General features: G+C 44.1%; 2 protein-coding genes and 1 long non-coding RNA gene across 3 annotated transcripts; all 3 read right to left on the bottom strand.

Annotated features, from left to right (window-relative positions):
• Positions 1-12005: 12005 nt before the first annotated feature.
• LOC110535212 lies at positions 12006-42437 on the bottom strand. The gene is made up of 3 exons (XM_021620079.2): positions 42321-42437; positions 41142-41841; positions 12006-13406 (listed from the first exon to the last, which is right to left on the bottom strand). The coding sequence occupies exons 2-3, from the start codon at positions 41215-41217 to the stop codon at positions 12832-12834; spliced, it is 651 nt and encodes a 216-aa protein (XP_021475754.1). The 5' UTR covers positions 41218-41841; positions 42321-42437; the 3' UTR covers positions 12006-12831.
• Positions 42438-62258: 19821 nt separating this feature from the next.
• Positions 62259-63251, bottom strand: LOC118937436 (SCO-spondin-like). Its single transcript, XM_036936611.1, has 2 exons — positions 62690-63251; positions 62259-62465 (listed from the first exon to the last, which is right to left on the bottom strand). The coding sequence occupies exons 1-2, from the start codon at positions 62849-62851 to the stop codon at positions 62280-62282; spliced, it is 348 nt and encodes a 115-aa protein (XP_036792506.1). The 5' UTR covers positions 62852-63251; the 3' UTR covers positions 62259-62279.
• Positions 63252-64018: 767 nt separating this feature from the next.
• LOC110536601 lies at positions 64019-66172 on the bottom strand. The gene is made up of 3 exons (XR_005034786.1): positions 66049-66172; positions 64799-65386; positions 64019-64485 (listed from the first exon to the last, which is right to left on the bottom strand). It is a non-coding gene; the product is annotated as an uncharacterized LOC110536601 (long non-coding RNA).
• Between the last annotated feature and the right edge of the window lie 5917 nt (positions 66173-72089).

Below are 72089 nucleotides of genomic sequence, written 5' to 3'. Positions count from 1 at the left end.
TTGTATCTAGTTTGATGGGTCCAGAATCTTGTCTAATGGGTAAAGTATCTCGTTTGATGGGTCTAGTTTCGAGTCTGATGGGTCTAGTCTGATGTGTCTAGTATCTAGTCCGATGGGTAAAATATCTAAATCAATGGGTTTAGTCTGATGGGTCAAGTATCAAGTCTGATGGGTAAAGTATCTAGTCTGATGGGTCAAGTATCTCATCTGAATGGTCTAGTTTCTCATCTGAATGGTCTAGTATCTAGTCTGATGGGTCTAGAATCTAGTCTGATGGGTCAAGTATCAAGTATAATGGGTAAAGAATCTAGTCTGATGGGTCTACGATCTTGTCTGATGGGTCTACTGACTAGTCTGATTGGTCTAGTCTGATGGATCTAGTATCTAGTCTGATGGGTCTAGTATGTAGTCTGATGGGTCTAGTATGTAGTCTGATGGGTCTAGTATGTAGTCTGATGGGTCTAGGGTCCAGTCTGATGGGTCTAGTATATATTCTGATGGGTCTAGTATCTAGTCTGATGGGTTTAGTATCTAATCTGATGGGTCTAGAATCTTGTCTGATGGGTCTAGTATCTAGTCTGATGGGTCTAGTATCTCATCTGAATGGTCTAGTATCTCTTCTGATGGGTATAGTATCTAATCTGCTGGGTCTGGTGTCTAGTTTGATGGGTCTAGTATCTAGTCTGATGGGTCTAGGGTCCAGTCTGATGGGTCTATTATATCTTCTGATCGGTCTAGTATCTAGTCTGATGGGTCTAGTATCTAATCTGATGGATCTAGAATCTTGTCTAATGGGTCAAGTATCTCATCTGAATGGTCTAGTATCTCATCTGAATGGTCTAGTATCTCATCTGAATGGTCTAGTATCTGGTCTGATGGGTCTAGTATCTAGTCCGATGGGTCTAGTTCCGAGTGTAATGGGTCAAGTCTGATGGGTCTACTATCGCGTCTGAATGGTCTAGTATCTTGTCTAATGCTTCTAGTATCTAGTCTGATGGGTCTAGTATCTAGTCTGATGGGTCTAGTATCATGTCTGATGGCTAAAGTATCGAGTCTGATGGGTCTAGTTGAGTCTGATGGGTCTTGTGTGATGGGTCTAGTATCTAGTCTGATGGGTCTAGTATATAGTCTGATTTGTCTAGTATCTAGTCTGCTGTGTCTAGTATCTAGTCTGATGGGTCTAGTATCTAGTCTGATGGATCAAATAAATAGTCTGATGGGTCTTGTATCTAGTTTGATGGGTCCAGAATCTTGTCTAATGGGTAAAGTATCTCGTTTGATGGGTCTAGTTTCGAGTCTGATGGGTCTAGTCTGATGTGTCTAGTATCTAGTCCGATGGGTAAAATATCTAAATCAATGGGTTTAGTCTGATGGGTCAAGTATCAAGTCTGATGGGTAAAGTATCTAGTCTGATGGGTCAAGTATCTCATCTGAATGGTCTAGTTTCTCATCTGAATGGTCTAGTATCTAGTCTGATGGGTCTAGAATCTAGTCTGATGGGTCAAGTATCAAGTATAATGGGTAAAGAATCTAGTCTGATGGGTCTACGATCTTGTCTGATGGGTCTACTGACTAGTCTGATTGGTCTAGTCTGATGGATCTAGTATCTAGTCTGATGGGTCTAGTATGTAGTCTGATGGGTCTAGTATGTAGTCTGATGGGTCTAGTATGTAGTCTGATGGGTCTAGGGTCCAGTCTGATGGGTCTAGTATATATTCTGATGGGTCTAGTATCTAGTCTGATGGGTTTAGTATCTAATCTGATGGGTCTAGAATCTTGTCTGATGGGTCTAGTATCTAGTCTGATGGGTCTAGTATCTCATCTGAATGGTCTAGTATCTCTTCTGATGGGTATAGTATCTAATCTGCTGGGTCTGGTGTCTAGTTTGATGGGTCTAGTATCTAGTCTGATGGGTCTAGGGTCCAGTCTGATGGGTCTATTATATCTTCTGATCGGTCTAGTATCTAGTCTGATGGGTCTAGTATCTAATCTGATGGATCTAGAATCTTGTCTAATGGGTCAAGTATCTCATCTGAATGGTCTAGTATCTCATCTGAATGGTCTAGTATCTGGTCTGATGGGTCTAGTATCTGTCTGATGGGTCTATTATCATGTCTGATGGGTCTATTATCTAGTCTGATGGGTCTAGTATGTAGTCTGATGGGTCTAGTATCTAGTCCGATGGGTCTAGTTTCGAGTGTAATGGGTCAAGTCTGATGGGTCTACTATCGCGTCTGAATGGTCTAGTATCTTGTCTAATGCTTCTAGTATCTAGTCTGATGGGTCTAGTATCTAGTCTGATGGGTCTAGTATCATGTCTGATGGCTAAAGTATCGAGTCTGATGGGTCTAGTTGAGTCTGATGGGTCTTGTGTGATGGGTCTAGTATCTAGTCTGATGGGTCTAGTATATAGTCTGATTTGTCTAGTATCTAGTCTGCTGTGTCTAGTATCTAGTCTGATGGGTCTAGTATCTAGTCTGATGGATCAAATAAATAGTCTGATGGGTCTTGTATCTAGTTTGATGGGTCCAGAATCTTGTCTAATGGGTAAAGTATCTCGTTTGATGGGTCTAGTTTCGAGTCTGATGGGTCTAGTCTGATGTGTCTAGCCCGATGGGTAAAATATCTAAATCAACGGGTTTAGTCTGATGGGTCAAGTATCAAGTCTGATGGGTAAAGTATCTAGTCTGATGGGTGAAGTATCTCATCTGAATGGTCTAGTTTCTCATCTGAATGGTCTAGTATCTAGTCTGATGGGTCTAGAATCTAGTCTGATGGGTCAAGTATCTCATCTGAATGGTCTAGTATCTTGTCTGATGGGTCTATTATCTAATCTGATGGGTCTAGTATCTTGTCTGATTGGTCTAGTCTGATGGGTCTAGTATCTTGTCTGATGGGTCTATTATCTAATCTGATGGGTCTAGTATCTTGTCTGATTGGTCTAGTCTGATGGGTCTAGTATCTAGTCTGCTGGATATAGTATGATGGGTCTGGTCTGCTGGGTCTAACCGTGCAGTGCGTTCAACAGACATAGATGTCATTATCAGCACCTCAAGTTGCATTCCATTACCATTGATGCTGCGATCTATTCTTACAAGCACCTCAATGTGATCTATTTTTCAAGATGTGGTCTGTGATGAAAGAAACAACTACTTTCCTTTTCAACACAAGAAACATAACCTAAAAATTGATACACAAGCCATGAGAAGCTTCCCCTTTTATAGATTTTGCGGTGTGCAATTGTAATTATGACGACCCTTTCTTGTGTGGCCGTCATTAAATGATTGCCTAATTTATTGTAAAAAAAAAAATTTTTATTATTGTGTTGATTGTTAGTGGGACTTTTTTTGTGGCAGTTGGATTTAGCAGTGAAGGTCATCTCCATAAAAAAAAACAATTACTTATAGGCCAGTTCTGAGTACGCTCCTTAGCTACAGCTGCTAAGCAATCACATGAAGAGGCCATGGGCTTTTAGCTATTGTCAGCTACCTGAGAGTCTAGTCTCAAATGTACACCTGGGCCCAGATTCACAAAACAACTCTTTACACAAAACTTAAGAAGTATTTTAAGATTTTTTTTATTTTTAAGTTCATAAGAGAGTAAGTGCAATTCCTCAGCAATATCTTAAGATTTAATGATTTTTATACGAACTTTTCAAATATCTTCTTACAAATCTTCTTAAGATGTGTGTTGCTAGGCAACTGTTTCAACTTTCTTCTTAAGTCTATAGTTAAGAAAAAAAGTTTCAGTTAAGTTGAAATGTCTTCTTAAAGAAGGTTTGTGAATCTGGGCCCTGGTGCACCAAGATCCCCACACAAGCCTGCTTAGCTGTCATCGCTGACCATCAGCAACGTGTGGGGGCTCAGAAGCTCTGGTTGGATGGGGCACGTCATTAGACATGGCAAAATGTTTAGAATTACAGGCAATTAGCTTTTAAAATGGCAAAATATTCTCTCAGCTTCATGTCAAAATGTGTACAATAGCAGGAAATAGAGGGGGGAGGGGGATTGCTCGGACCTTGCTGGGGACCTCGCAAAACGCCACGATCTCTGATGACTCCATTGTAGGGCCGTACATCTCTGATGACAACGGATAGCCACTCCAAAGAGAAGGTGGACCAGACATCTATAGACACAAGGACTTGAGCATATTTTTCAGCTGTCAAAGCTGTGGAAAAATAACTAATATGCTGCGCAATAGAACAAAAGAGTGATGAAGGGATCTCACAAATATGAGGGGCAACGGACACACACACACACACACACACACACACGCACACACACACACACACACACACACACACACACACACACACACACACACACACACACACACACACACACACACACACACACACCTCTGAATGGCCCAGCCACTGAATGGCCCAGCCACTGAATGGCCCAGCCACTGAATGGCCCAGCCACTGAATGGCCCAGCCTCTGAATGGCCCAGCCTCTGAATGGCCCAGCCTCTGAATGGCTTAGCCAGTGGAGCAGAAAAGGGGCAGGTGCTTTTCCCCAATGAAACCCTGCTACAGATGGCCTGCATGGGGCTACTTAATGAAACCCTGCTACAGATGGCCTGCATGGGGCTACTTAATGAAACCCTGCTACAGATGGCCTGCATGGGGTTACTTAATGAGACCCTGCTGCAGATGGTCTGCATGGGGCTACTTAATGAAACCCTGCTACAGATGGCCTGCATGGGGCTACTTAATGAGACCCTGCTGCAGATGGCCTGCATGGGGCTACTTAATGAAACCCTGCTGCAGATGGCCTGCATGGGGCTACTTAATGAAACCCTGCTGCAGATGGCCTGCAGGGAGGGCTACTTAATGAAACCCTGCTGCAGATGGCCTGCATGGGGCTACTTAATGAAACCCTGCTACAGATGGTCTGCATGAGGCTACTTAATGAGACCCTGCTACAGATGGCCTACAGGGAGGGCTAATTAATGAGACCCTGCTACAGATGGCCTGCAGGGAGGGCTACATAATGAGACCCTGCTACAGATGGTCTGCATGGGGCTACTTAATGAGACCCTGCTGCAGATGGTCTGCATGAGGCTACTTAATGAGACCCTGCTGCAGATGGTCTGCATGGGGCTACTTAATGAAACCCTGCTACAGATGGCCTGCATGGGGCTACTTAATGAGACCCTGCTGCAGATGGCCTGCATGGGGCTACTTAATGAGACCCTGCTGCAGATGGCCTGCATGGGGCTACTTAATGAGACCCTGCTACAGATGGTCTGCATGGGGCTACTTAATGAAACCCTGCTGCAGATGGTCTGCATGGGGCTACTTAATGAAAACCTGCTGCAGATGGCCTGCAGGGAGGGCTACTTAATGAAACCCTGCTGCAGATGGCCTGCAGGGAGGGCTACTTAATGAAACCCTGCTGCAGATGGTCTGCATGGGGCTACTTAATGAGACCCTGCTACAGATGGTCTGCATGGGGCTACTTAATGAAACCCTGCTGCAGATGGCCTGCATGGGGCTACTTAATGAGACCCTGCTGCAGATGGCCTGCATGGGGCTACTTAATGAGACCCTGCTGCAGATGGCCTGCATGGGGCTACTTAATGAAACCCTGCTACAGATGGCCTGCATGGGGCTACTTAATGAGACCTTGCTGCAGATGGCCTGCATGGGGCTACTTAATAAGACCCTGCTGCAGATGGCCTGCATGGGGCTACTTAATGAGACCCTGCTACAGATGGTCTGCATGGGGCTACTTAATGAAACCCTGCTGCAGATGGTCTGCATGGGGCTACTTAATAAGACCCTGCTGCAGATGGCCTGCAGGGAGGGCTACTTAATGAAACCCTGCTGCAGATGGCCTGCATGGGGCTACTTAATGAGACCCTGCTGCAGATGGTCTGCATGGGGCTACTTAATGAGACCCTGCTACAGATGGCCTGCATGGGGCTACTTAATGAAACCCTGCTACAGATGGTCTGCATGGGGCTACTTAATGAAACCCTGCTGCAGATGGCCTGCAGGGAGGGCTACTTAATGAAACCCTGCTACAGATGGCCTGCATGGGGCTACTTAATGAAACCCTGCTGCAGATGGCCTGCAGGGAGGGCTACTTAATGAAACCCTGCTACAGATGGCCTGCATGGGGCTACTTAATGAAACCCTGCTGCAGATGGCCTGCAGGGAGGGCTACTTAATGAAACCCTGCTGCAGATGGCCTGCAGGGAGGGCTACTTAATGAAACCCTGCTGCACATGGCCTGCATGGGGCTACTTAATGAGACCCTGCTGCAGATGGTCTGCATGGGGCTACTTAATGAGACCCTGCTACAGATGGTCTGCATGGGGCTACTTAATGAAACCCTGCTGCAGATGGCCTGCATGGGGCTACTTAATGAGACCCTGCTACAGATGGTCTGCATGGGGCTACTTAATGAGACACCGCTAAAGATGGTCTGCATGAGGCTACTTAATGAGACCCTGCTACAGATGGCCTACAGGGAGGGCTAATTAATGAGACCCTGCTACAGATGGCCTGCAGGGAGGGCTACATAATGAGACCCTGCTACAGATGGTCTGCATGGGGCTACTTAATGAGACCCTGCTGCAGATGGTCTGCATGAGGCTACTTAATGAGACCCTGCTACAGATGGTCTGCATGGGGCTACTTAATGAGACCCTGCTGCAGATGGCCTGCATGGGGCTACTTAATGAGACCCTGCTGCAGATGGCCTGCAGGGAGGGCTACTTAATGAGACCCTGCTACAGATGGTCTGCATGGGGCTACTTAATGAGACCCTGCTGCAGATGGTCTGCATGAGGCTACTTAATGAGACCCTGCTACAGATGGTCTGCATGGGGCTACTTAATGAGACCCTGCTGCAGATGGCCTGCATGGGGCTACTTAATGAGACCCTGCTGCAGATGGCCTGCATGGGGCTACTTAATGAAACCCTGCTGCAGATGGCTTGCATGGGGCTACTTAATGAAATGATGAGGGTTATGTATAGGCCCCCTTGGTACTCATTCCTGGACAATCGGGGGGCGGAAGAGAGCAATGAGCAGAGGGCTGGAGGAGGCTTCCATGCAGAGACAGAGTTCAGTATGTACCTGTTCCCTGGAGGCCTCAGATCTCTGGGATAACAGGCACACACAAAGAGTCTGGCAGTCTGAGTGGAGCTTACTGAGAGCAAGAGCAGGGAGTGCCTTTACAGTATTTCAACCTGCTTGATTTGACATTTCTAGAACTGGGACAGAAAAGGCTCTACCGACCGTATAAAAAATAAAAACAACGGATCACAGTGACCTCAAGAGGTCAAGCGTATTTGAAATCCGGAGACTGTGCTGACCGGAAACAGGCGCTGATGTACAACACGCACAGTGTACAGTCCCTTAACTCCCTGCGACTGCATCAGAGCTGAAAGAGTTTAGCTGGACAAGATGATTGATTAAGTAGCGTTCAGATCGACGTCGGACAATTGAGCGTGAGAGAAGGAGCGATTCATCAAGGCTAATGCCGGGGAGCAGTGGAAGATGAATGGAGCGGGGTATTGCTGCACAATCCCTAAACTACCCTTCCCTTCCCTTCCATCCCTAAACTACCCTTCCCTTCCCTTCCAATCCCTAAACTACCCTTCCCTTCCCTTCCAATCCCTAAACTACCCTTCCCTTCCAATCCCTAAACTACCCTTCCCTTCCCTTCCAATCCCTAAACTACCCTTCCCTTCCCTTCCAATCCCTAAACTACCCTTCCCTTACCTTCCAATCCCTAAACTACCCTTCCCTCCCCTTCCAATCCCTAAACTACCCTTGTTCCCTTCCCTTCCAATCCCTAAACTACCCTTCCCTTCCCTTCCAATCCCTAAACTACCCTTCCCTTCCCTTCCCTAAACTACCCTTCCCTTCCAATCCCTAAACTACCCTTCCCTTCCCTTCCCTAAACTACCCTTCCCTTCCAATCCCTAAACTACCCTTCCCTTCCCTTCCAATCCCTAAACTACCCTTCCCTTCCCTTCCAATCCCTAAACTACCCTTCCCTTCCCTAAACTACCCTTCCCTTCCAATCCCTAAACTACGCTTCCCTTCCCTTCCAATCCCTAAACTACCCTTCCCTTCCCTTCCAATCCCTAAACTACGCTTCCCTTCCCTTCCAATCCCTAAACTACCCTTCCCTTCCCTTCCAATCCCTAAACTACGCTTCCCTTCCCTTCCAATCCCTAAACTACCCTTCCCTTCCCTTCCAATCCCTAAACGACCCTTCCCTTCCCTTCCAATCCCTAAAATACCCTTCCCTTCCCTTCCAATCCCTAAACTACCCTTCCCTTCCCTTCCAATCCCTAAACTACCCTTCCCTTCCCTTCCCTAAACTACCCTTCCCTTCCTTCCCAATCCCTAAACTACCCTTCCCTCCCCTTCCAATCCCTAAACTACCCTTCCCTTCCAATCCCTAAACTACCCTTCCCTTCCCTTCCCTAAACTACCCTTCCCTTCCCTTCCCTAAACTACCCTTCCCTTCCCTTCCCTAAACTACCCTTCCCTTCCAATCCCTAAACTACCCTTCTTCCCTTCCCTTCCAATCCCTAAACTACCCTTCCCTTCCCTTCCAATCCCTAAACTACGCTTCCCTTCCCTTCCAATCCCTAAACTACCCTTCCCTTCCCTTCCAATCCCTAAACGACCCTTCCCTTCCCTTCCAATCCCTAAAATACCCTTCCCTTCCCTTCCAATCCCTAAACTACCCTTCCCTTCCCTTCCAATCCCTAAACTACCCTTCCCTTCCCTTCCAATCCCTAAACTACCCTTCCCTTCCCTTCCCTAAACTACCCTTCCCTTCCTTTCCAATCCCTAAACTACCCTTCCCTTCCCTTCCAATCACTAAACTACCCTTCCCTTCCAATCCCTAAACTACCCTTCCCTTCCCTTCCAATCCCTAAACTACCCTTCCCTTCCTTTCCAATCCCTAAACTACCCTTCCCTTCCCTCCCAATCCCTAAACTACCCTTCCCTTCCCTTCCAATCCCTAAACTACCCTTCCCTTCCCTTCCAATGCCTAAACTACCCTTCCCTTCCCTTCCCTAAACTACCCTTCCCTTCCCTTCCCTAAACTACCCTTCCCTTCCCTTCCCTAAACTACCCTTCCCTTCCCTTCCCTAAACTACCCTTCCCTTCCAATCCCTAAACTATGCTTCCCTTCCCTTCCAATCCCTAAACTACCATTCCCGTCCCTTCCAATCCCTAAACTACCCTTCCCTTCCCTTCCAATCCCTAAACTACCCTTCCCTTCCCTTCCCTAAACTACCCTTCCCTTCCAATCCCTAAACTACGCTTCCCTTCCCTTCCAATCCCTAAACTACCTTTCCCTTCCCTTCCAATCCCTAAACTACCCTTCCATTCCCTTCCAATCCCTAAACTACCCTTCCCTTCCAATCCCTAAACTACCCTTCCCTTCCCTTCCAATCCCTAAACTACCCTTCCCTTCCCTTCCAATCCCTAAACTACCCTTCCCTTCCAATCCCTAAACTACCCTTCCCTTCCAATCCCTAAACTACCCTTCCCTTCCCTTCCAATCCCTAAACTACCCTTCCCTTCCAATCCCTAAACTACCCTTCCCTTCCAATCCCTAAACTACCCTTCCCTTCCAATCCCTAAACTACCCTTCCCTTCCCTTCCCTAAACTACCCTTCCCTTCCCTTCCAATCCCTAAACTACCCTTCCCTTCCAATCCCTAAACTACCCTTCCCTTCCAATCCCTAAACTACCCTTCCCTTCCCTTCCAATCCCTAAACTACCCTTCCCTTCCAATCCCTAAACTACCCTTCCCTTCCCTTCCAATCCCTAAACTACCCTTCCCTTCCCTTCCAATCCCTAAACTACCATTCCCTTCCAATCCCTAAACTACCCTTCCCTTCCAATCCCTAAACTACCCTTCCCTTCCCTTCCAATCCCTAAACTACCCTCCCCTTCCCTTCCAATCCCTAAACTACCCTTCTTCCCTTCCCTTCCAATCCCTAAACTACCCTTCCCTTCCCTTCCAATCCCTAAACTACCCTTCCCTTCCAATCCCTAAACTACCCTTCCCTTCCAATCCCTAAACTACCCTTCCCTTCCCTTCCAATCCCTAAACTACCCTTCCCTTCCCTTCCAATCCCTAAACTACCCTTCCCTTCCCTAAACTACCCTTCCCTTCCCTTCCCTAAACTACCCTTCCCTTCCCTTCCCTAAACTACCCTTCCCTTCCAATCCCTAAACTACGCTTCCCTTCCCTTCCAATCCCTAAACTACCCTTCCCTTCCCTTCCAATCCCTAAACTACCCTTCCCTTCCAATCCCTAAACTACCCTTCCCTTCCCTTCCAATCCCTAAACTACCCTTCCCTTCCCTTCCCTAAACTACCCTTCCCTTCCCTTCCAATCCCTAAACTACCCTTCCCTTCCAATCCCTAAACTACCCTTCCCTTCCCTTCCCTAAACTACCCTTCCCGTCCAATCCCTAAACTACCCTTCCCTTCCCTTTCTGTCACTTCACTCTTTCCAACATTAAAGGGATCCTTTTCTCCCCCCTACTCTTGCATTTTAATAAGGAGGAGGAGGAGAAGAAGGATGAGGGGGAGAGGGATGAGGAGGAGGAGGAGGAGGAGAAAAAGAAGAAGGATGAGGGGGAGAGGGAGGAGGTGGAGGAGGAGAAGAAGAAGAAGGATGAGGGGGAGAGGGATGAGGAGGAGGAGGAGGAGGAGGAGGAGAAGAAGGATGAGGGGGAGAGGGATGAGGGGGAGAGGGATGAGGAGGAGGCATTGCATTTCCACATCATGTATGTGTTATGTAGGAGTTTCCAGGGCGCGCTGCATTTCGATCGTGACTATCTGATGAGCTGAGGAAGACTAAGACAAGACAAGCCTAGACCAGTTGACCTATCAGAGGTGAGAGATTATGGATCGGGCAATCCCCTTGAAAGCGCATAATGACTCTTCATAAGAGTGTCAGACACTGAAGAGCGAAGGGAGGTGAGGGAGGGGGAGTGGGCCCAAGGGAAGTGTGTTCCCCCAATCACATGGGATGTGGGTAACCCTGGCAACGCAGAGAGAGCCTCTTGAAGGTCTCCCTGGTGACATTACAAATATACTTCCTGCTGTACTTCTCCACATTTAGGTGGACAGGGCCAGCCACATCCGAGCAGTAGATAACAGATGTCAATACTCTGCAGAACTCGTATCACATACTAGAGCCTATACTGTAAGAATATATGAATGAATCGTCGTACTATGCTGTACTGTAGCTAGCTGTTATCGTTAGCATTGTAGCAACTACTGAGTGTACACACTGGAAACAGAGCAGGGCACTAGAGAATCAGTACACACACACAGAGACATTATTTTTAGTTGATTTCTCTATCTACTGTAGGCCAAGGGGGGAGTTGTGTATACAGGAGAAACAGATAACTCTGAGTATAAACAGTGGAAAGTCTGAATGGTGAACCAGGGGCGGACCTGTGCAGGACTCAAGAGTGCAAACAGCTGAGAGCAAACATCTGACGCCATGCAGCCCTCTACTGCTGCTGCTACAGCTAGCCATGTAGCGCTCTACTGCTGCTGCTACAGCTAGCCATGTAGCGTTCTACCGCTGCTGCTACAGCTAGCCATGTAGCGCTCTACCGCTGCTGCTACAGCTAGCCATGTAGCGTTCTACCGCTGCTGCTACAGCTAGCCATGTAGCGTTCTACCGCTGCTGCTACAGCTAGCCATGTAGCGCTCTACTGCTGCTGCTACAGCTAGCCATGTAGCGTTCTACTGCTGCTGCTACAGCTAGCCATGTAGCGCTCTACTGCTGCTGCTACAGCTAGCCATGTAGCGCTCTACTGCTGCTGCTACACCTAGCCATCTAGCGCTCTACTGCTGCTGCTACAGCTAGCCATGTAGCGCTCTACTGCTGCTGCTACAGCTAGCCATGTAGCGCTCTACTGTTGCTGCTACAGCTAGCCATGTAGCGCTCTACTGTTGCTGCTACAGTTAGCTATGTAGCTCTGTACTGCTGCTGCTATAGCTAGCCATATAGCCTTCTACTGCTGCTACAGCTAGCCAAGTAGCACTCTACTGCTGCTACAGCTAGCCAAGTAGCACTCTACTGCTGCTATAGTTAGCCATGTAGCCCTCTACTGCTGCTACAGCTAGCCATGTAGCGTTCTACTGCTGCTGCTACAGCTAGCCATGTAGCGTTCTACTACTGCTGCTACAGCTAGCCATGTAGCGCTCTACTGCTGCTACAGCTAGCCATGTATCGCTCTACTGCTGCTACAGTTAGCTATGTAGCTCTGTGCTGCTGCTACAGCTAGCCATGTAGCGTTCTACTACTGCTGCTACAGTTAGCTATGTAGCTCTGTGCTGCTGCTGTGCAGCTCTCCTCTTAATCAAAACGAACAAGGCTAGGAGAGGAACTGATAAATACCACCTCCTCAGTCTGAGCCTCTCTCCTTTCACCTCTGCTATGTTTCTCTCTCTCTCTCTTTCTCTCTCTCTCTTTCTCCTCTAACCTCTCCCTTGTCTTACTTTCCTCCTGTCTTTCTACTCTCTCTCACCTCTCTCTCTCACCTCTCTCTCACCTGTCTGTCACCTGTCTCTCACCTCTCTCTCACCTGTCTCTCACCTCTCTCTCACCTCTCTCTCACCTCCTTCCAGTGGAACTCTCCAGGAACTGAGAACTGCAGCCGCCCTCTCTCTTCCTTTATTTTTTTCACCTATACCTTTTCTCAGTATCTCACTTCATCAGTCTTGCTTTCTCTTTGACTCCTCTATCATACTGTAGCGCTTTCCTCAGTTGGACCTGTCTGACATATCTCACCCGGTGGGGGGTGTGTATCTCTATTACCTGGAGGTGATTGAGTAGTGTGTCACTGGCCACCAGCCCAGAGCCTGATAGACCAGGAAGCACTGCATGTTCCCGGGATATTCCTCCTGAGTGTTTTCCCCATATGACCTCACAAACCAGGATGACTGACACAACCAATGATCAGGCATCAGAGGGGGGACTTGAGAATACACCAAGAGACTAGCAACTACAGTCATGAATATGAACCAAGTATAGAAGATATGGTACAGTGGTTCTTGGAAACCATAGTAACTAAGCAGGTTGAACTTGTACGAGTTTTCAACCTCACCGCAAAACACACACGCACACACACACACACACACACTGCGTATGGTCCTACCGTCCTTCCTGTACAGGTTGATCTCCATTTTCCTCTCTTCCGAGCCCAGCAGTGCTTGGGCCATCTGGGCGATGGCCAACCGCTTGGTTTGAGGGCCGTACAGGAAGTTACAGGTACAGGGTTTCTGCATGATCTCTGCTCGCGAGTAGCCGCACATGGCGCAGAAGCCATCGTTGCAGAATATGATGGCACAGTTCTCCACCCGGGCATTGGCGATGATGAACTTACGACCTGAGGATGAGAGGAAGAAGGAGATGAGGTAGATAGCAGGAGAGATATAGTGTGTATGCGCATTTATGCATTGTGTTTTGTGTGTGACTAGTAGAAAATGGTGCATCCTTGACCTTATGAACAATATCTACATCCCCTTTGCTCAGCACCTCATGGCCAATCTGAGTTTCATTAGGGAAAGGGGGATACCTAGTCAGTTGTACAACTAAATGCATTCAACTGAAATGTGTCTTCCACATTTCAGGGCAACCTTAATCAACATCCACATTTTCAGTAGCTGGGGAACAGTGGGTTGACTGCCTTGCTCAGGGGGAGAACAACAGATGTCTACCTTGTCAGCTCTGGGATTCAATCCAGCCACCTTTCGGTGACTGGCACCAATGCCCTAACCACTAGGCGACCTGCCTAATGCCTAGACAGTTTAAGAAAGTTAAAACCTATTTACTACATTTCTATAACTCTTTAAAATTATGTTTGTTGAAGAGCAAAAACTAGCTATAATGACCCTGGTCACCCTTGACTGCTGTAGATTCATTCACCTCTGTCCATCTACAAACACATAGCCTATTAGCTATACAAGTAGCTGCTACACATAAACTCCTATTAACTCAGCACCGTGATTAAAAAAATCATGATGATGATTACTACAAGTTAACTGTAGATAGCTGGCTAGACTAACTAGACTCATTTACCAATCTAAACAATGTAAACTGACATGAGCTAATTGTGTGACTGTCAGTTAGTGACATATAACAAGAGGGAAACTGCTGATGCACAACGCCTTGTGTTCTACTATTCTAACTTTCATCATTAAATTGAGACCCTGACTGAGTTTTTTAAATGCTCATGGACAAATCTCTAGAATGTGTGTGTGTGTGTGTGTGTGTGTGTGTGTGTGTGTGTGTGTGTGAGACGGTGGAATTCAGTTGTCGCTGTTCCTTGCTTCTCTCTGTATCTCCGATGAGCTGTCTTGTTAAATGGGAAGCGTGGACTAATGACCGCTCAGAATGGCTCAAAACACAGGAAGAAGGACATTGGGAGGAAGAATGTCTGCTATTCTCCTAATGAGCAGGGCACTATTTCTGCTCTATTCAGGCGACCGTAGGATTTTTAAGACAGGAGGATTTGTGAGTACTTTCTAAGAATGTGAGCTTGGGACCTTTTGAAAATGAGAAAATAGTAAGTGGTTTGTATTTGGTGGGTTGAGACAACATACAGTGGCAAGAAAAAGTATGTAAATCCTTTGGAAATACCTGGATTTCTGCATAAATGGGTCATAAAATTTGATCTGATCTTCCTCTAGGTCACAACAATTGACAAACACAGTCTGATTAAACTAATAACACACCAACTATTGTAGTTTTCTATTGTATTCCACACGTGTGGTTCAAAATGGTAGATGGAGTCCCCATCGAGTTTTCCACTGAACAAACTAACTTTGTTTAGAGAATAAAGCACGCTTGTCCTAATTTCGTTATGGTATTGAAATTAGGTGTTGTATTGAACTGACATTTGAAGATAAAAGATAATGGACCAAAGATGGATGAGAGGGAGACAGGATTGTGTTTCATTTGTCAAGCTATATCTTACTGTTATTACAGTCTCGATGAGCTTACACGGTCAGAAAAAAAAGGGGTTTAAAAGTGTTCTTTCCCCATAAGAGAACCCTTTTTGGTTCCAGGTAGAGCCCTGTGTGGTAAAAGTTCTACATGGAACCCCCAAAAAGTTCTACTTGAAAGAGAAGGGTTCTACCTCCAGACTTGACTGCCCTTGACCAGCACAAAAACATCCTGTAGCATACTAGCATCAAAAATAATTATGCAACTTTTCAGGGAAGTCAGGAACCAATATACACAGTCAGATAGGAAAGCAAAGGCTAGCTTTTTCAAACAGAAATGTGCATCCTACAGCACTAATTCCAAAAAAGTTTCGGGACACTGTAAAGTCCATGGAGAATAAGAGCACCTCCTCCCAGCTGCCCACTGCACTGAGGCTAGGAAACACTGTCACCACCGATAAATCCACGATAATCGAGAATTTCAAAAAGCATTTCTCTACGGCTGGCCATGCTTTTTTCCAACTGGCTACCCCAATCCCCGCAGCAATGTTCTGACAGAGTTACAGAGTCTGGATCCCTACGAATCAGCTGGGCTAGACAATCTCGACCCTCTCTTCCTAAAATTATCCGCCGCCATTGTTGCAACCCATATTACCAGTCTGTTCAACCTCTCTTTCGTATTGTCTGAGATTCCTAAAGATTGGAAAGCCGCGGTCATCCCCTCTTCAAAGGGGGAGACACTCTAGACCCAAACTGTTACAGACCCATATCCCTCTTTCCCTGCCTTTCTAAAGTCTTCGAAAGCCAAGTGAACAAACAGATCATCGACCATTTCGAATCCCACCATACCTTCTCCGCTATGCAATCCGGTTTCCGAGCTGTCACGGGTGCACCTCAGCCGCTCTCAAGGTCCTAAACAATATCGTAACTGCCATCGATCAAAGACAGTACTGTGAAGCCGTCTACATCAACTTTGCCACGGCTTTCGACTCTGTCAATTACCATATTCTTATCGGCAGACTCACCAGCTTTGGTTTCTCTAATGACTGCCTCGCCTGGTTCACCAACTACTTCTCAGATAGAGTTCAGTGTGTAAAATCAGAGGGCCTGTTGTCCGGACCTCTGGCAGTCTCTATGGGGGTGCCACAGGGTTCAATTCTCGGGCCGACTCTTTTCTCTGTATATATCAATGATGTCGCTCTTGCTGCGGGGGATTCTTTGATCCACCTCTACGCAGACGACACCATTCTGTATACATCTGGCCCTTCTTTGGACGCTATGTTAACAAACCTCCAAACGAGCTTCAATGCCATACAGCACTCCTTCCGTTGCCTTCAACTGCTCTTGAATGCTAGTAAAACTAAAGGCATGCTCTTCAACCGATCGCTGCCCGCACCCGCCCGCCCGACTAGCATCACTACTCTGAATGGTTCTGACTTAGAATACATGGACAACTATAAATTCCTAGGTCTCTGGCTAGACTGTAAACTCTCCTTCCAGACTCATACTAAGCATCTCCAATCCAAAATTAAATCTAGAATCAGCTTCCTATTTTGCAACAAAGCCTCCTTCACTCATGCTGCCAAACATACCCTCGTAAAACTGACTATCCTACAAATCCTTGATTGCGGCGATGTCATTTACAAAATAGCCTCCAACAGTCTACTCAGAGAATTGGATGCAGTCTCACAGTGCCATCCGTTTTTGTCACCAAAGCCCCATATACTACCCACCATTGCGACCTGTATGCTCTCGTTGGCTGGTCCTCACTACATATTCGTCGCCAAACCCACTGGCTCCAGGTCATCTATAATTCTTTGCTAGGTAAAGCTCCGCCTCATCTCAGCTCACTGGTCACCATAGCAACACCCACTCGTAGCAAGCGCTCCAGCAGGTATATTTCACTGGTCATCCCCATAGCCAACACCTCCTTTGGCTGCCTTTCCTTCCAGTTCTCTGCTGCCAATGACTGGAACGAATTACAAAAATCACTGAAGTTGGAGACTTATCTCCCTCACTAACTTTAAGTATCAGCTGTCAGAGCAGTTTCCCGGTCGCTGCAGCTGTACACAGCCCATCTGTAAATAGCCCATACAACCAACTTCCTACCTCATCCCATATTTGTTTTTCTGCTCTTTTGCACACCAGTATTTCTACTCGCACATCCTCATCTACACATCTACCACTCCAGTGTTAATCTGCTAAATTGTAATTACTTTGCCACGATGGCCTATTTATTGCCTTACCTCCTTACTTCCTTTGCACACACTGTATACAGGTTTTTCTATTGTGTTATTGACTGAACGTTTGTTTATCCCATGTGTAACCGTGTTGTTGTTTTTGTCGCACTGCTTTGCTTTATCTTGGCCAGGTCGCAGTTGTAAATGAGAACTTGTTCTCCACTGGCCTACCTGGTTAAATACAGGTGAAATAAAAATAAATAAATGCCTGGAACCAAAAATTGTTATTTAAAGTGTTCTATGGGGAGAACCGAAGAACCCTTCTAGGACAACAATTTATTTTCTAAAGGTGTCGTGTCCCACTCCAAGAGATATTATCTTCTGTAATTTAAAATTGTGTGTGTGTGTGTGTTTGAGTATTGCGTGTGTTTGGCAATGGGGCATTGCGTATTCCGGGCTCCGTCTGTTCCTCTAGACTGTTCCAGAGAAACCTGGCACACCTTTCGCACCACTTACAATGTGGCAACAACAGTAGCAGCAACAATAACATCTAGCCTTCTTAAATTCTCTCCGTCTCTCTCTCTCACACACAAAGACACCCGAGCACAAAGACACACACACAAGCACACAAATGCACACACACACAAAGACACATACACGAACAAAGACACAAACACACACACACACACACCCTTGCGGGCCTCGCACCACCAGCTGTTACTGAAGAAGAAAGAGCCATCAGGCATAACAACAAGGCAGCACTCACTCTCTCTCTCTCTCTCGCTCGTCCTCCTGATTTTCTACCTCTTCCTCATAACTCTCACTATTTCCCTCTCTGACACACACACTCACAGAGAGAGATCACAAACAACAACTCCCACCCAGTCACAAGAAAGGGAAAGGGAAGAGTTAGGAAGGACAAAACCCTGACCAAACCCAATCTCCCATGAAGCACAACTTGTACCCTACGCTACGCATGAATGTAGTGACATTTGACTTGTAATTTGGCTTGTAAAATGGTTGAATATTAAAATCTTAGCATGAAATTTGGACTTTTTAATAAAAGCTATGACAGAGTAAACAACTCATACAATGAGTTTACAAATATTAAGGACACCTGCTCTTTCCAAGACATAGACTGACCAGGTGATCCCTTATTGATGTCACTTGTTAAATCCACTTCAATCAGTGTAGATGAAGGGGAGGAGACAGGATAAATGATTATTTTTAAGCCTTGAGACAGTTGAGACATGGATTGTGTATGTGTGCCATTCAGAGGGTGAATGGGAAAGACAAAATATTTAAGTGCCTTTGAACTGGGTATGGTAGTAGGTGCCAGGCACACCAGTTTGTGTCAAGAACTTTGCACATTGACTCTGTACTGGTATGTATATAGCCTCGCTATTGTTATTTTACTGCTCATGTTTAATTATTTGTTATTCTTATTATTTTTTTTATTTTTTTACTTATCTATTGATTACTTAATATGTTTTTCTTCTTAAAGCATTGTTGGTTAAGGGCTTGTAAGTAAGCATTTCACTGTAAGGTCTACTACACCTGTTGTATTCTGCGCATGTGACAAATAACATTTGACTTGATTTGATTTGAGAACTGCAACGCTGCTGGGTCTTTCACGCTCAACTGTTTCCCGTGTATGTCAAGTAGTCCACCACCCAAAGGACATCCAGCCAACTGGACACAACTGTGGGAAGCATAGGAGTCAACATGGGCCAGCATCCCTGTGGACTGCTTTCAACACCTTGTAGAGTCCATGCCCCGGTGAATTGAGGCTGTTCTGAGGGCAAAAGTGAGGGGTGCAACTCAATATTAGGAAGGTGTTCTTGATGCTTTGTATACTCAGTGTAGGGTTGAAACCATTTCAATTTTCCAATATATTTTTGTAAAGACTACCTCCCATTCTGATTCTTTTTTAAATATGTTTTTTAAGGATAAATGTGAAATATATAAAATTGGCCAAATAATGTACTTTTACATACATTTTATATATATTCCAACATATAGAACATAAATGCATTTAAAATGTGTATCACAATATATGTTAAATGCATCAGAATGTATTTTAGAATATACAGTATTTATCAATATACTTGGTAAATATATTTAAAAATGTATATCACAATATATGTTAAATGCATCAGAATGTATTTTAGAATATACAGTATTTATCAATATACTTGGTAAATATATTTAAAAATGTATATCACAATATATGTTAAATGCATCAGAATGTATTTTAGAATATATAGTATTTATCAATATACTTGGTAAATATATTTAAAAATGTATTTCATTTCATGTATTTAAATGTAATTGCAAGAAATAAGTGTGTATGTCAAATTAAATACATTTATTTTAACAAAATGTCTTAACAATTAAACATTAGTAGGTGATTTGATATCACATGCACTTCTGTTAATCTCATTAAAACTGCAGAACAGATAGTCTACCCCTGCTCCCCCTCTCCCTCTCCGGCACTCTGGTCCATTCTAATGGTCCATTCTAAATCAAAACAAATCTCACACATATAATATTTAGTATATGTAAAGACAATATTAAATCAAGAATAATCTGATGGGTGGCAATATTAGCCAATCACTTGTGAATGATGTTTTAGCCAATCACTTGTGAATGATGTTTTAGCCAATCACTTGTGAATGATGTTTTAGCCAATCACTTGTGAATGATGCCCAGCTTGTGTGCAGTAAGGCAAGAAACAGCGTATGCTTTTCTTTTCGACTTTTTCAAATCATATTCGCCCACCTCATGTAGCCCAGCCCACAGGCCTATATGTTTTGATAAGGTTTGTAATCACAACTAAAGTGGCCGAATAACTTCTTAAAATTAAGCACATTAATCCGATTTACAACCGGTGTAGAACTTTACTGGCACACAAAGGCCTTGCGTGGGGAAGATCCTTTTCATGCATAATCACATCGGCGGCCATTTTCGAGAATGGTGTTTTCATCAGCCTCATTCATTTTTAAAGTAAACATAATTGAACATCTAACAGTCAAATCATAGTGTAAAAGCAGGCGAACTGGTTCTAGTCTTTTTGGCAATTTTCTGGTGTTTTGTGGTAAACTGAGCAGGATGAGCATAACACGTCAACCCTGTTAAAGACTACAAATGTTTTAAAAATGTATTGTTTATTTAATTTATTATTTATTTTTTGTGAAGCTTGCATTCTATTGCCCCTCCCTGTTGCACACAACAAGCTTCCATTCCCCCTGTCACAGGGGGATTCATGGATCATGTATCTAGTAATTACCAGTTGGAGGGCCGGTTAAGTGTGGTACATTTCCACTTCCCACTTAGCTACGAACACAGCATAACACTGCTAACCATCCACGTAGAGTCATATACTACCACTCATTGGAAGCATAACACCTAGACCTACACTTTGACATATTGTGGAGTGTTGTACAATGTGTATATCTTTTTTTAAATAGATTTTTTTTTTTTAATAATTATAACAAAAACATCAGGCACTAGATTTTTTACATTATTTTATTAAGCTGAAAACAGGCCCTTACTACAGTCATTCTTTACCTCTTGAGAAACATATTATTTTTATGAAGTTGAACATGTGCTCGGAATGAGAGAATGTTCAAATTAGGTGAAATAAAAACTTGATTTTTTTTTTTTTTTTTTTTGCTGACCATGATCACCATTGATCAATATTTAAAGATTAATTTAAAACCTGAATTAGTAACCACTTTGGCCACCCTGTAAACTAGATGTCATGCATTTCTGGAATATTGCCAGGCATTACATGCATTTGAGCAAAGATGCAAATGATGCTACATGTATGTGAAATACATTTAACGTCAGTTCCAATATATTGAAATGTATATTGTTTTCTGTGTGGGTACCCTTCACTCCTAAAGCAACCTCTTATCCCTAGTGAGAGAATAGGGGAAGACGAGTTGTCGTTATTCCGACCACAGAAAGACTAGCTGTCGTCATGGCGTCAGCTAATGGGGATCGTGATAAAATAAAATACCAGGGCCAACGGCAATAACAGGCCCCAAAGCAAGGCTATTCAGACATGCATGCAAACAAAGGCTATCTTTTCTCCAGGTTGACACTAAGTTAAAGGGATTCCCTCCATAAATTAGCAGCCACAGGGCCCTTACCGTGTCTTAGAGGCTAACGGTTTAGCCCGCAAGTAATAAATACTGGTATTTAGAGGGTGGGTCACATGATACTGTACGAGGGGAGGGGTTGTTTATTTCTTAGGCCAATTGAGCTGGGTAGGATCTGAGCATGCATCATTTGGAGAGTGCTAATGGCTCGCCACAAACCACAGTGCTGGAAAAACATGCCTGAAATATATAATGCTTGATGTTGACCTAAGGTCAGTGGCGACCCGTCATTTAAGGGCCACCTGTTTAGCTATAATATTATGATACATTTTTTGTGTGCCTGTTTTGCATGTCATTTTGGCATTCATGCGTGTCACATATCAGTTTGGAAACAATGTAAAAAAAAAAACATTGATTGATAAAGCCGCATACAAACATGGTCTCTTTTTTTGCTTTCTTGAGTAAGGCAGCTCCAAAATGTTGGTGTTTCAGCCTAGCCCAGTGCTTTCTGTGGTTTTATTTAACCAGGTAAGTCAGTTAAGAACAAATTATTTACAATGACAGCCCATACCGCCCAAACCCAGATGACCCTGGGCCAATTGTGCGCTACCCTATGGGACTCCCAATCACAGCCAGTTGTGATACAGCCTGGATTTGAACCAGGATGTTTCTAGTGAAGCCTCAAGCACTGAGATGCGGTGCTTTAGACTGCTGCGCCACTCGGGTGGGGTAGCCAGCGGAAGACACGGAGCGTAGGGGTTGGTAATGTTTTCTAGTTGCGCCGTGATTGGCTCAGTGTTCTCTTACTCAAGGGGACACTACGTCACCGCAAAATCTACAGGTAGAGCTAAAAAATTCAAGCCCCTTGAGTGCTGCCATAGAGTTACATTAGACGTGCCCATCCAAGAAGGCTCAATTGGATTGGATTGGACTGATCATGTCAACATAATTTGAAAATCCTAGCATCATGAATCAAGTTGACAATCTACTGGCAAAGCCTTTTCCACCCTTGTCATATGAAGAGAAATTATAGATAAAAAGTATTGATGCTCATCGGCCATTGGACATTAACATTACACAGAAATTTGGAAATCACAAATTCAACAATGAGTGGTTTGGAAGGAATCAGTGGCTAATTTAAAAAAAATATATATATATTTTAAATGTAACCTTAATTTAACTAGGCAAGTCAGTTAAGGACAAATTCTTATTTACAATGACGGCCTACCCCGGCCAAACCCGAACAAAGCTGGGCCAATTGTGTCCCACCCTATGGGACTCCCAATCACGGCCGAATGTGATACTGTAAGCATTGCAAAGCAATCACTAGCCTGCTATTCAGTGGAGTGGATGTGTTGTTGAAGTCTGGGTTTATGGGTCTCTTTTCCAAGCTTAAAATGATAAACATTCAACGCTGGCCATGACTTCTGCCGCTTTCAAAACAACTGGAAACTTGGAACAGGGACATCTCAGACTTCAGTGAGTTCAAGACAACTGGGAACTTGGAACTGGGAAATCTCAGACTTCAGTGAGACAACTGGGAAAATAAGTTTTGAACGGTCATCCAACTCAGAATTCCAAGTCGGGAATTCGGGACTCTTTCTAGAGCTCCGACTTGAAGATCACTAACGTCATGATTGACCTTGTTTTTTTCTGAGTTCCCAGTTGTCTTGAAAGCACCATCAATCCAGAGAATGCCAGACTTTGATGACAAGTGAGCACAGCACAATAAAGTGAGTCCAAACAGGTATCGTATGCTGCTCCATAAATTATGTAATATGCCAGGGAGATATGAACAGCCGAAGTTGGACGTTTACATTCACTTAGGTTGGAGTCATTAAAACTAATTTTTCAATGACTCCACAAATTTCTTGTTAACAAACTATAGTTTTGGCAAATCGGTTAGGACATCTACTTTGTGCATGACACAAGCAATTTTTCCAACATCTGTTTACATCTGTATCACGATTCCAGTGGGTCAGAAGATTACATACACTGAGCTGACTGTGCCATTAAACAGCTTGGAAAATTACAGAAAATGATGTCACGGCTTTAGAAGCTTCTGATAGGCTAATTGACATCATTTGAATCAATTGGAGGTGTACCTGTGGATGTATTTCAAGGCCTACCTTCAAACTCAGTGCCTCTTTGCTTGACATCATGGGAAAATCAAAGGAAATCGGCCAAGACCTCAGAAAACAATTTGAAGACCTCCACAAGTCTGGTACATCATTGAAAGAAAATTCAAAACAAATGAAAATACCAAAAATGTTTGAGTCATGTCTGTGAGTATAACAGAACTCATATGGCAGGTGAAAACCTGAGACAAATCCAACCAGGAAGTGGGAAATCTGAGGTTTGTAGTTTCATTTAAGTGATTGCCTGTCCAATATGCTGTGTCAATGGTTGAGGAATTTAAATTATGAGATTTCTGTTTTGAAATTGGAGCCCTGCAATTTCACTGGCTGTTGGCGAGGTGGGACGCTAGCGTCCCGAACGATCCCAGAGAGGTTAATTAACAAATAGTTGTATTGACTACGTCCGTCCTAGCTCGCTCACCAATGTCTTGATGGAAATTACGGATTGCCTCTTATCCACTTGTCATCATCCCCTTATGTTCCGTACAACTCAATGGTCAGTAGAAACCACATTTGTCTAAGCAAGTCAGCCATATCAGCTATGTTTTTGTTAAAGGCAGTAAATAAGGCTAAATGAACTGTTTCGCTACCAGACAAGGCTCCGCTGATAACCAGGTGTAACAGTGGTAAGGTGTTGGGACTGTGGTTGGGACTGCTGTTGGGACAGCTTTAAATAGGCCCTAACAGTTTCTGCGCACCATTTGCCCCGTTATAGTCCAAATAATGTGTTGTGTTGGGTTGTGTTGTGTAGGGTTGGGTTGTGTTGTGTAGGGTTGTGTTGTGTAGGGTTGGGTTGTGTTGTGTAGGGTTGTGTTGTGTAGGGTTGGGTTGTGTAGTGGCTTTGCTGGCATGCATTGCTTTTGAGTTTGCACCACCAAGATTTAGATGCTAAAATCGCCACTGAGGAGATGTGAGGACATGTTGACATGCAAGTACTAGGGAAAAGCTTTGATTCACCGATACGCATCGGTCCCCGGTTCAAATGTTTAAGATATGAGTGAATCAGTCAGCTACGTTTGGGCCAACTAAAAATGTTAAGTTCAGGTAGCGTAGATATCCTACCATAGAGGCACATATTCACACACACAAACAAACACTCCTCTCTCCCTCTCTGTCACTCTCCCTCTCTGTCTCTCTCCCTCTCTGTCACTCTCCCTCTCTGTCACTCTCCCTCTCTGTCACTCTCCCTCTCTGTCACTCTCCCTCTCTGTCACTCTCCCTCTCTGTCACTCTCCCTCTCTGTCACTCTCCCTCTCTGTCACTCTCCCTCTCTGTCACTCTCCCTCTCTGTCACTCTCCCTCTCTCTCTCTGTCTCTCTCTGTCTCTTTGTCTCTCTCTGTCTCTTTGTCTCTCTCTGTCTCTTTGTCTCTCTCTGTCTCTCTCTGTCACTCTGCCTCTCTCTGTCTCTCTGTCTCTCTGTCTCTCTCTGTCTCTCTGTCTCTCTGTCACTCTCCCTCTCTGTCACTCTCCCTCTCTCTCTCTGTCTCTCTCTGTCTCTTTGTCTCTCTCTGTCTCTCTCTGTCTCTCTCTGTCTCTTTGTCTCTCTCTGTCTCTTTGTCTCTCTCTGTCTCTTTGTCTCTCTCTGTCTCTCTCTGTCACTCTGCCTCTCTCTGTCTCTCTGTCTCTCTCTGTCTCTCTGTCTCTCTGTCACTCTCCCTCTCTGTCACTCTCCCTCTCTCTCTCTGTCTCTCTCTGTCTCTTTGTCTCTCTCTGTCTCTCTCTGTCACTCTGTCTCTCTCTGTCACTCTGTCTCTCTGTCTCGCTGTCACTCTCTGTGTCTCTCTGTGTCTCTCTCTGTCTCTCTCTGTCACTCTGTCTCTCTCTGTCACTCTGTCTCTCTGTCTCGCTGTCACTCTCTGTGTCTCTCTGTGTCTCTCTCTGTCTCTCTCTGTCACTCTGTCTCTCTCTGTCTCTCTGTCTCTCTCTGTCTCTCTGTCTCTCTGTCACTCTCTGTGTCTCTCTGTGTCTCTCTCTGTCTCTCTCTGTCACTCTGTCTCTCTCTGTCTCTTTGTCTCTCTCTGTCTCTCTCTGTCTCTTTGTCTCTCTCTGTCTCTCTCTGTCTCTCTCTCTCTTTGTCTCTCTCTGTCACTCTGTCTCTCTCTGTCTCTTTGTCTCTCTCTGTCTCTCTCTGTCTCTTTGTCTCTCTTTGTCTCTCTCTGTCTCTCTCTGTCTCTTTGTCTCTCTCTGTCTCTTTGTCTCTCTCTGTCTCTCTGTCTCTCTCTGTCTCTCTTTCATAGACATGGGTAACATATGTTTACATTGAAAAATCAAGGGAAATAGATAATAAACAATAAAATACAAACTGTAAACATTACACTTACAAAACTTTCAAAAGAGTAAAGACATTTCAGATACAGTGTTATAGTGACAAATAGTGATATTTCACCCAATAGGTATGGGAGTGCAGCTCAGTTTCCACTTCATTCTGTGGGCAGTGTGCACATAGCCTGTCTTCTCTTGAGAGCCAGGTCTGTCTACGGCGGCCTTTCTCAATAGCAAAGCTATGCTCACTAAGTCTGTACATAGTCAAATGTTTCCTTAATTTTGTCAGTCAGTCACAGTGGTCAGGTATTCTGTCACTGTGTACTCTCTGTTTATGGCCAAATTGCAATCTAGTTTGTTCAGTTTTTTGGTCAATTCTTTCCAATGTGTCAACTAATTATTTTTTTTGTCTCTCTCTCTGTCTCTCTCTGACTACTAGGGAACTACAGACCAGTGTTAATTCTTCCCATCCAGAACTGCAACAATGTGAAAATTGGAAAGCTTTTGTTAACCCTAACCCTCCCGGGTGCTTCCCAAAACGTAAAAGAAAAACCGATGAGTTTCAAAAGTTGATATGCTTCAAAGGGGCAACGTCAAAATTCAGCACTGCATTCTCTAACACGCTTAATTTACAATCAACGTCATATTTGATGGGCCATTTTTCAATTAGGTGCACAAGCCATGCCGGTCTCATTTGAACTCCTTAATTGGGATTAGGGCATGTGGCGGTCATGAAATGTTGTCAGCCGGTGATTGTCTGCTAATTAACATAAACACATTTACCATCTCCTGGCTTCCCCCTACAAGCCACTGATGCAGACCTTTGTAACATCTACATTTTAAAAAGTCTAAATAAATCCAGGTACACCAACCTACACCATCACAATAAATCCATTATTCATTTAGACAGGTCTATTGAAACATGATATGAAGATTTAAAAAAAATCTATTTCAGAAGAACAGAATACTCTGTGTTGTCCTTATGTTAGACCATGATCTGGCTATGCCAAATCATTGTGGTCTACACTAGTTAATTTAGTAGACAAGATTTGTTTCGAATTTCTTGTATTACAATATTTTATAGTATGAAGAATATGATTGAGCATAGCTGAATCAAATAGAAAGGATATTTTCTCCAAACGATTTGAGGGAGTGCCTACATGCGTCTATTCTGTGTTGAGTGGTTAAGAAAGAAATAGGTACTCCTATATGCATAATTTAGAGTTATTTGTGCAACTTTAGTTGTGATACAAATGTTTGGCTATATGTTTAGATTTTTTTACACATTCTTAGTCTGCATGATGAGACTAATGATGATTTGCAAAAAGTCGCATGAAAGGAATGAGCTCTGCTTTGTTTTTTGCACAGGCTGCACACACTTCATCAGTCTCTCATTCACAATTTTGACAAGCACTTGATCATGCCTCAAATTTCCCGGCTGCATCCCTTTGTGTGGTCATAATGTCCCCTATAATAATCCATGCCTTTGTGTGGTCACAATGTCCCCTATAATAATCCATCCCTTTGTGTGGTCACAATGTCCCCTATAATAATCCATGCCTTTGTGTGGTCACAATGTCCCCTATAATAATCCATGCCTTTGTGTGGTCATAATGTCCCCTAAAATAATCCATGCCTTTGTGTGGTCACAATGTCCCCTATAATAATCCATGCCTTTGTGTGGTCATAATGTCCCCTAAAATAATCCATGCCTTTGTGTGGTCACAATGTCCCCTATAATAATCCATGCCTTTGTGTGGTCATAATGTCCCCTAAAATAATCCATGCCTTTTGCAGCCATTGGCCTTTGTGCTGAATATAATAATTATAATTCCCTTCTCCGGGCTGCGTGCCGAAGCACGGCTCTCAGTCACTTGATCGGGTCTTTCTCACAGGCTACAATTGATGACATACATCCAATTCCGAGGCGCATATTGAAGATGTTAGAAGCCCTAAACATTTACTTTTCGTCAGCAAATAAGATGCGTAGGTCTAACGAACAGCTAAAGCACAATCTACTATCCCCCATAGTACAAAAGTCAACCTATTCTATTCTGTGCAAACATAATCTGCAAACCTAATCTGGGACAGTTGTGGGATGCAATAGATCTCAAATTAATACAACCACTAGCAATAAAAATAACTTTTTATGCAATGTGGTTGACACAACAGATGAGAATATTTAGCGAGTTGCAAATAAAAAGCCATATCTCAGACTGGCCAATAAAAAGAAAACATTAAGATGGTTAAAAGAACAGACACTGGACAGAGGAACTCCGTCTAGAAGGTCAGCATCCTAGTGTCGCCTCTTCGATGTTCACTTTGAAACTGGTGTTTTGCGGGAACTATTTAATGAGCTGCCAGTTGAGGACTCGTCTGTTTCTCAAACTAGACAATCTAATGTACTTGTCCTCTTGTTCAGTTGTGCACCGGAGCCTCCCACTCCTCTTTCTATTCTGGTTAGTCAGTTTGTACTGTTCTGTGAAGGGAGTTGAACGCAGCCCTGTACGAGATCTTCAGTTTCTTGGCAATTTCTCGCATGGAATAGCCTTCATTTCTCAGATCAAGAATAGACTGACGAATTTCAAAAAATGTATTTGTTTCTGGCCATTTTGAGCCTGTAATCGAACCCACAAATGCTGATGCTTGGTATAGAGAGTCCTATAATAACTACAACCTAAACTGGAAGTCTTCCGACTAGCTTGGAAAGACAGTACCGTGCAGTATCGAAGAGCCCTTACTGCTGCTCCATCATCCTATTTTTCCAACTTAATTGAGGAAAATAAGAACAATCCGAAATTTCTATTTGATACTGTCGCAAAGCTAACTAAAAAGCAGCATTCCCCAAGTGAGGATGGCTTTCACTTCAGCAGTAATAAATTCATGAACTTCTTTGAGGAAAAGATCATGATTATTAGAAAGCAAATTACGGACTCCTCTTTAAATCTGCGTATTCCTTCAAAGCTCAGCTGTCCTGAGTCTGCACAACTCTGCCAGGACCTAGGATCAAGAGAGAGACACACAAGTATTTTAGTACTATATCTCTTGACACAATGATGAAAATAATCATGGCCTCTAAACCTTCAAGTTGCATACTGGACCCTATTCCAACTAAACTACTGAAAGAGCTGCTTCCTGTGCTTGGCCTCCTATGTTGAACATAATAAACAGCTCCCTATCCACCGGATGTGTACCAAACTCACTAAAAGTGGCAGTAATAAAGCCTCTCTTGAAAAAGCCAAACCTTGACCCAGAAAATATTTAAAAACTATCGGCCTATATTGAATCTTCCATTCCTCTCAAAACATTTAGAAAAAGCTGTTGAGCAGCAACTCACTGCCTTCCTGAAGAAAAGCAATGTATACGAAATGCTTCAGTCTGGTTTTAAACCCCATCATAGCACGGAGACTGCACTTGTGAAGGTGGTAAATGACCTTTTAATGGCATCAGACCAAGGCTCTGCATCTGTCCTCGTGCTCCTAGACCTTAGTGGTGCTTTTGAGATCATCGATCACCACATTCTTTTGGAGAGATTGGAAACCCAAATTGGTCTACACGGACAAGTTCTGTCCTGGTTTAGATCTTATCTGTCGGAAAGATATCAGTTTGTCTCTGTGAATGGCTTGTCCTCTGACAAAACAACTGTACATTTCGGTGTTCCTCAAGGTTCCGTTTTAGGACCACTATTGTTTTCACTATATATTTGACCTCTTGGGGATGTCATTTGAAAACATAATGTTAACTTTCACTGCTATGCGGATGACACACAGCTGTACATTTCAATGAAACATGGTGAAGCCCCAAAATTGCCCTTGCTGGAAGCCTGTGTTTCAGACATAAGGAAGTGGATGGCTGCAAACGTTCTACTTTTAAACTCGGACTTGTTTGTAATTAAGAATAATTTATTCAAGTTTTAGAGGGAGAGAAACCAAAAGCCCACCGTCGTCTCATAGGTCTCCCGGTCGTGGCCAGTACGGATATCAAACCAGCATCTGTTGCAATGCAGTTTTCACTGCAATACAGTGTCTTAGACCGCTGCGCCACTCGGGAGGCCCCATCCGCAAAGTTTTTAACGCTGATCAATTGCCTTGCACAAAGTATCAATTGTCCTGCTAAAACCATAAAACGGAGCTGTACAATGTGACCGGTCGGGAGTACGCTACAGTACTACAGTAAGAGCAAAATAATCCTAACATTTTCACACCCTAATTGTAGTCTAACCAATACCCAAACGGAGATTCAGTGAAAATAAAAATCTCATTGATTTATCAAGACCAGTCCCCATGCTTGTCTCAGAGCAGCGCTGTCTTGACCTCTGAACACTGTCTTCTTCCCCTTCCACTTGCCACTTCCATTCATTTTGAGAGTGTTTTCCAGTAAGCATAAGTGCTCTAACTCCCCCTTGTGGTGATCTGGAGCAATGAAGCAGTGACGCAGGGTACTGTACTCAACCACTAAATCCCGCAGCATAATCTCAAAACCTTTAGTTGAGCAACCACTGTATAAGTGAAAATGTTCCATTAGCAGGAAAACACCATTCTAAACGTGACCACATGTGATTATGCACATAGTGATTTTATTATAAAGGTGAAAATTATCTTCCCCAAACTTGAAACTCACGCACTGCTTATGTTTGCCAGTTAGGCTCTACACTCTTTGTAAAGCGGATTAATGTGCTAAATTTTACGAAGTTATTTGGCCACTTCAGTTGTGATGCAAACCTTATCAAAACATATAAGCCTATGGGCTGGGCTACATGAGGTAGTTTTCCTTATGCTGGGCATCATTCACAAGTGATGGGCTAATATTGTCACCCATCTCACTATTCCTGATTTAAGCTTGTCTTTACATATACTAAATCATATATATATATATATATATATATATATATATATATATATATATATATATATATATATATATATATATATATATATATGTATATGTATGTGATATTTTATTTAGAATGGATAATTATCATGCACCTGTCTTCGAAAACAGAGGCAGCAAAAAATGTAGACATGTCATCCATCTTAAATAGTGAATGCAGGATGCTTTTCCCGTGGTCATTTTCATGCCAGTCAGGTAGGCTATACTCCTGTTTTAAAGAGAAGCAATGTGCTTAATATTAGGAAAGTTGAGAAATAAATATTGTAGACCCAGCATATAGAAAGCTGATGGGATCCTCCTTTTTTTAACAGAGGCCATCACTGTTTTCTCATGGGCTCTCATGAAGTGTTTGATTAGATTTTTGATCACATTTGCATTGATGTCAGAGTGATTAGAGGGACAATAGAGTGCTGAGTACCAGGCAGTTAGCAAGTTTGGTAGGATACCAATGACCATCCACAGCATCAGAGCTTTGAGAAGCCTAGTTACCGTGAATAAACGGTAACGTGGAACTTGTGAACTCCGGTGTGGCGTTAATACAGTCACCGTAACATCTCTAAATGGGGTTATGCAGATATATGCAAAGTGGCAGAGAAAGGGAGAGAGGTGAAGAACAAACAACATTAACAACATTGTACAAACTATATTTATGTTTCTTTTTTTCCCTTTTGTACATTAACTATTTGCACATCATTACACTGTATATAGACATAACATGCCATTTAAATGTCTTTATTTTTTTTATTTTTTTACTTTTGAGTGTAATGTTTACTGTTCATTTTTATAGTTTATTTAACTTTTGTTTATTATCTATTTTGCTTGCTTTGGCAATGTTAACATATGTTTCCCATGCCAGTAAAGCCCCTTAAATTGAAAGAGCGAGAGAGAGAGAGAGGTGTGACAGTCAGTGGAGTGGTAGAATGATAGAGTGGTCACAGAAGAGAGTGGAGGAGGAGGAGAGAGAGGAGGAGGATGAGGAGAGAGAGGAGGAGGATGAGGAGAGAGAGGAGGAGGAGGACAGAGAGGAGATTAGATGAGGATGAGGAGGGAGAGGAGGAGATTAGAGGAGGAGGAGGAGATTAGAGGAAAGCTCAGAGGAGGAGAGAGAGGAGGATGAGGAGAGAGAGGAGGATGAGGAGAGAGAGGATGAGATTAGAGGAGGAGGATGAGGAGAGAGACAGGATGAGGAGAGAGAGGAGGAGGAGAGAGAGGAGGAGGGGGAGGAGAGAGAGGAGGAGGAGAGAGAGAGGAGGAGGAGAGAGAGAGGAGGAGAGAGAGAGGAGGAGAGAGGATGAGGATAGAGAGGAGGAGGAGAGAGAGAGAGAGAGGAGGAGGAGAGAGAGAGAGAGGAGGAGGAGAGAGAGAGAGGAGGAGAGAGGATGAGGATAGAGGATGAGGATAGAGAGGAGGAGGAGAGAGAGAGAGGAGGAGGAGAGAGAGGAGGATGAGGAGGAAAAAGGAGGATGAGGAGGCTTTTCAAATAGTTTATTAGAAACTCAAAACTAAATTCCAATAAATATTGTTGATTTGGGTGCTTCTCTTTGTAATTAGATATGCATACACTACTCCTTAAATTCAATGCAAACAAAAATAAATTCTAAATTGCAGTTGTTCAATTTAATTTCAAGGAGATACTTCCTGGTACAGAGGGGCCGACTACAGTCTCTTGACTTTTTGGGATCGTCGCAGTTTTGTATCTGTTGCCTGGTGTTGCCAACATTTTGGTTTATTTGAAATTGTCAAATAAAATCAAACTGGCACACTAGCCTAGCTACACGAGCTAGCATGGTGCTGTTTAAAGTGGGGACGCTAGGTGATGGATAGGAAGCAGAAGGCTTTGAAAGGAGCAGCCCACTTGGAAGTGGAAGGATGGAGCTCGTCTCCCCAGCAGGCGCCATGTTGCCCAGTTGGACGGGCGCCCAGCGGCGGCGGTGGGGGGGGACGACGACGACGACACTGTGCCAACATGGCAACCCAGCGGGTCACTCAGAGAGACTGGGGATGGCAGCTAGCAGCAGAGACAACAGGCTGCCAGACACACACACACACACACACACAGACAGACACAAAGCAGAGCACAGAAGGGGAGAGAGAGAGAGACAGAGAGAGGGAGGGGAAAGAGAGAGGGGGAGAGAGATAGAGGGGATTAAAAGTGCGAAGGGGGAGATATATATATATATATATATATATATAGAGAGAGAGAGAGAGAGAGAGAGAGAGAGAGAGAGGGGGGGGAGGGATTGAAAGAGCAAAGGGGGGAGAGAGAGGTAGAGAGACAGAGAGCGTGTCTCTCTGTGTTGTCTCTCTATGAGACAGTCAGAGTAAGAGGGTGAAGAGGTAGAGAGACAGAGAGCGTGTCTCTCTGTGTTGTCTCTCTATGAGACAGTCCGAGTGAGAGGGGGGAGAGAGGTAGAGAGACAGTGAGAGAGGGGGGAGAGAGAGGTAGAGAGACAGAGAGCGTGTCTCTCTGTGTTGTCTCTCTATGAGACAGTCAGAGTGAGAGGGGGGGAGAGAGAGGTAGAGAGACAGAGAGCGAGAGAGGGGAGAGAGACGTAGAGAGAGAGAGAGAGAGAGGGGAGAGTTGTAGGCCTGATAACCAGCAACGTTGAGTGAGCCTATAGGGAGGAGGTAAGTGAACTACGTCAGCAAAACAAAGCAAAACAAAGGAGTTGATTGTCGACTTCAGGAAGCTGAGGGAACAGACCCTCAACAGGACTGCAGTAGAGAGAGTCCGCAGTTTTAAGTTCATCGGCGTCCACATCTCCGAGGACTTGACATGGACCAACAACACCACCTCTCTTGTCAAAAGCATCTCCACTTTCTAAGACGGCTGAAGAAATTCATGCATGGCACGCCGGGTCCTCTCCAAATACTACCACTGTACCATCGAGAGCGTCCAGACCTCACCGCCTGGTAGGGGAATTGTTCTGTCCACCACCGCAAAGCCCTCCAGCGGGTGGTGAAGAAGGCCCAGTACATCACTGGGAACGTGATCCCATCCAGGATGTCTAACGTGATCTCATCCAGGATGTCTTCTTGAAACAGTATATGAGGAAGTCCCGTAGCATCATCAAGGACCCAACACACCCCAGCCACGAGCTGTTCACTCCCTTACCGCTGGGCAGACGATATCAGAGCATGAGGTCTGATACTAACAGGTTCAGAGACAGTTTCTATCTACAAGCCATCAGACTGCTGAACACTTGAACTGGAATGACCACCTGCTCTAATTCTTTCTCCCTTTATCACACACACACACACACACACACTCACACACCTCAACAGCTGCTACCAGACTATTATTTACTATTGCTAATAATGCTCAATTTAAACACTTGTCCCCGCAATCACCCCTTCCCTGATATACAGTACAGGGGTAAATATAAAATGTGCCTTCCTGTATTATACTGATACTAAATGTTTATTATATTCTACTGAGCCATTTACCCTATGTTCTTTGTGTTAGCTTGTATTATTTCTTATTGTTGTTGCATTGTCCAGAAGGCAACCTGCAGTGTATCCCATGTGTATCCTGTACATGACTAATAAATTACTAATAAAACGTCATACTGTCCTGGTTGTCTGTCTACAGAAAGAGCCCTGATTGAGTCAGATTCCTTGGAAGACTGGTGGCAAGTTGTCCTGGTGACGTTGTGTTTGTGACTGAGCTGTAGAGCTTAATGTCCTCCCCAGAGGCAGGGTAGCCTAGTGGTTAGAGTGTTGGACTAGTAACTGGAAGATTGCATATTCAAATCCCCGAGCTGACAAGGTACAAATCTGTCGTTCTGCCCCTGAACAGGCAGTTAACCCACTGTTCCTAGGCTGTCATTAAAAATAAGAATTTGTTCTTAACTGACTTGCCTAGTTAAATAAAGGTAAAATAAAAAAAGTCCCACCTCATATAAGACTAATTGGAGGAATGTTTCTGCTGGGGACGCTGAGGCCACGACTACACCGACAGGAGGTTAAAGGGTCCCGGTGTCTTAATTTGATTTATTTAACTAGGCAAGTCAGTTAAGAACAAATTCTTATTTACAATGACGGCCTAGGAACCGTGGGTTACCTGCCTTGGTCAGGGGGCAGAACGACAGATTTGTACCTTGTCAGCTCGGGGATTCGAACTTGCAACCTTCCGGTGACTAGTCCCTGCCGCCCCAGTGAGGTCAGTCAGCTTGAGTAGCAATGGATAGGATAGGAATATTTGTGGTTTCGGTGTCTGTGTTCAGCTGGGGGCCAAACTGAACAACGACAGCATTTGGTTATAGATGGTTAGTATGTGTTGTTTTGATCATGACTGTATAGCCAAAGAACATAATAGATTTGCATATTTTGTTGGAAGTCTCAGGAGAGATTGAGACATTGAGTAAAGTCATGTAAATTGTTAATCAAAGAAGATTTAGTTTTTGATACATTTTCTTCACTAACACATCAATATGAGGGATATGATCTCATCTTGAAATTAAACCACTTTTAAAGGTCTGTAAACATCTGACAAACTTTAATTTCCGGCGTGAACTATCCCTTTAAGAATACAGTACAGTACAGTACAGTACATCAAAGCCTTGGCACTGTACTCTGAGTGCTGTGCCTTTAGTATTGGTGACAGCCAGGCTACCCACAGAGAGGCAGAGAGAAAAGCCAAGCATCCATCCGCAAATGATTAAACAGCAATGTAATAGCTAGGAGTACTTGATCCACCCTCTCCATTTTATCATTTTCAATTCCACCTGGCTCAATGTTTATCCCTCAGGTTAAAACAATATAATTTTACAAGAATACAAGCATAAAAAGACAACAATAAGCAGTAAATCCATAATTAAACAGAATGAAATTAAAGCCTCCTGCTTCGCCATGTGACTGAACGTACCAATTCATAACAGTGCATAAACATACATTTTCATACTTTTTTTTCAGCACTGGTCCCCCATGGGAATTGAACCCACAACCCTGGCGCCATGGTCTATCAGCTGAGCTCTGAGATACACGGGAGAAGAGTACTACCATTGGCCAATATGGTATATGGACCAATACCAATAGTCCACATTGACCAAGATAATGGTCAGATTTAGAAACATGTTGTAGCTCCCTGGGATGACAAAGACTCATTATTTATTTATTTTAATCTAGGGAGTTATCCGTGCCTAGCAACTATTGGCATTGAACACTTATCACTGGGGAGAAAATGTCAATTATTCCCCTTTAGCAGACAGCAGACGGGTGTGCAAACTGGGCTCTGGGTGCATGCAGTCTGATAATATTATGATATTCTTAACTGTGATTAGACATAAGATCCTGTAGTACAAAACACATACTCTATCTACTGTATAGTGTGTCCAGTGATAAATTCCTGCTGATGGGTCAATTCTCTGCACCCGATATAATTTTATAATTTTCAGCTTGGAAAAGTCTTCATTGCCTCCTTCACAGTGCAGTGTAGGAGGAGGACACTATGAAGAAGCACCAAGAAAACAGTCATAAGGCTAGCTAGGTGGTACGTGGCCTAAGGTTAGCTAGGTGGTACGTGGAATAAGGCTAGCTAGGTGGTACGTGGCCTAAGGCTAGCTAGGTGGTACGTGGCCTAAGGCTAGCTAGGTGGTACGTGGCCTAAGGCTAGCTAGGTGGTACGTGGCCTAAGGCTAGCTAGGTGGTACGTGGCATAATGCTAGCTAGGTGGTACGTGGCATAATGCTAGCTAGGTGGTACGTGGCATAATGCTAACTAGGTGGTATGTAGCATAAGGCTAGCTAAGTGGTACGTGAGTGGACACCTCCATTAGGTATCTCTCGCTGAGGCCAGAGGTGCTTAAGTGCACATATTCATGTATTCAGATCGCTCTCTCTTTCTCTCTCTAAGGCCCAAAATTGTTTTGATTTATTTAACTAGGCAAGTCAGTTAAAGAACAAATTCTTATTTATAATGACAGCCTAGGAACAGTGGGTTAACCTCCTTTTTTCAGGAGCAGAATGACAACTTTTCGGTCACTGGCCCAACGCTCTGACCACTAGGTTACCTGCCGACCTAAGGAAGTGCTGTAATGACTGTTCGTGACACCAATGTTGCGATCAATTAGAAATTGACCAAATGTAACCCGATTTGCATCAAATATACAGTGCCTTGCGAAAGTATTCGGCCCCCTTGAACTTTGCGACCTTTTGCCACATTTCAGGCTTCAAACATAAAGATATAAAACTGTAGAGTCAACAACAAGTGGGACACAATCATGAAGTGGAACGACATTTATTGGATATTTCAAACTTTCTTAACAAATCAAAAACTGAAAAATTGGGCGTGCTAAATTATTCAGCCCCTTTAATTTCAGTGCAGCAAACTCTCTCCAGAAGTTCAGTGAGGATCTCTGAATGATCCAATGTTGACCTAAATGACTAATGATGATAAATACAATCCACCTGTGTGTAATCAAGTCTCCGTATCAATGCACCTGCACTGTGATAGTCTCAGAGGTCCGTTAAAAGTGCAGAGAGCATCATGAAGAACAAGGAACACACCAGGCAGGTCCGAGATACTGTTGTGAAGAAGTTTAAAGCCGGATTTGGATACAAAAATATTTCCCAAGCTTTAAACATCCCAAGGAGCACTGTGCAAGCGATAATATTGAAATGGAAGGAGTATCAGACCACTGCAAATCTACCAAGACCTGGCCGTCCCTCTAAACTTTCAGCTCATACAAGGAGAAGACTGATCAGAGATGCAGCCAAGAGGCCCATGATCACTCTGGATGAACTGCAGAGATCTACAGCTGAGGTGGGAGACTCTGTCCATAGGACAACAATCAGTCGTATATTGCACAAATCTGGCCTTTATGGAAGAGTGGCAAGAAGAAAGCCATTTCTTAAAGATATCCATAAAAAGTGTTGTTTAAAGTTTGCCACAAGCCACCTGGGAGACACACCAAACATGTGGAAGAAGGTGCTCTGGTCAGATGAAACCAAAATTGAACTTTTTGGCAACAATGCAAAATGTTATGTTTGGCGTAAAAGCAACACAGCTCATCACCCTGAACACACCATCCCCACTGTCAAACATGGTGGTGGCAGCATCATGGTTTGGGCCTGCTTTTCTTCAGCAGGGACAGGGAAGATGGTTAAAATTGATGGGAAGATGGATGGAGCCAAATACAGGACCATTCTGGAAGAAAACCTGATGGAGTCTGCAAAAGACCTGAGACTGGGACAGAGATTTGTCTTCCAACAAGACAATGATCCAAAACATAAAGCAAAATCTACAATGGAATGGTTCAAAAATAAACATATCCAGGTGTTAGAATGGCCAAGTCAAAGTCCAGACCTGAATCCAATCGAGAATCTGTGGAAAGAACTGAAAACTGCTTTTCACAAATGCTCTCCATCCAACCTCACTGAGCTCGAGCTGTTTTGCAAGGAGGAATGGAAAAACATTTCAGCCTCTCGATGTGCAAAACTGATAGAGACATACCCCAAGCGACTTACAGCTGTAATCGCAGCAAAAGGTGGCGCTACAAAGTATTAACTTAAGGGGGCTGAATAATTTTGCACGCCCAAATTTTCAGTTTTTGATTTGTTAAAAAAGTTTGAAATATCCAATAAATGTTGTTCCACTTCATGATTGTGTCCCACTTGTTGTTGATTCTTCACAAAAAAAATACAGTTTTATATCTTTATGTTTGAAGCCTGAAATGTGGCAAAAGGTCGCAAAGTTCAAGGGGGCCGAATACTTTCGCAAGGCACTGTAGTTGCGCAGACCACTGAGGTTGAGTGAAGCTTGTCAACACTTGGCAACACTGACATACAGACAGCAAGTGGCAGAAAGCTCATGTCTCCATTGTTGACTTAACTTTCATTTTGGAAGTAGGGAAACAATAAGTCTGGGTTTGCACAATTAGAGCAGATCATTGGACAGAACACATTTACATATTAGCCTGAGACCAAGTACTTGTATAATCTCAGCAGCATTTGAGAGTGCATTGGTATTATAGTCATGTAGGCTACAGCGAGCTACAAAAGTATTGGGACAGTGACTTATTTGTTGTTGTTGTTGTTTTGGCTCTGTACTGCAGCAGTTTGGAATTTAAAATGATCATTTGAGGGTATTTTCATCTGCATCGGGTGAACCGTTTAGAAATTACAGCACTTTTTGTACAAAGTCCCTCCATTTCAAGGGACCAAAAAGTATTGGGACAAATTCACTTATATATGTGTAATAGAGTAGTCAAATGTTTAGTATAGGACTCCTTGATAAATCACAATAAAAAAGTATTCACATAGAAAATTGTTTTCACCTTTTATCACTCCTGTATGAAGCGGAGAAAAATACTCCTCAGCAGAGAGCAGGTTCGCAGTTTTCGGGGGCGGGTAATGATATTTGTGCGTCTGTAACTTTCTCACTCACCATTATTCAGAAGTATCCGTAATCATGGTAGCATCCACATCAACGTAGAAGTAACATTATATTCTTTATTTACAATAAAAGTTCATCCAAAATGACACAATATAACTGAAACACAACCAAAACAAACAGCAAATACATCCAACCAGTTTGTAGAGTCACAAGCTTGTTGGAATCATTGCTTGATATAGGAATATGGGACCACATAATACAATTTTAACTACTTTAATACACACATAAGTTAATTTGTCTTAATACTTTTCTTTCTCTAAAATGGGGAGGACTATGTGCTGTAATTTCTAAACTCTTCACCCGATATGAATGAAAATACCCTGAAATGAAAGCTTGACAGTCTGCTTTTTAACCTCATAGTCATTATATCATTTAAAATCCAAAGTTCTGGAGCGCTGAGCCAAAACAACAAAAGATGTGTCACAGTCCCAATACTTTTGGAACTCACTATATGTCGTCCACAGTGTGAATGTCTAAGTTCTAGGTCTAAGCTAGGGGTCTTCTTGGCAGTGCTGGGTCTGTATACACAAAGTTAGAGTTGAATATATACGAAACCCTTTAAGCCAAAATATAAATACAGTATATGTTTGTAACATATCAGCTCTATTTTCTGCTGGCATTAAGGCGGCGCTAGTGTCAAACGTACACTCTGACAATTTCGACTGGTAAAAGCTAGCGCTCAGTTATTTTCCAGCTCCCCTTGCGCTGAGGTGGAAGTTAAAAATGTGTGCCAATTTGAAATCGTCACTACTTATTTATATTTTAGACTCAACAAAAGCTGGTCTTCGCGGTAACGTAATTGGTTATAGCATCAATTTTGCCAGAGGAAGCACACAGTAGCCTAATCAGTAGCCTAATCAGCAGCGTAATCAGTAGCCTAATCAGTAGCCTAATCACTAGCCTATAACCAATGTTTTATTAAAATATCAGGAGCAGCAAAACAGTCAAGACTTTCCAATTTTTCCATTATTTTGGACATTATTCTTGTCCATGCTTATTCTATGAAAAATGTTGACTAATTTGGCCTATATGTGCGACGTGGGAAGTCTCTTCAGGAACATCACGTTATAACAATAGACTGATTATCGTTGTTCCTTTATCATTTTGTAAAAAATTAATGGCATCTTTCACTTTCATCGCTGAATCTGCTTGTAGCCTAGGCTATTTGCCTGTTTGTTTGTTTACCTTTTACGTGGCAAAGTCACTAACAGATCATATGGACGGAGATGGAAGGCTAATCTTATAATAACATTTGGGCAATGTCCGTGAATTTTAGAACTTACGAATGCTTGGTGTGTTAGGGGAATGTTGAAGATTTACGATATCATTATTCTGACCCGATCCTATTTAGAAATATTGTGTTTTTTTTTTTAAAAGGGTTGATTTTTTTTCAGTTTAATTATATATATTTTTTAATTGAAACAGATTCACTGTCCATGGGTTTATGTCGAGATTGTACTTGGCTCGAATTGCAATCCAATTTCGCCTGGAGAAAATTATCTGTCAGATGGTTCCAAGATGTTTACAAAACATTATGGTTAGGAAGCAAATTCACTGTCTATGAATTCATAGACATTATTTCACTGTAAAATAGACAGAGCCATGCATTGTTCTTTTCTAAACCCAAAATGATAATAAATAGATTAAGTATTGGGTTATGATACTATATACCAGTGTGGTAGTTTTACTAAACTGGTAAAGTTTTTAAAGAATTAAAGAATCAATGTGCATCATTAACTAAAATGGCTTTATGCAGGAAAAATGACATATAGAATTTTTTACATAGAATTATGCGTAATGAATATGACTTTAGATTGCAGGAAAAATCAGTTTCACGTGTTTAAAAATGTCTAAATTCTTCCAACATCCAACCCCCACCCCCTCCACAATCACGTCTTGCCCCCTCTTAAACAAGGGGTTCATGACACCCCTGAGTGTAGGCCTACTATCTCTATTCTCAAGATAATTAATTATTAAATATTGTTTGCAGTATACTTGAAGAATATTTGAAGAAAAAAAAGAGCATGCCACATTTTACTTACCATGCAAAGAAAAATAAACCGGAAAACATGCAGGAAAAAAATATGTGATATGGTAATGAAGTTATCATCCAATTGGTTTATGCATTGGACACAATATGAGACACATGATGAACATGATTATTGGACGCAATAATAAATCATCATGCAATAATCAAACAACTTACATTGACTATCAAATTTCCTGATGATAGTATCGAGGAAAGTATTCTGTGGTGCCACGTGACCCCGTCGAACCGGCATCTTTGCTCTATCCCCCTGAAGTTTTTGGACTTTCTGTCGCCAATGCGGACCTAGAAGTCTACGAGTCCCGACAAAACGGACGACAATCACTGTGCCCTACGTCATAGAATAATAAATACTGTACTCCTCGACCGAAGCATGAGCAAGACTTCATGAGACGGACCAAGTGGACAGTCCTCTCAGAGAATATAGAAAATGTGCCACCACTTAATCCGGAAACAGTTTCTAGTTTCCACTAAGAGGAGCGCATGTTTTGTTTACGTCCCTTGAGCTGTCAAATATGATATCCTTTCTGGTGGATGGCAAGACGAGAGTCTACTTCTTGTAATTTCTCATTGCACACTCCGGGGGAGTCAGTCAGCCTTGCTTTTGCCATAGTTGCGTCTTTTTCCCCTTTTCTCCTGGCCCACCTATTCTTCCCTGTTTCCGTACGCCCGATGGACGAAACAGAGAGGAATCAGCAGCCAAGTAAATAGTTGAATAAATCGTTGGATAAAGTCCGTCCTAGGTCGTTGGGACGTAGTCGCTCTGGAGGAGAAGTGTCCCGCGTGTGGTCAGTACTCTGTGCGCTCACCGGTGGTGGCGACTGCGCCTCTTTCACACTTTCCTCATCGTCAAACAGAACTGTTGAGACATTGGATGACAATGAACGTGTATAAAGCACAACGTCAGCCATAAAATATCATCATAATTTGTATAATTTGATGCTTAGTAATATAAATATTCGATTACATTTATTGAATAGCCCATCTATCCAATACATCGAGAATGGCTAATTAACAAAGAGAAAGAGATGCGACTATTCTAAAGCGTTGTAACTAAAGAAGGACAGCAGCATCTGATTTGAAATAAACCAAACATGAGCCTCTGTGGCCAAACGGTTTGGTATCCACACAAGTGCCACTACATTTACATTCAGGTGTGTAAACTAACCCACATCCACATGACATCACAGTCACAATTCAACCAGACTGGCACACACAACAGCCGCAATCTATTGTAAGCGTTTATGCAATGAGGCTAATTCAAAATACCAATCGAAAACAAGGGCTGGTTGTGGTCGGTTTCAGTTTGCGTGTGAAGTGCGCGAGGCGTTGACTCACCGCTTGGTCAATTATGCGCTTTTTGGGGACTTCCGATGCGCTTTGTTTATTTCACGGAAGGACTGGGCTTCATCCTCAGTTGTCTCATGTATGAGGGGGCTTCAGACTAGTACACACGTCACTGCCTGCACGAGCACTGGAGGGGGTTCCCCTATCTTCACTGTGCGATAGACAAAGAGCGCGCTCCGTGTGCAAGTACGCATGTTGTTGGCACTGTCTGGTTCACTTTGATGTTATTTTACAGCATGATGCTTAACTCTTCCTACCGGTATACAATATCATCTTTATTAAAATACAATACACACACAATAAAACTGTTATCCTGATTATTTACTGTATTTTATTTTGAAAGCTGTAAATGTGAAAATGGAGAGGGGGATCCATAGAGCTCCGTGGGCGGAGAGCTGCCTGTTCGCTCCTTCCAATTCCCTTATTTAGTCAGGAGCATACAGACACGCGGCTGTCTCCTGGAAGCGTCCCCCAGTGAGATCTCCCAGTCTCTCTCTCTCACACACACACACACACACACACTGTTTTATACGGGTTTATATTTTACACCCCAGTCTTCACAGAGACAAATATACTGGTATGGACATCCCATTTAGCAACATGGAACATACTCTTTAAATATAGATTGTGTACAGAAAGATTGAAAGAGTGATAAGTGATATATTAGAAGCACAACACTGTACAGTGTAAAGGAGTTTCAGGAGGCACTGTATGATAGCTTGATCCATAATTGAAAAATAATATGTTAAGTGTGTAGATACTCCTTTAAGATTCTACCGTCTGCCTTGCAAAAGTATTCATCCCCCTTGGCGTTTTTTCCTATTTTGTTGCATTACAACCTGAAATTTAAATTGATTTTTTTTATTTGAATTTAATGCAATGGACATACACAGAATATACCAAATTGGTGTTGTGAAATTTAAAAAAATAACCGGAAAAGGTGTTTATGCACATGTATTCACCCCCTTTGCTATGAAGCCCCTAAATAAGATCTGGTGCAACCAATTACATTCACAAGTCACATAATTAGTTAAATAAAGTCCACCTGTGTGCAATCTAAGTGTCATATTATCTGTCATATGATCTCAGGGTATATACATCTGTTCTGAAAGGCCCCAGAGTCTGCAACATCACAAAGCAATGGGCACCACCAAGCAAGTGGCACCATGAAGACCAAGGAGCTCTCCAAACAGGTCAGGGACAAAGATGTGGAGAAGTACAGATGAGGGTTGGGTTATAAAAAACCATCAGAAACTTTGAACATCCCACGGAGCACCATTAAATCCATTATTTAAAAAAATGGAAAGAATATGGCACCACAACAAACCTGCCAAGAGAGGGCCGCCCCCAAAACTCACAGACCAGGCAAGGAGGGAATTAATCAGAGAGGCAACAAAGAGACCAAAGATAACCCTGAAGGAGCTGCAAAGCTCCACAGCGGAGATTGGAGTATCTGTCCATAGGACCACTTTAAGCCGTACACTTCACAAAGCTGGGCTTTACAGAGTGGACAGAAAAAAAGCCATTGCTTAAATGAAAGAAAAAATAAGCAAACACGTTTGGTGTTCGCCAAAAGGCATGTGGGAGACTCCCCAAACATATGGAAGAAAGTACTCTGGTCAGATGCTTTTTGGCCATCAAGGAAAAAGCTATGTCTGGTGCAAACCCAACACCTCTCGCCCCGAGAACCCTATCCACACAGTGAAGCATGGTGGTGGCAGCATCATGCTGTGGGGATGGTTTTCATCGGCAGGAACTGGGAAACTGATCAGAATTGAAGGAATGATGGATTGTGCTAAATACAGGGAAATTCTTGAGGGAAACCTGTTTCAGTCTTCCAGAGATTTGAGACTGGGATGGAGGTTCACCTTCCAGCAGGACAATGACCCTAAGCATACTGCTAAAGCAACACTCAATTGGTTTAAGGGAAACATTTACATGTCTTGGAATGGTCAAGTCAAAGCCCAGATTCAATCCAATTGAGAATCTGTCGTATGACTTAAAGATTGCTGTACGCCAGTGGAACCCATCCAACTTGAAGGAGCTGGAGCAGTTTTGCGTTGAGGAATGGGCAAAAATCCCAGTGGCTAGATGTGCCAAGCTTTTAGAGACATACCGCAAGAGACTTGCAGCTGTAATTGCTGCAAAAGATGGCTCTACAAAGTATTGACTTTGGGAGGGTGAATAGTTACGCACGCTCAAATTTTCAGTTTTTTTGTCTTAAATATTGTTTGTTTCACAATAAAAATATTTTGCATCTTCAAAGTGGTAGGCATGTTGTGTAAATCAAATGATAGAAACCCCCCCAAATCTATTTTAATTCCAGGTTGTAAGGCAACAAAATAGGACAAATTACAAGGGGTTGAATACTTATGCAAGCCAGTGTACACAATCCTTTCAAAAATTGTTGTAGTTTTTACCCTTCTAGAATGGCCAATATTAGGGTGATTAAATCATTGGAGGCAGGAGAAAAAAAGTGAAAAAAAACATGAATATAGAATTGTATCCGCTCGGCTGGATGCTGTGCGAGAATTAATGGAAATGTAGCAGCTATTTCTCAATGCCAGCAATGCATGTATTAGTAGCGTAGAGCACTCCAACAAGCATCCCAAATGACAAACTCTTAAATACATTTTTATAATAGTGCAATATTGTTCTAAAAGTTGGGTTTGAGGTTTTCTCCAAATCAGCTTTAACTTCGGAAACTATGCCACAACGCCCCGCAGTCAGCGTCATACATTGAATAAATAAAAAGTAATGCTTACCCTTCATATGCTCGGGGGCATTTTTTTTTTTAAAGTATCTTTTGGGTTAGGCTGGCGAATTGGGAGTCTACTCGCCTGTCTGTGGGGCAAATTTTACCCTTGAGAACTTCCATGGCTATCAACAATGGAAGGAGCGTTTCACCAAAACGTTGCTTTTCAAAGTGGATGCTATCCCTACCAACAACGTGGTTATAAAGCATCACAAAACAGCCGGCAGCAGCAGAGACAGAGCATTATTGCTTCACCAGGTAAGTGAAAGAGCTAGCTTACTACTTCTAAGCTAATGTTGGATAGCTATAGAGCTAACGCATTTCAAATCAAATCAAATGTCATTTGTCACATGCGCCGAATACAAGGGAAATGCTTACAAGCCCTTAACTAACAATGCAGTTTTTAGAAAAATAAGTATTAAAAAAGTATTTACTATATAAACAGAAAGTGTTTGTTTGTTTTAAATAGAAAATAGAAAAATAACAAATAATTGAAGAGCAACAATAAAATAACAGTAACGAGTTCATATACAGGGGGTACCGGTACAGAGACAATGTGTGGGGCAAAGGTTAGTCGAGGTAATTGAGGCAATGCAAATAGTCTGGGTAGCCATTTGATTAGCTGTTCAGGAGTCTTATGGCTTGGGGGTAGAAATTGTTAACTTCTTTAGGGTAGGGGGCAGCATTTGGAATTTTGGATGAAAAGTATGCTCAAATTAAACTGCCTTCTACTCAGGCCCAGAAGATAGGATATGCATATAATTAGTAGATTTGGATAGAAAACACTATAAAGTTTCCAAAATGGTTAAAAGAATGTCTGTGAGTATAACAGAACTGATTTGGCAGGCAAAAACCTGAGAAAAATCCATTCAGGAAGTAGGATTTCTTTTGTGTGTAGTTTTCTATTCAATGCCATTACAGTATCCATTGGCTTAGGACTCAAATTGCAGTTCCTATGCCTTCCACTAGATGTCAACAGTATTTAGAAATTGTTTCAGGCTTGTATTCTGAAAAATGAGGGAGTAAGAGCAGTCTGAATAAGTGGACCCTGCCGTGTCACAGAGCTTTGTCATGCGCGCGACCGAGAGCCTTTCTTGTTTACCTTTCATATTGACAACGTTATTGTTGAAATATTATCGATTATTTAGGCTAAAAACAACCTGAGGCTTGAATATAAACATTGTTTGACATGTTTCTATGAACTTTACGGATACAATTTGGATTTTTTTGTCTGCCTGTTGTGACTGCGTTTGAGCCTGTGGATTACTGAAAAAAACGTGTGAACAAACTGGAGGATTTTGGATATAAAGAGAGACTTGATCGAACAAAAGGAACATTTATTGAATAAATTGTCTTCTGAGTGCAACCATATGAAGACCATCAAAGGTAAGTGATTCAATTTATCTATTTCTGACTTGTGTAACTCTTCGACTTGGCTGGTTACTGTTTGTAATGATTTGTCTACTGGGCTATGTTCTCAAATAATTGTAAGGTGTGCTTTCGCTGTAAAGCATTTTTGAAATCTGACACCGTGGTTGGATTCACAAGAAGTTAATCTTTAAACCTATGTAAAATAGTTGTATCTTTTCTGAATTTTATAATGAGTATTTCTGTATTTGAATTTGGCGCTCTGCAATCTCACTGGATGTTGGCCAGGTGGGACGCTAGCATCCCACATACCCTAAAGAGGTTTTAAGAAGCATTTTGGACATAGAATTGGAGCTCCGGTACCACTTGCCGTGCGGTAGAAGAGAGAACCGTCTATGAATAGGGTGGCTGGAGTCTTTGGCAATTTTTAGGGCATTCCTCTGACACCACCTGGTATAGAGGTCCTGGATGGCAGGAAGCTTGGCCCCAGTGATGTACTGGGTCATATGCACTTCCCCCTGTTGTGCCTTGCGGTTGGAGACCAAGCAGTTGCCATACCAGGCAGTGATGCAACCAGTCAGGATGCTCTCGATGGTGCAACTGTAGAACTTTGAGGATCTGAAGACCCATTCCAAATCTTTTCAGTTTCTTCAGGGGGAAAAGGCGTTGTCGTGTCCTCTTCATGACTGTCTTGGTGTGTTTGGACCATGATAGTTAGTTGGTGATGCGGACACCAAGGAACTTGAAGCTCTCAACCTGCTCCACTACAGCCCAGTTGATGAGAATGGTGTGTGCTCGGCCCTCCTTTTCCTGTAGTCCACGATCATCTCCTTTGTCTTATTCACATTGAGGGAGAAGCTGTTATCGTGGCACCACACTGCCAGGTCTCTGACCTCCTCCCTATAGGCTGTCTCATCATTGTCGGTGATCAGGCCTACCACTGTTGTGTCGTCAGCAAACTTAATGATGGTGTTGGAGTCGTGTTTGGCCACGCAGTCACGAGTGAACAGGGAGTACAGGAGGGGACTGAGGACTCACCCTTGAGGGGCATCCGTGTTGAGGACCAGCTTGGCAGATGTGTAGTTACCTACCCTTAACAGCTGGGGGTGTCCCATCAGGAAGATCAGGATCCAGTTGCAGAGGGAGGTGTTTAGTCCCAGGGTCATTTGAGGGCAATATGGTGTTACAGTGCCTTGCGAAAGTATTCGGCCCCGTTGAACTTTGCGACCTTTTGCCACATTTCAGGCTTCAAACATAAAGATATAAAACTGTATTTTTTTGTGAAGAATCAACAACAAGTGGGACACAATCATGAAGTGAAACGACATTTATTGGATATTTCAAACTTTTTTAACAAATCAAAAACTGAAAAATTGGGCGTGCAAAATTATTCAGCCCCCTTAAGTTAATACTTTGTAGCGCCACCTTTTGCTGCGATTACAGCTGTAAGTCGCTTGGGGTATGTCTCTATCAGTTTTGCACATCGAGAGACTGACATATTTTCCCCATTCCTCCTTGCAAAACAGCTCGAGCTCAGTGAGGTTGGATGGAGAGCATTTGTGAACAGCAGTTTTCAGTTCTTTCCACAGATTCTCGATTGGATTCAGGTCTGGACTTTGACTTGGCCATTCTAACACCTGGATATGTTTATTTTTGAACCATTCCATTGTAGATTTTGCTTTATGTTTTGGATCATTGTCTTGTTGGAAGACAAATCTCCGTCCCAGTCTCAGGTCTTTTGCAGACTCCATCAGGTTTTCTTCCAGAATGGTCCTGTATTTGGCTCCATCCATCTTCCCATCAATTTTAACCATCTTCCCTGTCCCTGCTGAAGAAAAGCAGGCCCAAACCATGATGCTGCCACCACCATGTTTGACAGTGGGGATGGTGTGTTCAGGGTGATGAGCTGTGTTGCTTTTACGCCAAACATAACGTTTTGCATTGTTGCCAAAAAGTTCAATTTTGGTTTCATCTGACCAGAGCACCTTCTTCCACATGTTTGGTGTGTCTCCCAGGTGGCTTGTGGCAAACTTTAAACAACACTTTTTATGGATATCTTTAAGAAATGGCTTTCTTCTTGCCACTCTTCCATAAAGGCCAGATTTGTGCAATATACGACTGATTGTTGTCCTATGGACAGAGTCTCCCACCTCAGCTGTAGATCTCTGCAGTTCATCCAGAGTGATCATGGGCCTCTTGGCTGCATCTCTGATCAGTCTTCTCCTTGTATGAGCTGAAAGTTTAGAGGGACGGCCAGGTCTTGGTAGATTTGCAGTGGTCTGATACTCCTTCCATTTCAATATTATCGCTTGCACAGTGCTCCTTGGGATGTTTAAAGCTTGGGAAATCTTTTTGTATCCAAATCCGGCTTTAAACTTCTTCACAACAGTATCTCGGACCTGCCTGGTGTGTTCCTTGTTCTTCATGATGCTCTCTGCGCTTTTAACGGACCTCTGAGACTATCACAGTGCAGGTGCATTGATACGGAGACTTGATTACACACAGGTGGATTGTATTTATCATCATTAGTCATTTAGGTCAACATTGGATCATTCAGAGATCCTCACTGAACTTCTGGAGAGAGTTTGCTGCACTGAAAGTAAAGGGGCTGAATAATTTTGCACGCCCAATTTTTCAGTTTTTGATTTGTTAAAAAAGTTTGAAATATCCAATAAATGTCGTTCCACTTCATGATTGTGTCCCACTTCTTGTTGATTCTTCACAAAAAAATACAGTTTTATACCTTTATGTTTGAAGCCTGAAATGTGGCAAAAGGTCGCAAAGTTCAAGGGGGGCGAATACTTTCGCAAGGCACTGTACCTAACCTTAGGTTATTTAGTTTACGTCTTTTTTCTAAACACTGATCAATACCAAAGTAACCAAATTATCTGCCTGCTGTTGGTAGCTAACTGCTTGTGTTGTCATACTATAGATAGTAGAAGCCTATGGGAAAATAGTAGTTTTGGTCGCGATGGAGGTCCGTATAGAGCCCTCTGGCTGGGGCCAAAACTGTGTGTGTGTCTATGGTGGACTAAACTGAAATGCAATGCTTCAGCCATGTACTCGAACGTGGATCTGGTGACATTTCGGAGAAAGGAGCCAGGTTTTCTCTAGAGGGGTGGATTGTGGATTTTGCTCAATGGGAATGTTTATTTTTTTAAACATTTCTTTAACTCAGCAAGTCAGTTAAGAACAAATTCTTATTTTCAATGTCGGCCTAGGAACAGCCCTACGCTCTAACTGCCTGTTCAGGGGGCAGAACGACACTCGGGGATTCGATCTTGCAATCTTTCGGTTACTAGTCCAACACTCTAACCACTGGATTAGAGCATTGTGGATCTTACCGCGTGATCTCAGATCTTACCGCGTGATCCGAGTTCTTACCGCGTGATCTCAGATCTTACCGCGTGATCCGAGTTCTTACTGCGTGATCTCCGATCTTACCGCGTGATCTCAGTTCTTACCGCGTGATCTGAGTTGTGTTTTGGTAGCCGCTGGCTGTCTGCACTTGGGCTCTCTGTGGGTGTGGATGGCTCGTTGGATGGTGTCTGTGGCACCGGGGTAGTTTTTTCATGTAGCCTGCCTGCAGGCTAAATTGAAATGTGACGCTTTGGTCATAGATCTGACCGCAGATCTGGGGTCATTTTAGAGAAGTTCCGGAGATTTTTTTTTCAACGGGAATATAAAGAAAATGTATTTTAGGATTAACGTTATCACAGTTGTTTCTCGTTGAAGAGGCATTAGCTAATGTTAGCTTGCTATCCTCTTCCTCCGTTTCTGAATTAATATTGAGTCTGTTTCTTTCTAGCTGGCAAAATAAGTGAACAAAATGTTGTTTGTACTGCCATACAGTATACTGACAGCATATCTAGCCAGCTAGACAATGATAGACGCAATAAAGATGTGGGTGGAAAGAATTCACTTTCCGTTTCATCTGCTGCTGGCTTGATAATGTTCACTCAAATACATTTTCCCACATGTTATTGATAAAATTAGATTTTTCTTCTGTAAAGACTAATTGGTGTCCGTATGTTGTGAAAATTGTAGAAAAATCCTCACAGCCGTTTTCCATACTCGTTTAAGTCTTCCTTCCGGTTCACTGAGCTTGTTGACATTGCAGGCAAACGACAACAAGCTCAGTCCGATGATGCTGTGACACACCGCCCCAGACCATGACGGACCCTCCACCTCCAAATCGATCCCGCTCCAGAGTACAGGCCTCGGTGTAATTCCTTCAACGATAAACACGAATCCAACCATCACCCCTGGTGAGACAAAACCGGGACTCGTCAGGGAAGAGCACTTTTTGCCAACTGACAAATCTGGTGCAGTCCATGAGGAGGAGTACTTAATGCAGCAGTACTTAATGCAGCTGGTGGCCACACCAGATACTGACTGTTACTTTTGATTTTGACCCCCCCCCCCCTTGTTCAGTAACACATTATTCAATTTCTGTTAGTCACATGTCTGTGGAACTTGTTCAGTTTATGTCTCCGTTTTTGAATCTTGTAATGTTCATACAAATATTTACACGTTAAGTTTGCTGAAAATAACGTTAAGAGGACGTTGCTGAGTTTACATTACAGTGCATTCGGAAAGTATTTAGACCCCTTGACTTTTTCCACATTTTGTTACGTTACAGCCTTATTCAAAAATGTATTCATTAGTTTTTCCCCGTCATCAATCTACACACAATACCCCATAATGACAAAGCAAAAATGGTTTTTCAAAATGCATTCAAATTTTGAAAAAAAATTTCAACTGAAATATCACATTTACATAGGTATTCAGGCACTTTTGGTAATGATTACAGCCTCAAGTCTTCTTGGGTATGACACGACAAGCTTGGCACACCTGTATTTGGGCAGTTTCTTCCATTCTTCTCTGCAGGTCCTCTGAAGCTCTGTCAGGTTGGATGGGGAGCTGCACATCTATTTTCAGGTCTCTCCAGAGATGTTAGATCGGGTTCAAGTCCGGGATCTTGCTGGCGCACTCAAGGACATTCAGACACTTGTCCCGTAGCCTCTCCTCCGTTGGCTGTGTGCTTAGGGTCGTTGTTGGAAGGTGACCATCGACCAGTCTGATGTCCTAAGCGCCCTGGAACAGGTTTTCATCAAGGACCTCTCTGTACTTTGATCCATTCATCTTTCCCTAAATCCTGACAAGTCTCAGAGTCCCTGCCCCTGAAAAACATCCCACAGCATGATGCTACCACCACGATGCTTCACTGTAGGGATGGAGCCAGGTTTCTTCCAGACGTGACGCTTGGAATTTAGGCCAAAGAGTTCAATATTGGTTTCATCAGACCAAAGAATCTTGTTTCTCATGGTCTGAGAGTCTTTAGGTGCCTTTTGGCAAACCCCAAGCGGACTGTCATGCGCCTTTACTTGCTTAGTTTAGCCGGGTGGCCAGCTCTAGGAAGAGTCTTGGTGGTTCCAAACTTCTTCCCTTTAAGAATGAAGGAGGACACTGTGTTCTTGGGGACCTTCAATTCTGTAGAAATGTTTTGGTACCCTTCCCCAAATCTGTGCCTTGACACTATCCTGTCTCGGGGCTCTAAGGACAATTCCTTCAACCTCATGGCTTGGTTTTTGCTCTGACATGCACTGTCAACTGTGGAACGTTATTTAAAGAGACAGGTGTGTGCCTTTCCAATCATGTCCAATCAATTGAATTTACCACAGCTGGACTCCAATCAAGTTGTAGAAATATCTCAAGGATGGTCAATGGAAACAGGATGCACCTGAGCTCAATTTCGAGTCTCATAGCAAAGGGTCTGAATACTAAATAAGGTATGTATGTTTAATACATTTCTAAAAAACTGTTTTTGCTTCATCATGATGGGGTATTGTGTGTAGATTGATGAGGGAAAAAACGTATTTCATCCATTTTAGAATAAGGCTGTAACGTAACAACATGTGGAAAAAGTCAAAGGGTCTGAACACTTTCCAAATGCACTGTATGATTTATCTGCTACCTGGACTTTCAGGCTAGCTGAGAGGCTCACCGTTGAACTCATCTTTCTTCTCGAATCCAGAGGACATAAAGCAATATAGAGGTAAGATACATATAGATTGAGACATGACATGTAATATTTTCATTAGTATACGCTTTTCATATTAATGCGAAATTCATGTCATTTTTTTTGAAGATCTCTTACAAAAGCAAACGTATCGTAACGTAGTGAAATGTCAACGGAACACTGAGCTTACCGCTTTTCATTTTCAAAGCCTTTTACATTCATTTCAGTTGGTGTCATCTTAGTTTGGCTTTAAGCAACTTTTCAGATATCTACCACAACGTGTAAAATGCTCAAAAGTCAGAAGAGTAAGAAAAATTGGCAGCTGCGATCTTTAATAATGAAACCTTCGCTGAGAATTATTGCAGAACTGTACTACACGTGTGGCACATGAAATTGCCCGAGAGAAAGTATGTCACCAGGCAACGCCCGGTGTGATTGAAGAATCTGAGCTCTGTAAATTGCCTTGCGATGGATATATCCAATTAGCTAATGCAATCAACCACGTTGATGAATGGATGACTACAGAATTGGTTATTCTAGGTGAGGCCCTAATTGAATTATGCATGTAGCTATCATGGGGGGGGGGGGGGGGGGTGCAGCCATCATGTCCATTAAAGTGCATTACCGGAGAACGACAAGTAGCGGAAGAAACGACGAGGGACAGTGGGACTGCAGCAACTGGGTGTGAGTGACAGAGAGAGCGGCTATGACGTGATGGGCGGATGGACAGCATGACTAACAGCATTGGACGCTGGCAGGAAGTGGGTGTGGTGGGGAGAGAGAGTGTGTGTGTTTGTCTGTCTGTCTGTCTGGAGGGCTGTTCGTCTGTCTGTGTGTGTGTCTGGAGGGCTGATTGTCTGTGGTGGGGGGGGGGGGGGGGGGGGGGCATTCGTTTAGAGGCTACTGATGGGGTGAAGAGAGGGGGGGGGGGGCAATGTGTGTCAGAGTGTACTGTACCCACCCTGGCAGCTGGTGAACTGGCAGCTGTGTATGACTAGCAGGACGACGGACTCGCAATCCTTGCTGTCACACCTCCAAAATGACATCAATGCTGGACAAACCTTCAGAACGACATCATTGCTGGACAAATCCTCCAAAACAACATCAATGATGGACAAAGTGACATCACTGCTGGACAAACAGCGCCCTCTACAGTAGCTGACTTCCACGTTGTCAAGACGACAGTCTCCCTTAGTGATGTTCCTGACCTCGGTGTAACGGCGACACTCAGCCACGGGCTCCCCCCGTAAGATGAGAGGAGGAACGGAGGAGAAAATAGAACAGGGCGGACAGATAAAGGGAGAGAGAGAGATTAGAGGAACGGCTGAGGAGGAGAGAGAGGGCAGCTTGGGGAGTTGAGAAAAGAAAAGAGGGTTTTGTGTTTGTTAATCAGAGAGAGAGAAAGAGAGAGAGCGAGTTAATGAACGAGAATAAGCTCTAGAGAGAGAACGAGAGAGCTTGTTAATGAACGAGAGTGAGCTTTAGAGAGAGAGAACGAGAGAGCTTGTTAATGAACGAGAATGAGCTCTAGAGAGAGAGAAAGAGAGAAAGCTCATTCTCTTTCAATGCCCCCTTACTAACAGTGATATTTTATACCAGTGAAGAACAAGATAGATAAATGCAAGATAGATAAATTTGTTGTACATGCCCTGGAGGGGAGGGGGAGAGAGAGGAGACCGGATGGGAGGACAGGGAAGGGGATGAGAAGAGAATAGTGGGAAGGGAGGAGGAGGAGGACAAGGGAAAACGAGGGTAGCAGAAAAAGGTGAAAAGGAGGGAGAGTAGTGGGAGGTGGGAGACTGTCTGAAGGGGGAGGCCTACACACCTAACTTTTCAATTCAAATACTTGTTTGATTCCAGCGCCAACACACCTGGTTTAACAAATCAACTGATCATCAAGCTTTTGACTTGGATGAGTTGAATCAGTGGTGCTTATGCTGCAATAGAAACAAAGTAGGACTGAGTTTGGAAACACTGCTCTAGAATGAAAGGCAGACCCAGTCCCAAACTTAGGGCCGACACACTCACCACAACCAGGGGCAGAGGAGGAGTGATGGAGGCAGAGAGAGGAAGATAGAATGGCGGGAGAGAGGCCTAGAGGAAGAGGAGGAGTTGGAGAGACAGAAAGTGAGAGGAGGGAGAGAGATATGTTGGGTTTGACACAGAGGGATCCAGGTACTGGTGATCATGGTCTGCCAGTGGGAAACTACAGCGTTACCATCTCCCACCTGCTGGCTGTTGCTGGTAGAGCAGCTTTCTAGTTTCCAATGACGTAGTGGGGCCTCCATATCATATCGACACTGTGCACAGCTACTAATACATCAGAAGGTCAAAGAATCACACGCACCATCAAATGAGTCCACGGTAGAATTGAATACTTCTCCTGGACAAAACACTTAAGAAGAAAGAGAGAGAATTCATCAAGAGACTGGTACATTAGACCAGGGGTTCCCAACCTTTTCTGTTCTGGGGAGCACCAAATCACTGTCAAAAAGCTCGAGGACCAACATTCGCAGGGAATGTAACAAATGAAAGGCATATTATTCATGTTCTTTTTTTGCTTTTTTAAAGGATAGCCAGAGGAACACTCCAACACTCAGACATCATTTACAGATAGCCAGAGGAACACTCCAACACTCAGACATCATTTACAGATAGCCAGGGGAACACTCCAACACTCAGACATCATTTACAGATAGCCAGGGGAACACTCCAACACTCAGACATCATTTACAGATAGCCAGGGGAACACTCCAACACTCAGACATCATTTACAGATAGCCAGAGGAACACTCCAACACTCAGACATCATTTACAGATAGCCAGGGGAACACTCCAACATCATTTACAGATAGCCAGAGGAACACTCCAACACTCAGACATCATTTACAGATAGCCAGGGGAACACTCCAACACTCAGACATCATTTACAGATAGCCAGGGGAACACTACAACACTCAGACATCATTTACAGATAGCCAGGGGAACACTCCAACACTCAGACATCATTTACAGATAGCCAGGGGAACACTCCAACACTCAGACATCATTTACAGATAGCCAGGGGAACACTACAACACTCAGACATCATTTACAGATAGCCAGGGGAACACTACAACACTCAGACATAATTTACAGATAGCCAGGGGAACACTACAACACTCAGACATCATTTACAGATAGCCAGGGGAACACTACAACACTCAGACATCATTTACAGATAGCCAGGGGAACACTACAACACTCAGACATAATTTACAGATAGCCAGGGGAACACTACAACACTCAGACATCATTTACAGATAGCCAGGGGAACACTACAACACTCAGACATCATTTACAGATAGCCAGGGGAACACTACAACACTCAGACATCATTTACAGATAGCCAGGGGAACACTACAACACTCAGACATCATTTACAGATAGCCAGGGGAACACTACAACACTCAGACATCATTTACAAATGAAGCATGTGTTCAGTGAGTCCTCCAGATCAGAGGCAGTAGGGATGACCAGGGATGTTCTCTTGATAAGTGCCTGAATTAGAACATTTGAAATGTAACGAGTACTTTTGATTGTGATAACATACAGAAACTCAAGTCTTTTCTTTCACCTGACCTAGAATACCTCACAATCAAATGGCATCCATATTACCTCCCAAAATAATTATCTTTGGTTATAGTCACAGGTGTGTCACGCCCTGGCCTTAGTTATCTTTGTTTACTTTATTATTTTGGTTAGGTCAGGGTGTGACATGGGGGATTTGTGTTTTTCTGGTCTAGGGGTTTTTTATGTTTATGGGGCTGTTTGCCTTTCTAGGTAGTTTTGTATGTCTATGGTTGCCTAGATTAGTTCTCAATTAGAGGCAGCTGTCTGTCGTTGTCTCTGATTGGGAACCATATTTAGGCAGCCATGTTCCTTGGGTATTTTGTGGGTGATTGTCTTCTGTCTGTGTCATTGCACCAGATAGGACTGTTTTGGTTTTCACATTTGTTTTTTGTAGTGTTCTCGTTTATCGTCTATATTAAACATGTTGAACACTAACCACGCTGCATTTTGGTCCTCCTCTCCTTCAGTGGAAGAAAGCCGTTACAACGTGTATATTCCCCCTCAAGCCGATACCACGACGGCCAACAAGGAACTACACTGGACTTTATGCAAACTGTAAACCACATATCCTGAGGTCGCATTTATTGTAGCTGGGGATTTTAACAAAGCAAAATTGAGGAAAACGCTCAATAACTGTAATACTTGCTTAGGAAAAACACTAGACCAATGCTACTCGCCCATTCAAGATGCCTACAAGCCCCTCCCCTCCCTTCAGCAAATCAGATCACGACTCTATTTTTCTACTCCCTTCCTATAGGCAGAAACTCAAACAGGAAGCACCGTTGCTAAGGACTATGCAACGCTGGTCTGACCAATCGGAATCCATGCGTCAAGATTTTGATCACGCAGACTGGGATATGTTCCGGGTAGCCTCTGAGAATAACATTGACGTATACACAGACATTCTGACTGAGTTCTTCAGGAAGTGTATAGGGGATGTTGTTCCCACTGTGACTTTTAAAACCCAAACCAGAAACCATGGATAGATGGCAGCATTCATGCAAAACTGAAAGCATAAACCACCTTATTTAACCATGGCAAGGTGACTGGAAATATCGTCAGAGTCCCTCCATAAGGCAATCAAACAGGCAACCATTAGTATTAGAATCGCAATTCACCGGCTCAGACAATACGCATGTTGCAGGGTCTACAGACAATCATGGATTACAAAGGAATAACCAGCCACCTTGCAGACACCGACGTCTTGCTCCCGGACAAGCTAAACATCTTCTTCGCCCGCTTTGAGGATAACACAGTGCTACCGACACAGCCCTCTCCCAAAGACCATGGGCTCTCATTCTCCGTGGCCGACGTGAGCAAGACATTTAAGCGTGTTAACCCTCGCAGGGCTGCCGGCCCCCCTAGCCGCATCCTCAGAGCGTGTGTAGACCAGCTGGCTGTAGTGTTTACGGACATATTAATCTCTCTTGAAGTCAATCCACCACTGTTCTTACCTTGTCAGAATCCATCTGAATATTTCCTGCAGCAATGACGTATCCTAGGAAGGAGATGGTGGAGCGATGGAATTCACATTTCTCTGCTTTAACAAAAAGAGGATTCTCCAAGAGAAGCTGAAGGACCTCTTGGACGTGGAGGACGTGCTTTTGAGTTGAACGGGAAAAAACAAGGATGACTGCGTGACCACGCACATCTCCAACTCAACCATCAAGTTTGCAGAAGACAACAGTAGTAGGGCTGTTTACCAACAATGGCCAGACAGCCTACAGGGAGAAGGTGAGGGCCCTGGTGGGGTGGTGCAAGGAAAAGTACAAATACTACAAAACAGATTTGATATTTTGGTAGATCTCCAACAATATTCACCAGTGGTCTTTACATCAGAGAACAATGCAACAATGGAGCAGTGCATCTGTTTTTTGTTAATTCAATGTTTTTAAAGTATATTTTCAAGTAAATAAATAGATAACGGACCTTCAGGTGGAAGGGGTATGTGGGGACCAAGGTTGTACTGCCCTCTGTTGGGGTGGAGGGTTGGACACTCACTGACAGTCACAGGCATCGGTCAGTGCCAAAGAAAAGGTGTCATTGCCACCTGACAGTAGGGAGAAATTAAGCACTGACAAAAAAAAACTACTTCCCACTGTTAATCTGTCACCACCTAATGTTAACTCTGTTTAGTGGGCCAGATACAACACTTACCTCAGGATTTCCATTTCAAAACAGACTTGGGAAGCTATCATATTAGCTAACGTTTCAGTCAAATATTGACCTTGGGATCAAAATCATTGACAAGAGGAACATATTGGTGGGGACTTCACAATAACACCTGCCTTCTCCTGGAATCAGCATCTGGCCTTGCAGGAAAAGACACTATTCTATTGTTGCTAAGACACCGGGCCCTGACAGGAAAGTCGTGGGTAAACAGAACTATAGATTATTTTTTATTGAGAATCTAAAGCACACAGGCTGGAACATTTACTTTAGATAAGAACCCTCTAGTCACACAGTGGTAGAACCCTGTTTTCAAGATGATGTATTCTGACGCACACACAGTACACATACAGAACACAGTCACACGAATGAAAGTATGCACACACAGTGGTGGAAAAAGCACCCAATTGTCATACTTTACCTTAATAGACAATTACTCAAGTGAAAGTCACCCAGTTAATTTGTACTTGGGTAAAAGTATTTGGTTTTATATATACACTTAAGTATTGAAAGTAAATGGAATTGCTAAAATATTCTTAAATCGTTTCAACTTCCGTATTAAGCAAACCAGACGGCACCTTCATGTTTTTTTATTTACGGATAGCCAGGGATACACTCCAACACTCAGATATAATTTACAAATGAAGCATGTATTTAGTGAGCCCCTCAGATCAGAGGCAGTAGGGATGACCAGGGATGTTCTATGTTTAGTGAGCCCCTCAGATCAGAGGCAGTAGGGATGACCAGGGATGTTCTATGTTTAGTGAGCCCCTCAGATCAGAGGCAGTAGGGATGACCAGGGATGTTCTCTGTTTAGTGAGTCCTCCAGATCAGAGGCAGTAGGGATGACCAGGGATGTTCTCTGTTTAGTGAGTCCTCCAGATCAGAGGCAGTAGGGATGACCAGGGATTTTCTCTGTTTAGTGAGTCCTCCAGATCAGAGGCAGTAGGGATGACCAGGGATGTTCTCTGTTTAGTGAGTCCTCCAGATCAGAGGCTAGTAGGGATGACCAGGGATGTTCTATGTTTAGTGAGTCTGACAGATCAGAGATAGTAGGGATGACCAGGGATGTTCTCTGTTTAGTGAGTCCTCCAGATCAGAGGCTAGTAGGGATGACCAGGGATGTTCTATGTTTAGTGAGTCTGACAGATCAGATGCAGTAGGGATGACCAGGGATTTTCTCTGTTTAGTGAGTCCACCAGATCAGAGGCAGTAGGGATGTTCTCTTGATAAGCGTGGGAATTAGACCACCTCCCTGTCCTGCTCAGCATACAAAATGTAACAAGTACTTTTGGGTGTCAGAAAATGTATGGAGATAAAAAGTACATTACTTTCCTTTGGAATGTAGTGAAGTAAAAGTTTTAAAAAAAGTTGTCAAAACTACTTAAGGAGTACTTTAAAGTATTTTTTACCTAAGTACTTTACACCACTGCACACACATCGTTAAGCTAAGTGTTTCTGACCTGAGGCCAGCTTGTAGGCAGCCGTTTCTGACCTGAGGCCAGCTTGTAGGCAGCCGTTTCTGACCTGAGGCCAGCTTGTAGGCAGCCGTTTCTGACCTGAGGTCAGCTTGTAGGCAGCCGTTTCTGACCCGAGGCCAGCTTGTAGGCAGCCGTTTCTGACCCGAGGCCAGCTTGTAGGCAGCCGTTTCTGACCCGAGGCCAGCTTGTAGGCAGCCGTTTCTGACCCGAGGCCAGCTTGTAGGCAGCCGTTTCTGACCCGAGGCCAGCTTGTAGGCAGCCGTTTCTGACCCGAGGCCAGCTTGTAGGCAGCCGTTTCTGACCCGAGGCCAGCTTGTAGGCAGCCGTTTCTGACCCGAGGCCAGCTTGTAGGCAGCCGTTTCTGACCCGAGGCCAGCTTGTAGGCAGCCGTTTCTGACCCGAGGCCAGCTTGTAGGCAGCCGTTTCTGACCCGAGGCCAGCTTGTAGGCAGCCGTTTCTGACCCGAGGCCAGCTTGTAGGCAGCCGTTTCTGACCCGAGGCCAGCTTGTAGGCAGCCGTTTCTGACCCGAGGCCAGCTTGTAGGCAGCCGTTTCTGACCCGAGGCCAGCTTGTAGGCAGCCGTTTCTGACCTGAGGCCAGCTTGTAGGCAGCCGTTTCTGACCTGAGGCCAGCTTGTAGGCAGCCATTTCTGACCTGAGGCCAGCTTGTAGGCAGCCGTTTCTGACCTGAGGCCAGCTTGTAGGCAGCCGTTTCTGACCTGAGGCCAGCTTGTAGGCAGCCGTTTCTGACCTGAGGCCAGCTTGTAGGCAGCCGTTTCTGACCTGAGGCCAGCTTGTAGGCAGCCGTTTCTGACCTGAGGCCAGCTTGTAGGCAGCCGTTTCTGACCTGAGGCCAGCTTGTAGGCAGCCGTTTCTGACCTGAGGCCAGCTTGTAGGCAGCCGTTTCTGACCTGAGGCCAGCTTGTAGGCAGCCGTTTCTGACCTGAGGCCAGCTTGTAGGCAGCCGTTTCTGACCTGAGGCCAGCTTGTAGGCAGCCGTTTCTGACCTGAGGCCAGCTTGTAGGCAGCCGTTTCTGACCTGAGGCCAGCTTGTAGGCAGCCGTTTCTGACCTGAGGCCAGCTTGTAGGCAGCCGTTTCTGACCTGAGGCCAGCTTGTAGGCAGCCGTTTCTGACCTGAGAACAGCCCATGGGCCCAGGCCCATGGGGGAGTCCCAAGAGGCAGCAAATACAATATTTTACTAAGGAAATATATACTATACTGTATACAGTACAGAGTATATTATATATGTAATATATATTTTATACTTTTTCACTGAAACAGCCAATTACAGGAAGACTGAGGAGCACACTCAACGACTGTAGAAAGATCATCAGAAGGGAGAGGAGAGGAGATAGAGGGCCCACGTGGGTAACTGGGGGGCCCTGCCTTGATCAGATAACTGATGAAATAAAATAAACTGGTCAAGTGTGTGAGTCAGGGGTTTGGCCCAAGTCCGTAGCAGGCCCAAGAGGCAAAAAATAATAATATTTTATCCAACAACTGGAGCCCATCCTCAATGTTCAAAATAAACCAGAGAGCATAATTTAGCAACAGAGGTTCAATAGTTTATCAAAAATAACTGTGGATTAAGTTTTATATGAGGTTCCACATATTTAAGAATGATGGAGGCCACTGTGTTTTGGTACCCTTCCCCAGATCTGTGCCTCGACACAATCCTGTCTCAGAGCTCTACAGACAATTGCTTTGACCTCATGGCTTGGTTTTTGCTCTGACATGCACTGTCAACCTGTCTATATGAGGTTCCACAGTCGACAGTGCATGTCAGAGCCAAAACCAAGCCATGAGGTCAAAGCAATTGTCTGTAGAGCTCTGAGACAGGATTGTGTCGAGGCACAGATCTGGGGAAGGGTACCAAAACAGTCGCCTCCATTCTTAAATGGAAGAAGTTTGGAACCAGCAAGATTCTTCTTAAAGCTGGCCGCCCGGTCAAACTGAGTAATCAGGGGAGAAGGGCCTTGGTCAGGGAGGTGACAAAGATCCTGATGGCCACTCTGACAGAGCTGCAAAGTTCCTCTGTGGAGATGGGAGAACCTTTCAGAAGGACAACCATCTCAGCAGCACTCCACTAATCAGGCCTTTACGATGGCCAGAAGGAAGCCATTCCTCAGTAAAAGGCATATGACAGTCTGCTTGGAAAATGTTCAGCCCGCTCCAGAATGCTGAGGACCTCAGTGGTGTAAAGGGTTACCTTCCAACAGGACAACAACCTTAATCACACAGCCAAGACAATGCAGGAGTGGCTTCAGGACAAGTCTTTGAATGTCCTTGAGTGGCCCAGCCAGTGCCCGGACTTGAACCCAATCGATCATCTCTGGAGAGACCTGAAGATAGCTGTGTAAAAACGCGCCCCAGCCAACCTGACAGAGCTTGAGAGGATCTGCAGTGAAGAAATGGGAGAAACTCCCCAAATACAGGTGCGCCAAGCTTGTAGCGTCATTTAAAAAATGTAACCTTTATTTCACTAGGAAAGACAGTTAAGTAAAGTCTTACTTACAATGACAGCCTACCAGAGAGCAGTGGGTTAACTGTCTTGTTCAGGGGCAGAACGACTTTCCGAAGGCACTGTACAGTACGTCAACGCTTCCATTATGTGTGTCTCTCTCTCGGCACATCCCGTCTCATCACTCAGGTCATCATGGCCATCACAGCGGTGGAGGTAGAGCACATAGCGGCCGCCTGAACACAGGTACTCCCCCCACCACACAGTCTGACACCACACGCACGTGAACAGACAAATGCAAGTGAAAAGTTGAACTTGAAAGAGAATAGCATGTCAGTACCTTTACACCAGCACACCTTGCTCATTGGAAATTAACAGATGGAAACCCTATAGCAAGAAGTGGACTAATATACAAATCAAGTCCACTTTAATCATACTTCTACAGTACACACTAGAGACAGACATCAACATACATTTCCAATCACACCCACCTTGTCGGTCAAACCGTCAGTGAAGCCACAGTCCAGGCGGCTGACAGACGGCGCCCCGGCTGGCAGGCAGACGGCGCAGACGGCTGGCTGGCACACTGGAACGCCCCACACTGGAACTTGGGCAAAGGGGCATGGGGGTGGCAGGCTGACAGAACTTCTCATCTGATCAGTCGGCACAGTCTGGAACAGGAGAATCGTCCCCGGGCATAGCTCGTCAGAGCCGTCACCGCAGTCATCCTCGTTGTCACACCTACTGGCACGGGGAGCAGCGCCCCCCTACTGGAACTCTGACTCCTGACAGGGAGAGGAAGGGGGCAGGGGGAGGCCTCACATTGCCAAATGCCCTCAGTGCATGAGCTGGAAGAGGGTAGCTACACACAGAGTATATAAAACTAATAAAAGCACTTAAGTCAAAACACTCTAAAGTACAACTTAAGTAGGTTTTTTGGGATTTATTGTACTTTACTACATTCCTAAAGAAGATTTTCCCTGACACCCAAAAGTACTCTTCACATTTCGAATACTTAGCAGGACAGGAAAATGGTCCAATTCACACACTTATCAAGAGAACATCCCTGGTCATCCTTGCTGTCTCTGATCTGGAGGACTCACTAAACACAAATTACTTTGTAAATTATGTCTGAGTGTAAATTAAAATAAGAAAATGGTGCCTTCTGGTTTGCTTAATATAAGGAATGTGAAATGATTTACACTTTTACTTTTGATACGCACTGCAGCGCCTACGGGTACACTGCAGCGCCTACGGGTACACTGCAGCGCCTACGGGTACACTGCAGCGCCTACGGGTACACTGCAGCGCCTACGGGTACACTGCAGCGCCTACGGGTACACTGCAGCGCCTACGGGTACACTGCAGCGCCTACGGGTACACTGCAGCGCCTACGGGTACACTGCAGCGCCTACGGGTACACTGCAGCGCCTACGGGTACACTGCAGCGCCTACGAGTACACTGCAGTGCCTACGGGTACACACAGCGCCTACGGGTACACTGCAGCGCCTACGGGTACACTGCAGTGCCTACGGGTACACACAGCGCCTACGGGTACACTGCAGTGCCTACGGGTACACTGCAGTGCCTACGGGTACACTGCAGTGCCTACGGGTACACTGCAGCGCCTACGAGTACACTGCAGTGCCTACGGGTACACACAGCGCCTACGAGTACACTGCAGTGCCTACGGGTACACTGCAGTGCCTACGGGTACACTGCAGTGCCTACGGGTACACACAGCACCTACGAGTACACTGCAGTGCCTACGGGTACACTGCAGTGCCTACGGGTACACTGCAGTGCCTACGGGTACACTGCAGTGCCTACGGGTACACACAGCGCCTACGGGTACACACAGCGCCTACGAGTACACTGCAGTGCCTACGGGTACACACAGCGCCTACGAGTACACTGCAGTGCCTACGGGTACACTGCAGTGCCTACGGGTACACACAGCGCCTACGGGTACACACAGCGCCTACGGGTACACACAGCGCCTACGGGTACACACAGCGCCTACAGGTACACAGTGACAAATCCTAACCAGAACCATCGAAGTTAATATTCCTGCTATTCATTCACCTAGCCATAGAACCTAGTACAAAGCCTATTCACACAATTAATAAAATGAGAGGGCACCACACAGCCTTCACCTGTAGGGGGGGGAAAGAGTCCTCCCACTCACAGGGACAGAGAGAGGGCACCACACAGCCTTCACCTGTAGGGGGGGAACAGAGTCCTCCCACTCACAGGGACAGAGAGAGGGCACCACACAGCCTTCACCTGTAGGGAGGTAACAGAGTCCTCCCACTCACAGGGACAGAGAGAGCGCACCACACAGCCTTCACCTGTAGGGAGGGAACAGAGTCATCCCACTCACAGGGACAGAGAGAGGGCAACACAGCCTTCACCTGTAGGGGGAACACAGAGTCAGGGCAAGGATATGACGAACAAAGAAGAACTTCTGGGTCGTGCCAGGTATTCGTCCATCCCAGCACCAACACATCCGATTCAAATTAATCAATGTCCTAACCAAGTTTATAGTTTACGAACTCATTTTTTCATTAAATAGTTAGTTTTAGATAACTATAATAACCTTGGCCCTAATGGAAGTCCATGATCTGTTGAACCAGGTGTCTTACTGCTGAGGTGGAACAAAATCCTGCATAAACCAGTCGCTCTCCAGGCCCAGTGTGAATGATGGCAGCTCTCCAGGCCCAGTGTGAATGATGGCAGCTCTCCAGGCCCAGTGTGAATGATGGCAGCTCTCCAGGCCCAGTGTGAATGATGGCAGCTCTCCAGGCCCAGTGTGAATGATGGCAGCTCGCCAGGCCCAGTGTGAATGATGGCAGCTCTCCAGGCCCAGTGTGAATGATGGCAGCTCTCCAGGCCCAGTGTGAATGATGGCAGCTCTCCAGGCCCAGTGTGAATGATGGCAGCTCTCCAGGCCCGTTGTGAATGAAGGCAGAGGGCAGGGAATAGCTCTGAATTGAGACACTGCCATTGTTAGCTTACCTGCCGTCATTCACAACAGGCCTGGAGAGCGGTCATCATTCTGCCTGCAGTGCAGAAGCAGCTCTCCATACAGGAGTGGGTGGCACATTGGGAGTCAGAGCTCTGGGTTGCACTGGGACAGATGGGAGAACACAGACCTCATACACCACACCATTCTCACACTGCTGGGCTGCACAGATAGGGAGGGTGGAGAGAGGGATGGAAAAAGTATATTTTGTCATGCAGGATGTTTGTAAAACTGAACAGTCTATCCAATTGAAATGAATGTTGCTCAATCAGTGTCAATGTCCAATCCGTTGCTGCAGGAATATGTTCCTGCTGTAGTAAACTGGCTTAAAGTAAGATCTGTGCTGAATTTGATGTGGATCCTGACTGAACAGGAACCAGCAAGTCTCCGTTTTAGGCTGTTTCATCCCAGAACCTATTTGGCCAGATTCGGTACCTCTTGTGGCATGAAAAATAGTCACTTTTTGCAAAGTAAAAATTCTAATAAACAAAGTTAATTTGAGTTGCCTCTTCATTAATTATTCTGTCTGTTCAGAAATAAATTAATTCAGAATAGCCTATTGCCCCAACGGAAAGCTTTCAATTTTACCACAGAGGATAAATAGCTTATTTTTAACAAATCGCTTAGCTGTGGAGTGTAGTTCAATAACAAGACATTGCCTACAGTCGGGAATTTGCGGCAAATCTGTCAGTGAACAAACTGCATGCAGACAAAACTAGCCTTTCGCAATATTTCAAATAGACTACAATCGCAGGAAAACACAGGTTGGAAAGCAAATGGCTCCTGCTGAAAACAGTTGACTAACTTGTCAGCAAGTAGGCTACCTGTAACGATGTGATCTGAACGTCGGGGAGCAAGTTCAGGGAGGAAGTGTTAATAAAGAAACACAACATAATACAAAATAAGAAACACGTCAAAGGGAGTGACAAATAGGGCAAGTAATCAAGGAGATGATGGAGTCCTGGTGAGTCTGATGACGCGCAGCTGCGCGTAACGATGGTGACAGGTGTGCGCCATAACGAGCAGCCTGGTGATCTGGAGACGGGAGCGGGAGCACACGTGACAGTACCCCCTTCCCCAACGCGTGGCTCCAGCCGCAGGACGCCGATCAAAAGGAAGAATGCTTTATTATAAAGGGTCTTTATTTTTGTCATGTGTTCCGGTACCAATTTCAGAATTAACAGAAAAATAACGGAGTAGGCGAACTGAGCGTTTCAGCTGTTCTTCATCTTGAAAGAGCAGTTCTCCTTGAGCTACTAGCAAACCGTTTTATTTTAGGTTCCTCAGGTGAACAGAGACCAGGTCTAATCCCAGCGTCATCCTCAGGGCCTGACAGAATGACAAATCAACAAACACACACAGACAGATAACAGGGCTAAATGGGCAGCAATAATAAACAATAGCATTTTAATTCAACCCAAAGCGCACTCACCAAGTTACTCTGTGGGACAACGCTCACCACACATTGGCTTTCACAGCTCAAGGGAAGGTACTGTGCCTTGCTGCATTCTCCCCCGACCGTTACACACATTTCTAATGTATACCTAAGGGTTATGATGTACACAGCTCAGGTCCCGTCTGTGGACCATGTTAGGATGAACATACAGCTAGCTGCCCTGTAAATGGAAGTGCTTTCTTTCAACGATAGTGCACCCCTCCCCACATAATACAGGTGGCAGAGCTCCAGAAGCTACATTTTTTTAACCCACAATAAAAAATAACTGTGTCTAAACCTCCTATTCCGAAAGAGTGATATTTGAAAACTTATATTAGACATTCAAATCCATTAGAATATTTTGTCATCAATCGGACAATTTTCCTCAATCAAATGGTCCTCAGTCAGAGTGTAATACTGTGAGTGGCAGAGAAGGCGACGCTGTGGAGAGAGGTCTAGCCCTAAAGCACTGACCAGGCAGCAGGCTGTAGGTACGGGTCTGGTCAGACACATTCCTTCAGCTCAGGTCCCACAGGCTGCCACAGCACAGCTCCATAGGCATCAGAGAGGAGTTGTGCAACCCAGGGAAGTCCTGGCAGCCCCATGTGGAGTAGCAGTGGCTCCGCACACCAACACCTTGACCACAGAGGGGTGGCAGAGGGGGAGAGAGAGATATTTCAATCTCTTCTCAGTATGCAGTCCATTTTTACTGCCACCTGCTGTCAAATTGCGTCAGGAAGCAAGGCGGCTGAGCCAGTTACCGAAAGGGCTCTACTTCAAATCCCCGAGCCGACTAGGTGTAAAATCTGTCAACGTGCACCAGCGCATGGTACAGGACCCTAATTGCTACTATACAGTGCAGTCCGGAAGTATTCAGAACACTTGACTTTTTCCACATTTGTTACAGCCTTATCCTAAAATGTTTTTTTTTTCCCTTCATCAATATACACACAATACCCCGTAACAACAAAACAAAAACAGGTTCAGAAAATTTTGCTGATTTAAAAAAATTAAAAATAAAAAAATCACATTTACATAAGTATTCAGACCCTTTACTCATCCCAAGATGGCAAAGCAGTCAGACGTTTTTTGTCCTCGTCTTGTCTTGTCGTGTGAAAATATATTATATATATATATGTATTATTATATTTGTATATATTTACAACTTTCTTCGCATATCTTTTATATGTTTTAATTTCCAAAAACTCAACTTCAAAACACTCCTGCAACCCGCCTCAGCAAATGTAAAAAAAAAAAAAAAGTATTATTGACATCAATACTGAAATCCACAATAGCCAGAAGTTAACCAGACGCTATTCAGTTCACTGGTTAACGTTAGTATTCAGCTAACCACTGTTTGTGGTCATCAGCTATCCTTTAGCTCGAAAATCTATCGCCAGTTTTGTACAACGCGACTTAGACCAGAACATACCGGACCTATTTTTCTCTCCGGAGCAAACATCAATTATTCCGGAGCTAGCCAGCTGAAGAGTTCCATCAGCCACTCATGGGCTACAATCACCTATCCGGAGTTATCTGCCCGAGGGAGTTATCCAACTGGCCCCTCCGTCGCGACGTTACCTGAACGCGCATCTGCGGCCTGCTGATCGTTAGCTGTCTTATCGACTGCTATCTGAATAGGTCTATCGGACAATTTTTCTTGGGTCACTATAACTATATCTATTTTGCCAATTGGATTGATCTCCTCTACCACACGGAACCCCACTAATCTACCGACGGAAATGCATGAGGTGGCTAAAAACAGACCTCCATCCTATGCTAGCTTGCTACCGATGGCCCAGCTAGCTGTCTGAATCGCCGTGACCCCAACCAACCTCACTACTCACTGGACACTTATGATCACTCGACTAAGCATGCCTCTCCTTAATATCAATATGCCTTGTCCATTGCTGTTCTGGTTAGTGTTTATTGGCTTATTTCACTGTAGAGCCTCTAGCCCTGCTCAATATACCGTATCCAACCTTTCAGTTCCACCTCCCACACATGCGATGACATCACCTGGTTTCAATGATGTTTCTAGAGACAATATCTCTCTCATCATCACTCAATACCTATGTTTACCTCCAATGTATTCACATCCTACCATTCCTTTGTCTGTACATTATACCTTGAAGCTATTTTATCGCCCGCAGACGTTCTAGACGACCACTTCTCATAGCTTTTAGCCGTACCTTTATCCTACTCCTCCTCTGTTCCCCTGGTGATGTAGAGGTGAATCCAGGCCCTGCAGTGCCTAGCTCCACTCCTATGCCCCAGGCGCCCTCTTTTGATGACTTCTGTAACTGTAATAGCCTTGGTTTCATGCATGTTAACATTAGAAGCCTCCTCCCTACGTTTGTTTTATTCACTGCTTTAGCACACTCTGCCATCTCGGATGTGTCTGAATCCTGGCTTAGGGAGACCACCAAAAATTCTGAAATTTTCATCCCTAACTACAACATTTTCAGACCAGATAGAACGGCCAAAGGGGGCGGTGTTGCAATCTACTGCAAAGATAGCCTGCAGAGTTCTGTCCTACTATCCAGGTCTATACCCAAACAATTTGAACTTCTACTTTTAAAAATCCACCTCTCTAAAAACAAGTCTCTCTCTGTTGCCGCCTGCTATAGACCACCCTCTGCCCCCAGCTGTGCTCTGGAAACCATATGTGGACTGATTGCACCCCATCTATCTTCAGAGCTCGTGCTGCTAGGCGACCTAAACTAGAACATGCTTAACATTCCGGCCATCCTACAATCTAAGCTTGATGCCCTCAATTTCACACAAATGATCAATGAACCTACCAGGTACCACCCCAAAGCCGTAAACACGGGCACCCTCATAGATATCATCCTAACCAACTTGCCCTCTAAATACACCTCTGCTGTTTTCAACCAAGATCTGAGCGATTACTGCCTCATTGCCTGCATCCATAATGGGTCAGCGGTCAAACGACCTCCACTCATCACTGTCAAACGCTCCCTGAAACACTTCAGCGAGCAGGCCTTTCTAATTGACCTGGCCCGGGTATCCTGGAAGGATATTGATCTCATCCTGTCAGTAGAGGATGCTTGTTTTTTTTTTAAATGCCTTCCTCACCATCTTAAATAAGCATGCTCCATTCAAGACATTTTGAACCAGGAACAGATATAGCTCTTGGTTCTCTCCAGACCTGACTGCCCTTAACCAACACAAAAACATCCTATGGCGTTCTGCATTATCATCGAACAGCCAACATACACAGGCAGTTAGAAAAGCCAAGGCTAGCTTTTTCAAGCAGAAATTTGCTTCCTGCAACACAAACTCAAAAAAGTTCTGGGGCACTGTAAAGTCCATGGAGAATAAGAACACCTCCTCCCAGCTGCCCACTGCACTGAAGATAGGAAACGCTGTCACCACCGATAAATCCACTATAATTGAGAATTTCAATAAGCAATTCTCTACGGCTGGCCATGCCACCTGGCTACCCCTACCCCGGTCAACAGCACTGCAACCTGCCCAAGCCTCCCCATTTCCCCTTCTCCCAAATCCAGTCAGTCCAGAATCTGGACCCCTACAAATCAGCCGGGCTGAACAATCTGGACCCTTTCTTTTAAAATTACCTGCCGAAATTGTTGCAACCCCTATTACTCGCCTGTTCAACCGCTCTTTCGTGTCGTCTGAGATTCCCAAAGATTGGAAAGCAGCTGCGGTCATCCCCCTCTTCAAAGGGGGGGACACTCTTGACCCAAACTGCTACAGACTTATATCTATCCTACCCTGCCTTTCTAAGATCTTCGAAAGCCAAGTCAACAAACAGATTAGCGACCATTTCGAATCCCACCATACCTTCTCCGCTATGCAATCTGGTTTCAGAGCTGGTCATGGGTGCACCTCAGCCATGCTCAAGGTCCTAAACGATATCTTAACCGCCATCGATAAGAAACAATACTGTGCAGCCGTATTCATTGACCTGGCCAAGGCTTTTGACTCTGTCAATCACCACATCCTCATCGGCAGACTCGACAGCCTTGGTTTCTCAAATGATTGCCTCGCCTGGTTCACCAACTACTTCTCTGATAGAGTTCAGTGTGTCAAATTGAAGGGTGTGTTGTCCGGGCCTCTGGCAGTCCCTATGGGGGTGCCACAGGGTTAAATTCTTGGACCGACTCTCTTCTCTGTATACATCAATGATGTTGCTCTTGCTGCTGGTGAGTCTCTGATCCACCTCTACGCAGACGACACCATTCTGTATACTTCTGGCCCTTCTTTGGACACTGCGTTAACAACCCTCCAGGCAAGCTTCAATGCCATACAACTCACCTTCCGTGGCCTCCAATTGCTCTTAAATACAAGTAAAACTAAATGCATGCTCTTCAACCGATCGTTGCCTGCACCTGCCCGCCTGTCCAACATCACTACTCTGGACGGCTCTGACTTAGAATACGTGGACAACTACAAATACCTAGGTGTCTGGTTAGACTGTAAACTCTCCTTCCAGACTCACATCAAACATCTCCAATCCAAAGTTAAATCTAGAATTGACTTCCTATTTCGCAAACAAAGCCTCCTTCACTCATGCTGCCAAACATACCCTTGTAAAACTGACCATTCTACCAATCCTCAACTTCGGCGATGTCAATTACAAAATAGCCTCCAATACCCTACTCAATAAATTGGATGCAATCTATCACTGCCATCCGTTTTGTCACCAAAGCCCCATATACGACCCACCACTGCGACCTGTACGCTCTCGTTGGCTGGCCCTTGCTTCATACTCGTCGCCAAACCCACTGGCTCCAGGTCATCTACAGGACCCTGCTAGGTAAAGTCCCCCTTTATCTCAGCTCGCCTGTCACCATAGCAGCACCCACCTGTAGCATGCGCTCTCTGCTGCCAATGACTGGAACAAATTGCAAAAATCTCTGAAGCTGGAGTCTTACATCTCCCTCTTTAACTTTTAAGCATCAGCTGTCTGAGCAGCTTACCGATCACTGTACCTGTACTCAGCCAATCTGTAAATAGCACACCCGACTACATCATCCCCATATTATTACTTACCCTCTTGCTCTTGTGCGCCCCAGTATCTCTACTTGCACATCATCATCTGCACATCTATCACTCCAGTGTTAATGCTAAATTGTAATTATTTTCGTCTCTAGGACCTATTTATTGCCTACCTCCCCACTCTTCTACATTTGCACACACTGTGCATCAATTTTTTTAAATTTTATTTTCTTTTGTGTTATTGACTGTATGTTTGTTTGTGAAACTCTGTGGTTGTTTTTGTCGCACTGCTTTGCTTTATCTTGGCCAGGTCGCAGTTTTAAGTGAGAACTTGTTCTCAACTGGCCTACCTGGTTAGATAAAGGTGAAATAAATAAAACATGAAAACTTTCCGAATAGAAAGTCACTCTAGATAAGAGCGTCTGCTAAATGACAACTTTTTTA

This window comes from Oncorhynchus mykiss, chromosome 11 (genome assembly GCF_013265735.2).
Source record: "Oncorhynchus mykiss isolate Arlee chromosome 11, USDA_OmykA_1.1, whole genome shotgun sequence".
Lineage (NCBI taxonomy): Eukaryota > Metazoa > Chordata > Actinopteri > Salmoniformes > Salmonidae > Oncorhynchus > Oncorhynchus mykiss.
This window is presented reverse-complemented; position numbering and strand designations above follow the sequence as displayed.

What these genes read in the sequence shown, in the direction of transcription:
- LOC110535212 (XM_021620079.2), bottom strand. Translation starts at nt 41,217, where the DNA reads ATGCCGGTTCGACGGGGTCACGTGGCACCACAGAATACTTTCCTCGAT. An exon ending in CAGGAAATTTGATAGTCAAT is followed by an intron (nt 13,407 to 41,141) that starts GTAAGTTGTTTG and finishes TCTCATCCTCAG; the next exon opens with GTCGTAAGTTCATCATCGCC.
- LOC118937436 (XM_036936611.1), bottom strand. Translation starts at nt 62,851, where the DNA reads ATGAGAAGTTCTGTCAGCCTGCCACCCCCATGCCCCTTTGCCCAAGTT. An exon ending in CTGACGGTTTGACCGACAAG is followed by an intron (nt 62,466 to 62,689) that starts GTGGGTGTGATT and finishes GTGTGGTGTCAG; the next exon opens with ACTGTGTGGTGGGGGGAGTA.